This window comes from Hyperolius riggenbachi, chromosome 9 (genome assembly GCF_040937935.1).
Source record: "Hyperolius riggenbachi isolate aHypRig1 chromosome 9, aHypRig1.pri, whole genome shotgun sequence".
Classification (NCBI taxonomy): Eukaryota; Metazoa; Chordata; class Amphibia; order Anura; family Hyperoliidae; genus Hyperolius; species Hyperolius riggenbachi.
In genome coordinates, this window is record NC_090654.1 from 193,146,414 (window position 1) to 193,218,502 (window position 72,089).

The 72,089-nt window shown below is 45.5% G+C and overlaps 1 long non-coding RNA gene across 1 annotated transcript; it reads left to right on the forward strand.

Moving 5' to 3' along the window:
* Positions 1-1,830: 1,830 nt before the first annotated feature.
* Positions 1,831-15,487, forward strand: LOC137531806 (uncharacterized). The gene is made up of 3 exons (XR_011023764.1): positions 1,831-2,001; positions 6,128-6,208; positions 15,283-15,487. It is a non-coding gene; the product is annotated as an uncharacterized lncRNA (long non-coding RNA).
* The last annotated feature ends 56,602 nt before the right edge of the window (positions 15,488-72,089 follow it).

A 72,089-nucleotide genomic window follows, 5' to 3' on the forward strand; every position in this document is an offset into this window, starting at 1 on the left:
TACAAATGACAATGCATTTATAAGGTTAAACCCCCTTCAGCAGGTCAATAATATATCAAAATATATATAGTATAATGCTATACAAAAATATTGCTTTAGTTTATCTTTAGTTTAGCTCAGGAGCGCCTATATCCTTTTTCCCACTGCCAGCATACTATATCCAATTCTATATGATATGCTGGCAGCGGGGGCAAATGTATAGGCACTCCGAAGCCAAACTATAGCACTACTTTTGATACAGGATTGACCTGATGAAGCGGGTATAACCTGAGAAACGTGTTGCCATTGTATGTTTGATAAATATCAATTTTGGTACCCCTTGAGGTAAGCTTGATTTTTCTTCCCGTTTTCATTGTTATTAGAGTTTTATTACACTAGGGATGCCTCCTCCGCATCCAGTTTCAAATAGCCCTCATCAGATGAAGACCGGCAATTAGAGAAGTTCTCAAATGCATACTGCTCTACATGTTTCTTTTCTTGGAGAGCGGACCCGACCCAATACCAAGTGCAGATGGGTTTCTTAACACCTGTTACAATATGGTTGCTGCTGGGCTAGGAAACTGAGTTTGTTAATGAGTAATCTACTTCTAATTTCATTTTCCACCCATTTTGACATACTACACTGTACAAGCTCCCGGTCTCTCTCTGTTTTTATCTTCTGGTATAAATACACATCAGTATGTGCAGGAGCAGTACATGAACAGTAGATCAAAAAATAAACATGGTCACACATTAGTAAATCTGGGCTGAAAAACTATACCACCGGAAGACTATTATAGCAAAGGCAGCATAATTTTTAACAAAGCAGGTCAGCCTTGACAGACTTGCTATTTCTCATGACAAACATAGTTTAAGCATTTTATTGCGATTAGGAACCATGCTTTCATACACGTTTGCTCTTTGAACATTGCACCAGAATTGGTATGCTCACTGCTTTGCTGACGTACATTCTGACACTGCGGAGATGAAAAGCTACATTCACTGATGCAAAAGTGACACACAGAAAATAAGAGCTTTGTCCTGTCTGTACTGTCAAAAGCAGCATGCAGACTAAAAAATGTATGAATTTTCTCCAAACCCCCCTTCGCCTCCTGATGCTCCCTAATCTCTGTTAGCGGCTGCAAGTTTCCAAAGTCTCTTTTATCATCCACCAAACATATTTTCTCCCAATCAGATGCAGAGGATTCTGTGTCCTGTTTCATCTGTCATAATTTTATCACAATATGCCACATGTTGAGTGGACAGTACAAAAAAAAAAAAAAAAACCCCTCTCTTTCAAAAAGCTGTCATGTCGCAGGGTTTATAAACGGGAAGCTGCACACAGGTTTTTTGGCTTTACTCATGCTGATTTGCTTGCAAGATACGGCGACCAAACGGTGACAAGCGGCTGAGCGCTGCACTGCTGGCGGAATTATGTGTCTGCTGACAAAGTGCCTGTACCGCTGCTGAAGATTAGCCAGGCAGCTGAGCAGAGGATTCTGGGAGCAGGAAGACCAGACAGCATCATTAAGATGCTCTGAGATTTCTTTGTGTAATGGAAATGTCAGGCCTTCACCTATTCATTATTTTGCCTTTTCCAAGGAGAGATGCAGCTCTTGTCCTTCGATAGAAACAATTGCTTACACAACTACATTCTTCTAATAGGTGTCCGAATCCTCAAGGTGAAATGACAGTTTAACCCCTTTGCCAAGGTTCAGTTTGCTGAGAAAATATTTACTCACCTGCATACCATTAGATTAAATTTAAAGGGTAAGCACAGTATATTCATACATAGGTTATATTAACTTTAAAATGTCCCTGATCAATAATGCAATGCTATTTCGGTATTGATTTTGCATCCTTTCAGTGATCTGGGGATTCCTGTTGTTTAGAAACATTTACCTCAGCATACAGTGGAGACAGCGGCACAAGTGTTGGTGGGATCCCAGAAGACTCATGGCACCAACAAAGCGCAATATGCGGTGCACACACCTGCAAAAATGTGTGTGGTCATAGCCAACTGTGAGTGGAGCCAAAATAATAACAATACTATGAGAACCTAAGTTGTAGGTCGTATCCATTGCTTCAGTATATGATATATCCTTTATCCATATAGTATATCTCACATACTACTGGGTCAGAAGCAAGCATCACTCCTCCTCTTGATGGTGTCACATGTGCACCTAAGGAAAATGACATATACTTGTAATCATTTAAATAGAATAAAAGCATTGCAAATACATAGGCTCTTATTGAATTCACTTTAACGTCTAAATTTTCTCCTATGAGATAATTTTTCATCTTTGTCTAAAATAACTTTTCAGCACTCTGGAATTTAAAAAGTACCAAAAGGTAGATAGAAAATTACTGTCAAGATTAGTATTTTCTTGCCCTGATCAAGACAAGAGTTCAAATCCTACATCAGAGGTAACAGCCTACGCTATCCAGGTGACTCTTGCCCTCTCTACCTACCTACCTACCTACCTACCGTCCAGCAGCAGCATATACCTACCTACCATCCCTACCTACTGTCCAGTAGTAGCTACCGTGTTTCCCCTAGAGTAAGACATCCCCTGACAATAAGCAGGAATTCCTAGCATGCTTGAAATATAAGACATCCCCAGAATGTAAGCCCTAGCAGCAGCCCACATGACACCAGCAAGTCACGCTTAATACAAAGCTTGGATATAGGAGAGCAGCAGTATAATGTGAGTTCTACAGTCCTGTATATGTGTGTCAGGGGCAATTTGTGTTTTTGTTGGAGCCAGACCTCCTGATCTGTGGTGATAAGCATCAGCAGCACTTCCCCTCTTCACATTTGATACAAGACGTGGGCTCCAACCAACATCAATCACCACTAATCAATTAAGTATCTATTAATTAATGCACGGCTCAGAGTGGTTTGAAAACAAGAAATTTGGAAGGAAGCAGACCATAGTCTGCACATCAAAGCGCTCAATGAGTCGTGGAGTTTATAAAAATATAAAGCATTTATTAGTACACTTTAAAATATTGTTAAACACACATTAAAACCCCGTAGTAAACGGCAGTATGAAAACACAGTCTATTTGGTCATATTGCCCACTGTCCAGCCACTAAGACTAAGATAGTAATATGAGAGCCACCATACTGTATATGGAATCTGCATTGAAAGTTCGAGTACCAACATCAATCCAGTAGCCAAATTGCTTGGAAGAATACAAGTTGCATCTTGATGATAATTGTAGTAATGCTTTGATGGTAACCTCCACAGAGGGATAAACAGGTATGCAAACAAGCTTGCACAGTCATTACCATCATTGCGGAAATGACGTGGGCGGCGCATGCCCAGAGCCCGTCCCAGGTCTCCGCACTAGGCGGCCCCCCGCTTTTGCTGTCGGCGCTTACCTAGTACGCCGCCCACGTCATTTCTGCAATAGTCCGGGCTGCGTGGAACGCACAGACCGCACCTCACTGTAGGGCGCGGCTGACGCACTTCCGCGTGTACGCCATTTATGGCGTGGAGTGGCGCTGCCGTACCTCGAGGCACATTCCGCACGGTCACACGCCCTGAGGAGCTGGGTATCCCGGCGAAACTGGTCGGCCTCTCTGCTCGCACAGTTCCACACGATCCAGCCCATTGGTTCTCCTGAAGATCAGAGCATTTGTGCCATATTGGCCCAACATGGAAAAGTCTTTTCCTCAGTACAGGCCTGTACCAATGTTGTGGTAGCTATATCATGGTTTTTTTTCACTAATCTTCACAGTCTGGAATTTTTTGCTGGCTTGGATTTCTACTATGGTAACCTTTGCTTGATGTTACACTCTGAGTCCCTGAGATGACAGATGTTGCGATTGGACATCTAATCTGCTGCTAAATGGACTTTTTTTGCACAAGTTTGTTTTTGTGGTGTGGATGCTGCGAGTGGGCATCGTTACATTAAAAATTGAGTAACCTATACTAGGAGACTTGCTGATATTACTCCCTGTATCCTTGAAAATACTGTGCAAGCTTGTTTGCATACCTGTTTATCCCTCTGTGGAGGTTACCATCAGAGCATTACTACAATTATCATCAAGATGCAACTTGTATTCTTCCAAGCAATTTGGCTACTGGATTGATGTTGGTACTCGAACTTTCAATGCAGATTCCATATATGGTGGCTCTCATATTACTATCTTAGTCTTGGTGCCTGGACAGTGGGAAATGTGACCAAATAGACCGCGTTTTCATACTGCCGTTTACTACGGGGTTTTAATGTGTGTTTAACAATATTTTAAAGTGTACTAATAAATGCTTTATATTTTTATAAACTTCACGACTCATTGACTGCTTTGATGTGCAGACTATGGTCTGCTTTCTTCAAAACTTCCCCTCTTCACCTTTTCCCAGGACACACAGCTTATCCTATCATAGCTCTGGGGAGTTCTCTGCCTGAAAGACATAGACTCTTATGCTGGGAATACACAATGAGATTTTTCAGCAGATTTACTGTCCGATCGATTTTCCGATTCACTTCTATGAGAAATCGATCAGAAAACCGATCGCAAATCAGATTGGACATGTCAGAAAGTATCTATCGAACCACCTATCTGCCAAAAATTTCATGGTGTATTCCGAGCATTACCCACATCATGATCAGCAGAATCAAGTTCTTGTAAGTGAGAGCCAATATCTGCAAACCACAAGCTCTGTGCATGCATGCTGCTTGTTTCAGCATGGCATGCAGTATATACATTTTGTATAGGAAAACTACCAGTGTATCCCCAAAAATAAGACAGTTTCTTATTTTTGGAGAAACACGGTAGCTACCCTCACTCCTTCCTGCTGCAGCTATCTACCTTCCCTCCATACAGCCCACCCAGCTGCAGCTATTTATTTTCCCTACTGCTTTGCTGCAGCTACCTACCTACCGCCCAGCTGCAGCTACCTTACCTACCCACACTTCCTCCTTTCCTGCAGCAGCTACCTAATCTCTTTACCTACCTTCCCTACAGTTACCTAATCTCCCTCCTTACCTACCTACACCCCCCCCCCCCCCCACTAGCCACAGCTGATTACCACCCCTAGCTATCCTGCCACCCAGCTGCAGCTACCTTACCTCCCCACCTACCTACATTCTCTCCTGTCCTTCAGTAGCTACTTAAAGCCATATAAAACCCTGACATAATATTCAATAAAACATGTTTTCCTACTTTTTATATGCCATACGGTTAGCATATTTGCTTTTGTGCATAAGTATTATTATTCATTTAGACATTATACATTCCTAAAGTACATTTATTTTACTCTGAGAGCTGACTTTGCATTTTATTTATTACTGCTTTATTCACCCTCTAACTTAATCAGAAAGCATCAGAAAGCATTTATGCTTGTCTGACTTTGTTCAGGGGACCCTCCAGTGTGAGAGAAGGCTTTGTTTACATTTCTCACTTGATACAATTAAACACAAGATAACATTATGTAAAGTTCGGAAGCAAACAGCTCTGCAGGAAGGGAAGCTTCTAAAGCCTGTGTTAACCCTTTGAATGCAGTTCTAGTAAAAAAAAAATGCTGGTTGTATATAATATGCTTTAAATAATCTATTAGAGCAAAGTTGAAATGCTGGGTTTCATTCCGCTTTAAAGGAGTTATCAGGCTTTTATTAGCAATATAAGTGCTACTTACCTGGGGCTTCGTCCAGCCCCAAGCTCCCAGCATGTCCCATGCCGCAGCTCTCCCCGCCTCTGCCTCCCGGTCCGTGGTGATGACGTCAGGCCGACCTGGAGGCCGGCCTGTACTGTGCCTGTGCGAGCGGCGCTGTCAATTACTGCCACGTGGACCAGACATACTGCACAGGCGCAGTAGTTCTGCGCCTGCGCAGTACGCACCGGTCCACATGGCGGTGATTGACAGCGCTGCTTGCACAGGAACAGTACAGGCCGACCACCAGGTCGGCCTGATGTCATCACCGCGGACCGGGAGGCAGAGGCGGCGAACGGCTGCGGGGAGATCTGCAGCATGGAACATGCTGGGAGCTTGGGGCTGGACGAAGCCCCGGGTAAGTAGCACTTATATTGCTATTAAAAGCCTGATAACTCTGTTACTCTCTCTACTTATCCTCCCTCTCAGATGCAACTAACTAACTTTGCTTCCTACTTTCCTACTCTTCCTCCCCTCTAACTGCAGCTACCTACCTCCTTAGATCCCAGAGAGAGATCCCAGCCAGGGTGGCATTCATATGGGGGAGGAACTATCTGCCAGGGTGAGGTAATTGCTGCATTTCATATGTGAGGTGATTGATGCACTTTAAATGTGGGTGATTGCTGCATTTAATTTGTGGGAGGTGATTGATGCATTTAAATGTGGGGTGATAGCTACAATTCAATTGTGAGGTGATTGATGCATTTTAAACATGAGGTATTTGTTGAATTTCATTTCTGGGGGTAATTACTTTTATGCATATGTGGGGTGATTGCTGCATTTCATATGTGGAGGTAATTGCTGTATTTTAAATTTAGAGTGGCCTTTAACCTCTTTAGCTGTAATCCTGAGTCAGGCTCGAGATGGAAATCTGCAGTTCAGAGCGTTAATCCTGTGCCTGCCTGAGTGAGTTATATGCAGGAGCTGCTAGAGACCTCTCTGTGGTATGTTTTTTTCCTTGTTTTTAGAGTCTAAATGCTTGTGAAAAAATTGCATGGCTTTTAGACCCTAAATCTGGAAATAATCATAACACCAGGGAGGTTAATGCATGAGTTTTTTTCTTAACCAAAAACTCAGAATTCTGTACAAAATTGCAGTGGTCGATAAGTAAGTGGATTATGGGTTGCAGTTTGAGCACTTGGCCTCTAACCGGTTTGCCATCACTGACCTTGGAAAAACTTAGGAGAAAAGGTGAATCGAATATGGGCCACAGGCTTGTTCACACCTAGGGCATTTTCGTGTTTTTTTTAAGCGCTAGCGATTTCAGCAATTGCCCTGAAATCGCTTGCGCAATGATTCCCTATGAGAGTGTTCACATATGAGCGGTTCGATTGCGATCCATTCACCAAAGTACTGCTTGTACCATTTTGTGGGAGATTTGCCTATAATGGAAGGTACAGAGAAATCGCAAAGCACTTGACAAAGCGCTTTGTATAGCAATTTCCCATGCACTTTCATGAATAAATACATTGTATTTATTCATTTCCGGGTATAAGTGTTCACTTCCTGACTGATGTCAGGAAGTGAAAAAAATCCCTCTGAAAAAGCGCTTAAACAAGTGCTTAACAGCGCAGGGAAAATCGATTTTAAAAATAAAAACAAATTGCTCTGCGGGCGATTTATGATGTGAACAAGGCCTAGCTTACTATGTAAGCATTGATTGGTAAAAACCCAATACTATTCTCAATGTATTAAACTACATGAACAATTCTTTGCACCCAATACCATCCTAAAAACGAGATTCACAAAACATTCACATTAATAACAAAAACTCATAAGTCTTTATGCCTGCCCTCCTCTAGTAATACATGGCATGGATGGACTCCTCTCCTGTAGTGCTTCAGTTTGCAGTTTGAAGAGGATGATAATGCAACTGAAGCTTCAGCAAATGAACTCCCATGGCCTGCTGTCAACATATTTAGTAGGGCTGCCGTAAAAAAAAGTTAAGCTTTACTTATCTGGGGCTTCCTCCAGTCCCTAGAAGTCTATCTGGTCCAACGCTGCAGTTCTGCTGCCGCCTGGGTGCCACTGTCACCTCCATCAAATCACTGATTGGGTTGTGGGTTTCTGCACAAGCGCAGGTACACATGGAACCTCTTATGATTGCGCTCCCAGGACTGTTCTGTACAGTTTAAAGGAATACTATCGATACCCACGTTTTCTAAAATGACATGTGCAAATAATGTCTAAGTAGCTGTGTAAACATTTTCCTACTTTTCATGTTAAATATCAGAGGCAAAAACTGTAATTTATTGAGGGTAGGATTTAGCTATATTGGGACAAATCAATTGCAGAAGGGGTGTCTGCTTCAATGCACAGCCAGAGTTGCATATCAGACTACAGAAAGCAAATATCAAACACAAAACTCTGAAAGCAAAAACAGTATGAAAAGCTATGACAATTAGTTACATTTCCTCTGCTCTCTTCAGACACTTCAGTTAGAAACACAGGACACAGGATCTGCAGCTGTTGGGAGATCTCTCTCTCTGTCACACACAGAGCTACACAGAGTTAACTGATCAAGTGTGAGGGGAATTTCCCCTCTCCTCATGACTCAGTCAGCCGTCAGTTTTGGTGCGTCAGTAAAGATTGAAAGTATTTTGCTAACAGTAAACAAAGAAGTTGCTACTAAAATGTATACACCAGTACTTAGCAGTAGGGCTGATCGGAACAGCTGAATTCCGATTTCGTCGAAATTTCGTGTACCGCTTGCGAAAACCGAGTTTCGTTTTCCGAATTTTCGTGTTCCGAGTGCATTTCTATTGAATTAAATAGTGTTAACTTCTGTGGTTAATTGTAAAGCCCCCGTACATGCTATCATCACCAAATTTGGCATGTATGTTAAGCAGATGAGTAGGAACATGGTAAAAAAAAATTTTGTGAAAAGAGCTTATAGTTTTTGAGCAAATCGATTTCAAAGTTTCATAAGAAAAATGTTTTTTAAACTGTGTAAAATGACACTGCTGCAGAGCAGGTTACTGCATTCCGAGTTCTGTATACATATTGTATACATTTCATGAAAACAGACAGCGTGGGGTCCCCCCTCCCAAGCCTCCTTAACCCCTTGTCCCCCATGCAGGCTGGGATAGCCAGAATGCGGAGTCCCGGCCACGTGGGGCTTCGCACCCTGAGCTATACCAGCCCGCATGGTCCATGGTATGGGGGGGCTCTGGAGGAGAGGGGCGGCCAACCTCCCCCTCTCCCTCAGAACCCTTGTCCAATCCATGCACAAGGGCCTCTTCCCCACCTCCGGTGCCCCAGGAGGAGGTGGGGGCCACCGACGTCCTGGGGGGTTCATGGTGCCATCCGGGGTTCCCCTTTAACAAGCGGACCCCGGAAGCCGCCCCCTCCCCAGGAGAAATGAGTATAGGGGTACACGGTACCCCTTACCCATTTCAGCAGAGTTAAAAAAAGAAATAAAAACACGACAACGAAAAAAGTCCTTTATTGTTCTAAATTAACCAGGGATACTTACCTTGCAATAATCTCACGCCAGTAACCTCAGGAGTGGTCCCACACCAGTATCCTCTTATGACATCCCACCTCCCTCCCACACTGGCGAACTCCCACCACTGAATGGTCACAGTCAGCCTCTGCATCTGTATAGCAGAGGCTGAGAACACAAACATTTTGCCTTTAAAACAAGAAATTTCGGCAAACAGTGATGCAATCAAAATGGCCACTGGGAAATCCCCGATCGCTGGAGGCCACACTAGAGTGGCGAAACCAGTGATTTTTCACATAGATGGTGGGTCCACCGTCCAGGTGACAAGAGCAGGAGGTGCCCTAATCCCCTGGACCCACCCATTCATGTGAAATAACGCGTATTCTGACACTCTGAGGTGGCCTCCGGGGAACGGGGATTCCCCAGCAGCCATTTTGTTTATGACACTGTTTGCCGAAAATTCTTGTTTTATCAAACAATTTTCGTGTTTCTAGCTTATGCAATACAGATTGCAGAGGCTGTCTACAGCCATTCATGCCCAGGAGTTCTGCAGGATCGGCAGGTGCGCGGGACCTCCTAAGAGAATAGAGGGGGGCACAGCGCAGGAAGGTGGGAAAGTGGGCACAGAGCGGCGGGGAGGGGGGGAAGCCTCCCCTCCCTCACCTAGGGCCCCCCCCTTGCGCACTCCCCCCCACCTCCAGAATTCCAGCCAGCCAGCGGAACGGCTTACCGAGAGCGATAGCTCTGTGTGCCGCTGGTCTGGTATTCTGCACTGACACTGTCCAATCACGCTCTCGCAGTACTTCCTGTGAGAGCGTAACTGGACAATGCAATGCAGGAGACCAGACCAGCAGCGGCACACAGAGCTCTTCTCTCGGTAAGTGATTCCCGCTCGCTGCCAAGTTTCCAAGTTTAGGTAGGCAGGTATATAGGTGTCCCCAGTATAGATATACCCAGGTCTATAGGTTTCCCCAGTTTAGGTAGGCAGGTCACCAGTTAGTGGGGGCCCCCATGCTGGAAGGGGGGGGCAGTGGGCACAGAGTGGCGGGGAGGAGTGGAAGCCTTCCCCCCTCCCTCACCTAGGGTCAACCTTCCGTGCTCCCCCTCCAAAATTGCAGCCAGCAGCGGCAGCGAGCGGGAATCACTTACCGAGAGAAGAGCTCTGTGTGCCGCTGCTGGTCTGGTCTCCTGCATTGCATTGTCCAATTACGCTCTCACAGGAAGTACTGCGAGAGCGTGATTGGACAGGGTCAGTGCAGAATACCAGACCAGCGGCACACAGAGCTATCGCTTTCGGTAAGCCGTTCCGCTGGCTGGCTAAAATTCTGGAGGTGGGGGGGAGTGCGCAAGGGGGGGCCCTAGGTGAGGGAGGGGAGGCTTCCCCCCCTCCCGGCCGCTCTGTGCCCACTTTCCCACCTTCCTGCGCTGTGCCCCCCTCTATTCTCTTAGGAGGTCCCGCGCACCTGCCGATCCTGCAGAACTCCTGGGGATGAATGGCTGTAGACAGCCTCTGCAATCTGTATTGCATAAACTAGAAACACGAAAATTGTTTTCTAAAACAAGAATTTTCGGCAAACAGTGTCATAAAAAAAATGGCTGCTGGGGAATCCCCGTTCCCCGGAGGCCACCTCAGAGTGTCAGAATACGCGTTATTTCACATGAATGGGTGGGTCCAGGGGATTAGGGCACCTCCTGCTCTGGTCACCTGGACCCACCATCTATGTGAAAAATCACTGCTTTCGCCACTCTAGTGTGGCCTCCAGCGATCGGGGATTTCCCAGTGGCCATTTTGATTGCATCACTGTTTGCCGAAATTTCTTGTTTTAAAGGCAACATTTTCGTGTTCTCAGCCTCTGCTATACAGATGCAGAGGCTGACTGTGACCATTCAGTGGTGGGAGTTAGTCAGTGTGGGAGGGACGTGGGATGTCATAAGAGGATACTGGCGTGGGACTACTCCTGAGGTTACTGGCGTGAGATTATTGCAAGGTAAGTATCCCTGGTTAATTTAGAACAATAAAGGACTTTTTTCGTTGTCTTGTTTTTATTTCTTTTTTTAACTCTGCTGAAATGGGTAAGGGGTACCGTGTACCCCTATACTCATTTCTCCTGGGGAGGGGGCGGCTTCCGGGGTCCGCTTGTTAAAGGGGAACCCCGGATGGCACCATGAACCCCCCAGGACGTCGGCGGCCCCCACCTCCTCCTGGGGCACCGGAGGTGGGGAAGAGCCCCTTGTCCATGGATTGGACAAGGGCTCTGGGGGAGAGGGAGAGGTTGGCCGCCCCTCTCCTCCAGAGCCCCCCCCATACCATGGACCATGCGGGCTGGTATAGCTCAGGGTGTGAAGCCCCACGTGGCCGGGACTCCGCATTCTGGCTATCCCAGCCTGCATGGGGGACAAGGGGTTAAGGAGGCTTGAGAGGGGGGACCCCACACTGTCTGTTATCATGAAATGTATACAATATGTATACAGAACTCGGAATGCAGTAACCTGCTCTGCAGCAGTGTCATTTTACACAGTTTAAAAAACATTTTTCCTATGAAACTTTAAAATCGTTTATTTCAAAAACTATAAGCTCTTTTCACAATTTTTTTTTTACCATGTTCCTACTCATCTGCTTAATATACATGCCAAATTTGGTGATGATAGCATGTAAGGGGGCTTCACAATTCACCACGGAATTTAGCACAATTGACTTCAATGTAAACACGAATTCGGTACTCGGAATTGCAGAATTTTCGAGTTTCGAGTGCTTACTCGGAACTGCCAAATTCCGATGGCAAACTCGAAATTCAGAATCCGAGAGCTCAGCCCTGCTTAGCAGCACTTCCCAAACAATTCCTGTGTCAATTGAAAAAAAATATGTGAATCGATAGTATTCCTTTAAGTCTTTGTGAACTGCATAAGTGCAGAACACTCCTGGCCATACGCAGAAGCCCATGACCCAGCTGGGGTTGGCATTCTTGTGGAGGTGACAGCGGCACCCTGGCAAACAGTGGAACTGCATCGTTGGACCAGATAAACCACTAGGGGCTTTTTTTTAACATCTTGGATAGCCTATAAGTTTCATAACTTAAATTTTAAACAGGATTTTTTGTTAAATCCTTAATTGATGCAAGAAAAGGGTAATATTTGGATCCTCTCCTTCCTAAGCACACGGTAAATGTAGTTCTATGTCTGGATCTTGGCTTTTATATAATGGTCATCACGTTCCTCTTGAATTATCTCCGGGGCTTGTCCCTTATTCCATTATTAAATGAGATGCCACATTCTTCACTCGGCGCCGTCTTCCAGCCTTCCTGCTCTGATATATGACATTATTTATAGATCACAACAGCCAGCGTCTTGCGCTGCTCATTTAAACACCTCTCGTTGTAATATGGTCTGTGTAATATGTTTGAGCTATGCATGTGTTTTATTGTCCCGCACAGCTTAAAAAGCGTGACATATTTTTTTCTTGCTGAATACCATGTTTCTGGGCTTGGAAATCAATACGTTTCAGCCCGCGGCGTTATGTTTTGATTTATGCCATCTTGAGGGGCTGCGGGGAAATCACTGCATTGGGTTTGCAAAATGCTATCATAGCTGTACTGTCACTGCAATCCAGAGGCAGGGGATGGAGCTCAGCCATTTCCCTGTTCTGTGATGGGATGTGTTACAAGGGAAGTACAACATATCCTGAATTAAAAGGATCCTTACAACATAGACTACATTCTTTACTTATATCATTTGAATGAAGTGTAAAACCTAAGCTGTGTGATTACCACACTCTGATGGCTTCATGTTAATAATTCACTTTGGCATTTAGAGAATGCTGATTTAATAAGACAGCCCAGTTCCTGCTGAGATCTTAGCCTGCTTGTCATATAAAGTCTCTCATCTTTAAAACAAGGGAAGCAAAATGAGGGGGTGCTGATAAGTTCCTGGCTTTGCCCAATTCCCAGAGCAGGATCATCCACCAGACAGCCTAGACAGGTGCTTGGGGGCCTAGAGGGCACCTTCTTTGACTTCTCTCTACTCCAGCTTACCAAACAGACCACAAGGGGACCCAAATCTACTACCTTGCCTAGGACCCCATTACTTCTTAATCCATCTCCAGATGAAATAGAACAAGTGTGGGGAATATGATATGACAGCCTAATATCTTTGTATGTACAGTAACTGTGCAAATATCAAGTTTCCTAAAACTTTAGTTAGAAGCTGCGATGGTTGAGGCAAAAGCAAGTTTCATGTCGTCTGAGTTATGGACTGGCATGAAGCTTGTTTCTCCAGGGAAGGTCAGCAAAGGACATTCACACTGAGATGTCCAGTGTTGGACTGGGAGGTTAATCCACCTGCTGACCAAGCAGCAGAAACCATGTGTTATCAGTCACTCCCAAAAGAAACCTGCAGCAAGTCTACACTGTAAGCAGCAACACATGATTACTGCTGCTTGGCCAGCAAGTGGATTTCCTCAGCTCTCCCAGCTCCGAGTCCGACACTGGAGATGTCACAAACACTGGGGGAGAAGTGTCCTTCCTACAGTACTGTCAAAGCCTGAATATCTTGTTTCAAGACTGGGAATTTCACTGTTGTAGATGAGCCCCACAGTGGGCGCCTCCAACCTAAACTGATACGAAGCTGAAAGCTGATTATCAACCTCCCTGGCGGTAAGCCCGTGCTGAGCACGGGCTATGCCGCGCAGGAGGATTTCTCAGGCCCTGCTGTGCCGATTTGCATACTTTTTATTTTGCAACACGCAGCTAGCACTTTGCTAGCTGCATGTGCACTCTGATCGCCGCCGCTCCACGCTGATTAGCCACCGCAGCTCGCTGCGCCGGGCCCCCCCTGCAGACCCCGTGCGCTGCCTGGCCAATCAGTGCCAGGCAGCGCTGAGGGGTAGATCGGGACTCCCAATGACGTCACGTAGTCGATGTCGTCGGTGACGTCATGCCGCCCGTCGCCATGGCGACGGGGGAAGCCCTCTAGGAAATCCCGTTCTTTGAACGGGATTTCCTGATCGGAGATCGCCGGAGACGATCGAAGAGGGAGGGGGGATGCCGCTGCACAGCGGCTATCATGTAGCGAGCCCTGGGCTCGCTACATGATTTTAAAAAATTGTTTTTAATAGACCGCCAGGGGGGTTAAGGGCAGGTGAATATCTGCAAAAAAAATAGCCAAAAAAATGGACATCTTACAGGAGTGTGTTGGGTTTGTCATTACTAGTGAGTGATGGTTGGAATTTAATACCGATTTCCGGTTCTGTGGATTTCAGATTTCCAAGGAGTCTTTTTTTTATCATTTTTTGCATTCACTGATTAGCCAATACTTTGAAGTTGACTCTGAAGTATTGGACCAATCAGAGAAGTATTTTATCGTGGCAATCGGAATACCATGGTCATTTAAGACCAATCACAAGACTCGAGAGTAGTATCTGAGTTTTGTGATTGGTCTAAAATCAACACCGTAGTCCACTGAAAAATTCTGCATTCTCTGATTGGTCCAATGCTTCTTAGTTCTGTGAATGGGCTAAAATTATTAAGTTGCAGTAATGCGGTATTTCCAATTCCAAGGAATCACAGGATGAGCATCCCTAGTTATTCAACATTCAAGCAATTACTTTTCATAGCTGTCCAAGCACACCATGTCCGAGGGCACCAAGGCCATCACTAAGTACACCAGCGCCAAGTACACCCTGTGCCCAGCAGTGCCTGTCCAGATGCTAAGTGCTATTTTTTTTTTTTTTTTTTTAATATTCGCCAGTCCTTAATAATCAGCTTGCAGTTATCACAACTATCCTAGACATGCACAAGCTTTCAGCGAAGCATGTGCCAAAATGTTGATCAGTAGAAGGAAGTTAAAGCATCCAATATCCTTTTGGTCCATTTTGAAGCTTTATGGGATGTTTTGTCTTGGTTATTGACTGAGGATGAAACCTGTTTCCTCATCAATGATCCTGAAACCAAGGAACCAAGGAACAGGTAACAGAATGGTGCCATAATGGATCCTTGCGGCTAAAGAAGTTTTGTACTCAGAAATCAGCCCAAAAAATCATGGTGCCTGTGTTCGGGGACAAAGACAGTATTATTTTTGTGAAGTATCTACCTCAGGGCTCCAGTATCACCGGACAGTTTAATGTTAACCTCCTGGACCAGCTGAAATAGGCATTTAAGATGAAATGCCATGGTAAATTAACCAAAGTGATCCTTTTTTGTAGGACAATGCACCTGCACACATGTCCAACGTTGTGGCTGTCAAACTCAACACCCTCTAGTCACATGAACTGACTCCTTCATACTATTATCTGTTCCCGAACTTGAAGAAACACCTGGAGGGGCAACGTTCTGAGGACATTTCTGATGTTATATATGTTTCTGAGAAAAGCTGCAATTATGCTGTTGAATAAATGTGTTATTTCATAACTCTGGCTCTCTTCTTTCTGGGCAAAGCCAGGTACAACAGCACCCCCTTCTATGGCTACAGAAAACTAAGTAAAGTAAGTAAATTCATTCTAGTTTTCGGATATCAAGAAATGGCAGTCCCACAGCACAATTTATATAAGGAAGGTGTATGTACAGGAACACATGGGTACTAGTCACAAACAATGAACTAGTGAGTATGAATCTGAATTTCACTGTTGGTGGGCGCAGGCTGTGGCAGAAAGGGTGAACTCACTGCCGCTGCCTCTTTCCGATGCGCCAAACACAGAATTTCGATTTAAACTCTGTTGCACGCTTCAGGTGTACTTTAAAGAGGAACTGTCGCGAAAATCTTAAAATTTAAAACACAGACAAATAAGAAGTATGTTTCTTCCTGGGTAAAATGAGTCATAAATTACTTTTCTCCTATGTTGCTGTCACTTACAGTAGGTAGTAGAAAATTGACATTACCGACAGGTTTTGGGTTAGTCCATCTCTCCATAGGGGATTCTCAGCATGACCTTTATCCTTTATAAAGACACTCCCTGAAAAAGATTTATACAAAGATGCTGGCCAGCCTCCCTGCTCACCGTACACTTTGTTGGCAGTTGGACAGAGCAACTGTCATTCACTCGGTGCATTTTGAAAATAAAGAAATCCCTGTGAACCCCTCATAAGGTGATGGGCTAGTCCAAAACCTGTTGGTGACAGATTTCTACTACCTACTGTAAGTGACAGCAACATAGGAGAAAAGTAATTTATGGCTCATTTTACTGTGGAAGAAATGTACCGTACTTCTTAATTGGTTATGTTTACATATATTTTACATTTTAATATTTTTCGACACAGGTCCTTTAAGGACTTGCAAGGTTGCCATACAAATATTTTTTTTTATTTTTCATTTAAAAATTCTCTAACACGCACTGTTCAATTATCTTCAAAAATCAGAATTTTCCAACACACACAATCAGATAATTTATGAAAAATATGGAAATAAAATGATTTTTCTCAAATACAGAAAAATAAATAAATTTGATTCTTCTATAAAATAAATCATTTTATCAGGGCAAACAAACAGCTTGGTTTTATCGCGGTTGGCCACCTTAACAGCTGTAGGAACACATTCACTGACGCGGCGTACATAATAATGCATTATACGGAATCAAGCGTCTTTATAACATCAGACCCTGCAGGTCATAATCATACTACAAATAAACACATGTGACCTGCATTGTCTTTTCCAGAGGGTGGGAAGAACCTGCATAAATTAGGTTATCATAGCCATCCATGAGTGGTAATTAACATATACAATTAATGATCAGTGTTTTACTAACCACAGGACTGTGCTGTAAACATATTAGGCATTCCTGAGTTGGTGGATTTAATTGCAGTTAAAATTAAATGACCTTTTCACCCATTTCCCTACCCTGCAAAGTGAGAAGAAAAAAAAACAGAGAAACTGACACATGAAAGGCTCCTGTTTTTTGAGCTGAAGTTCTATATTTCTGAGCTTTCATGATTTAATAACAAGGAGTTAGGAATAGATATAACAATGGACAGAGTATGCTGTTTCCAAAGAAGGGACTTGAAAGACGATCATTAGTATCTGGTACAAATATATTGCTACTGAATTTGTTTAGCTTTTTTTCTTTTTAAAGGACCACTACAGCAAAAAAGAAAAAAAAAGTAAGCAGTTAGAATCTGACTGTCTAACTGCCAAAATAATGTGGAAGAAAGTAGGGAGGATGATATCTTACTATTTTGGCAGTTAAAGGGGAACTGAAGAGAGAGGTATATGGAGGCTGCCATGTTTATTTACTTTTAAGCAATACCAGTTGCCTGGCAGCCCTGCTGATCCTCTGCCTCTAATACTATTAGCCATAGCCTCTGAACAAGCATGCAGTAGATCAGGTGTTTCAGACTTTAAAGTCAGATCTGACAAGACTAGCTGCATGCTTGTTTCTGGTGTTATTCAGATACTACTACAGAGAAATAGACCAGCAGGGCTGCCAGGCAACTGGTATTGATTAAAAGGAAATAAACATGGCAGCCTCCATAAACCTCTTACTTCAGTTCCCCTTTAAAGAGGGACTCCAGTGAAAATAATGTAATAAAAAAGTGCTTCATATTTACAATAATTATGTATAAATGATTTAGTCAGTGTTTGCCCATTGTAAAATCTTTTAAATCCCTGATTTACATTCTGACATTTATTACATGGCCACATTTTTACTGTTGGCAGGTGATGTAGCTGCTGCATGCTTTTTTGGCAGTTGGAGACAGCGGTAAACAGCTATTTCCCACAATGCAACAAGGTTCACAGACAGGAAACTGCCAGGAGTACCACAGTCCTCAGAGTTTCTTGTGGGATGGGTTTCACCACAATATCAGTCATACAGCGCCCCCTGATGGTCTGTTTGTAAAAAGGAATAGATTTCTCATGTAAAAGGAGGTATCAGCTACTGATTGGGGTAAAGTTCAATTCTTGGTCAGAGTTTCTCTTTAAATTGCCCTTCAGAAAATGCTTTTGATAACAAAGAAAACCCTGAGGCCCCTTGTACACTTAGAGCCCTTTTCCACTAGCTGTGTTTTTGCCAAAAACGCAAAACGCATGCGTTTGCTGATTCTGAAGTGCAGCCTGTTTAAAATAAAAATCTTGGGTGGCCTTATCCACTGCTGCGTTCCGATTTTTTTAAAAATGCAAATGCATGTCTGGGCGATTATGATGCATTTTGCGTTTCAATGTAAAGTATAGGAGTGCATGAAAAACGCATGAAAAATACATGAATAACGCATAGAAATGCGTTTTGCGTTTTGTATTGATTTAACCACTAGTATCTATTTTCAAGACAACACTTGCCACTTGCCAATCAGAAGAAGGGAAAACGCAAACGCATGCGCTTGCAGTTGCAGTTTGCCTTTTGCAGTGGAAAAGGGCCCTTAATCAGTTGCTCTCAGTTAAAACTGATTTTTTTTTTCTGATTTTCAAAGTAATGCCCATGTTTGCCAATGGCTCAGTTCCCACTATACGCGTTTTAACTTAAAGCCTTTTTACAATGCACTGCTATGGAAAGGAACGTGTAAACACATACTAACGCATACTAACGCGTACCAATGTATTAAAGGGGAACTGAAGTAAGAGGTATACGGAGGCTGCCATATTTATTTCCTTTTAATCAATACCAGTTGCCTGGCAGCCCTGCTGGTCTATTTCTCTACAGTAGTATCTAAATAACACCAGAAACAAGCATGCAGCTAGTCTTGTCAGATCTGACTTTAAAGTCTGAAACAACTGATCTGCTGCAGGCTTGGTCAGGGGCTATGGCTAATAGTATTAGAGGCAGAGCATCAGCAGGGCTGCCAGGCAACTGGTATTGCTTAAAAGTAAATAAACATGGCAGCCTCCATATACCTCTCTCTTCAGTTCCCCTTTAAGTATAAAAGGGCCATGAGGCCTATTTTACACTATACACTGAAAAACTGATGCGTTTTAATGTTCCACAACTATTCCTTAGTGTATTGTGAGAAAGCTTTCAGTGAAAATGCGTATAGTGTGAACTGAGCGAGCGATAGGAAAATATGGACATTACTGGAGGTCCTTTTACACTATATCAGTTGCTCTCAGTTATAACTGATTTTCAAAGTAATGCCCAAGTTTTCCTATGGCTCAGTTCACACTATACGCATTTTAACTGAAAGCTTTTTCACAATGTGCTGCTACAGAAAGTTAAAGGGAACCTAAACCCTAGAAAAAAAAAGTTTCACTTACCTGGGGCTTTTACCAGCCCCCTGCAGCCGCACTGTGCCCTCGACGTCACTCCTGGATCCTTAGGTCCCCCGCCGGCAGCTAGTTTCGTTTTTTTAGCTGCCGGCGGGGGACCAGAGGATCCAGGAGTGACGTTGAGGGAACAGTGCGGCTGCAGGGAGGTAGTAAAAGCCCCAGGTAAGGGGCTTTTTTCTAGGGTTAGGTTTCCCTTTAAAACGCATCAGTTTTTCAGCATATAGTACCAAAGAGCCCTGAGGATTCTTTTACACTATATCAGTTGCTGTCAGTTGTAACTGAAAGGACAACTGATGTGCAGTCCAATGTCCATGTTTCCCTATGGCCTCTTTCACACTATCACTAAAAAACTGAAGCTTTTTTCACAATGCACTGCTATGGGGGAAAAAAACATTAAAACACAACGCATTAAAGCATTAAGTGTAAAAGTTCCTTGAGAATCCCCCATGAGGAGATGGACTAGTCTGAAACGTGTTAGTTCAAATTTTTACTGCAGCCTACCGCTAGAGAAATGAAAGTCTATGGAGGATGGCACACTCTGAAGAAATCCGCAAGGGGGCGGACGAAACGCATCAGTGGGCAGAGCTAAGTCCCAGCTGTCTGGAGTGCTCCACGCCGAGGTGACCAATGTTTTCATGCTGCGGCTATCCACCCACAGCATGGATGATACCCACTGTAAAGCCTAAAAGCTAAGGTGGCAACCAAAAAGCTCGGTGGAACTCACTGAGAGATCGGTGCTGGAGGGAGCGAGGAGCTGCGCGCAGCTATGCTACCAGGCAGGAATTACCTGAATGTGCATGACAAGCTTGTGGAGGAACTGTGGACTACTAGTGTCCATGACTGACTAGCAATTGGTGAGACGGTTCCCTTTACATATGCTTATGCAGTAATATGGTGGTGTGAAATCTCAGCTCCAACTACAACCCGTTATAATCTACCAAAAGAAAATTAAGCTGGTGGCGGCATATGTGAGTGATAGTGCTTGGTATTTTAAGGTTGTGGCTGTGAATGAGAGCGCTCCACCCACCAAGGCCATGACTTTAAGTGGTTTTATATAGTTTGTCTGGATGGATTCAACTAAGTGTTCAATAAAGCCCATTTTTGTATTTGATCTATTGACATTCCCTGAGTGGAGATGTTCCTTTTTGTTAATTCAAAAAGTCTATAGGGGAGTTCCCATTGCCTGCGGTGCACTGCGGGAGAAGTACCCTATCTAACGCAAGCACATACCTCCAATGCCGTTGCTCTTATGGCGATCTGCGGAGACGTGTAGTGGACCGAAAGTCATGTAAGTCTATGGCGATGTGTGTTTTTAAACTGACCACAGCAATTTTACATGTTGTGCATGCCCAGAAGCGTATTTTAGCAATCCACTTCCGCGCATGTCATCGATTCACCAACAGGAAGTAAGCATCACTTCCTGCTTTGCATGCTGCCAGATGGGGATTACTGTGTACTAACACGGGAATACCTGAAGGCCCCCAGGCCATATCGCTACCACCAATCCGCAGTGTGAAGCTGTCCATAGTGGTCCATTAATTTCAGCTAAGACCATTTTTCTTATTAAATTGCTGCTAGCACCATAGAGTCCTAGCTGACTCACTATCTGAAACACCTTTCAAACAAGTTCTCTTTCACTCTCAGTAGAAGCAAGAAGTTTTGAATCAGGGTGATTGACAAACACACCTCGGGTTCTCTTTAAGTTAGCCAGCAAATGGTATCATCATGATTTAAAACTTCCTGCTATATGGCCCAGTGCACACCGAGCGGTTTTTGGAGCGATCCGCCGGCCGCATCCGCCTATAAAAACGCTTGTCTAATGTATTGCAATGGGATGGTGCACACCGGCGGTTTGCGGTTTTTGCCAAGCCGCAAACGCGTCTCCTGCTGCGCGTTTGCGGTTTTCGGAAGCGTTTCGTCCTCAATGTAAAGTATAGGAAAAACGCAAACCGCTCTGAAAAACGCTAGTTCAGAGCAGTTTGCCAGGCATTTTTGTTACAGTAGCTGCTCAGTAACAGCTTTTACTGTAACAATATGTGTAATCTGCTACACAAAAACGCACGCAAAACCGCTAGGTATGTTTAGAAAACCTCTCTAAACATACCTAGAATCGCTCTGAAATCAGCTCCCAAAACCGCTAGCGTATTGCGGATCTGCTAGCGGTTTTGGTGTGCACTGGGCCTTACTGATGGCTAGGGATGGTCGCAAATGCTGATTTCTGATCCCAGTGCAACTCTGCATTACAGAAAGAATCTTTTCCAGTGAATTACATGAAATTAGAATTCCCAATTTCTGGCATTCCAATTTCTGCGGGGGTTTTTTTGGGGGGGGGGGGGGGGAGGGGTATTTTCTTGTCCTTCTAGTTAATTGCAAAAACAAAAAATAATGTTTTTATGCACTGTTACATACACTATTATGCATAATCCCCATTTCTGACTGTCAAACATTCACATTTTCTGATTGGCCTAATACTTCCGAGACTTAAGCTTGGCCTAAAAATTCTCTGGTATTCTGATTTCCGCAGTACAATACTGATTCTCTGATTGGTCCAATACTTCCAAATCTTGTGATTGGTTTTAAGTTTTCAAGTCTCAGTAATTCTGCAGAATTCTGCCGTGAAAAGCAGATTTCCTATCGAACACTAGGAAAACGTAATTCCATGGAACCAGGTGTAACGATTGTGGAACTTTCTCCGTGAGCAGCGCACAACGCGTGCGCTGATACGGCGGAAATCCTCCACAAGCGTGTAATTGCAGGCACCCAGCAAACGGTGCTACGCACCTGTAGAGGGAAATTCCTGTCGGCAGATGGCGCTGGGGAGTGCAGAGGAACCAATCCTCTGTACCTCCACAAATGCCAGACAGGAATTGTACGAAGCGCAGAACGCAATCGCAAGAGAGGCGATTGCGAATGAGAACGAGCAAAGGGACAGGTTGTATGTGTGTGCGCCAATCCAGTCGCCACCCCGCGACCGCGCACACACAACAGCAGATATGAAATAGGAACGCGATCGCGAGAGGTGCGATCGCCAGACGTGACACAAGGCAGATCAGAATAGAATACAAGGGTAGCAAAGGCACAGCAAATAATACAATGAGAAGATGCAGAAAATAACAAACGCTAGCTAACCGCGAACACCGCACTCATTCGCAACAGTGCACGTGGTTATGCGCGGTCTCCACGTGATTAGCACAATAGAGACAAGCACGCCTAACTAACCATCGACAGACAAACATGAAACAGAGGATGCGAACGCTTGCTTAACGGTTACCTCACCGAGCCTCCAGCAAGTGGTCGTAGCAGACAAGACAGACACACGAAAACAGGGACAAGCGAGAGATAGGATCCACAGCACTAGTGAAAAGTGGCTAGCGTGATCCAGGTACAGAGTAGCAGAACAGAAGGATCCACAGCACTAGCGAAAAGTGGCTAGCGCGATCCAGAGAGGCAGAACAGAAGAGATAGCTGGTAGCAACCGCTGCACCAGCTATGCTCCAAGAACAGAGATCAGAACGACTTCCTATCGACCACCGCTGGGACAGGACAATCGCAACAGACAAACAAAACAAATAAACAATCCTAACTGCACTAGGTAAATCTGCCTAGCACAGTTTCCAGGAATTACTCTAAGCTGATCTTCAAACAGAGAGTAAGGCTGACACCCCACCAGGAGTGTTACATAGGACGAAATCCTTATGACCAGCGAAGCATTGTGGGAAAGACATAGTACTTATAGTACACGCCTCCAATGAATGTGGCCAGGCAATTTGCATGACAACGTATGCAAATTCCTCTGCAAGCACAAGCTGCAAAACTGACAGAAGCTCTTCTTTCCAGAGTCCTGCAGCATGCAAACCTACACAATGGTCAAAAGGCTGCCTGCCTGCAAAGGCAGCTGAGCAAATCATCACACCAGGAAGCTCATTCCTAATGATGGCTAACAAGGCACAATACTCTCCAGCTCACTCAGTATTAGGGACTTCATCTACTGTTTTTAATTCTGAAGCTTTGACAGCATTTTCTCAGCACAGAAATGTTTGGGCAATGCTAGACTCTTCACTTGAACTTTCACCTGCAACTTATGCCTAACCTGAAAGTCCTAGATCAAGCTCATGTTTTTTAATGCCAGTCGTGTGTAATATATCGTCACTTGCAATGAACAAAGTGTTGTGCTTTGCACATAAACTTTTTTTTTCCTTATTTTTTTTTTCATTACCTGGCAGGCTTTAAAATGCTGACTTCCCCTGCTAATGCCAAATGCTGCTTGACTGGAATGAACAACAGTCTATGAGCTATACAAACTCCTCCCACTAAATGGGAGGGAGGCACCAACCATTTTTTTCCTTTGAACACAAAACTGACTATCAGTAAAGAGAGAAGCTGGACAAGAAGCTAAATAAGAAACTTTATATATATGACGCGGCAGAAATCCTCCACAAGCGTGTAATTGGGAGAAGTCAGGTTAGGTGCAATGCACCAGCAGAGGGCAATTCCCACCGGCAGATGGAGCTGTGGAGTGCAGACGAGCACAGCCTCTGCACGGCCACTGATGCCAGATGGGAATTGTACAGATTTAAAGCAATGCAGGGCTGAACAGCCCTTAAAGAGAAAGAGCACAGAGACAGGATGAATGTGTGTCCACCAATCTAGTCGCCACCCAGCGACGGTGAACACACATCAGCAGAAACAAAGCGAGAACGCAATCGCAAGAATGGCGATTGCCAAATAGTGACACAAGGCCGAGCAGGACAGAACACGAGAGTAGCAAAGGCACAGCAAACAACAATGATCAGAACATCAAGGAAAATAACAAACGCTAGCTAAACGCGAACACCGCACTCATTCGCAACAGCGAACACGTTTACGGCGCGGTCTCCGCACGATAAGTGCAACAGAGACAAGCACGCCACCCTAACTAACCAACGACACACAAACACGAAATAGAGAACGCGAACGCTTGCTTAACGGTTACCTCACCGAGCCTACAGCAAGCGTTCATACAAGACAGACAGATGAACGGAAAACAGGAATAGGGTAGATAGGATCCACCGCTCTTCCGCCAGAGTGAGTGTGAACCAAGTACCGAAACAGAGCTAGCAAGATCCACTGCTCTTTTCCACCAGAGCAAGTGTGATCCAAGTGCAGAAACAGAGCTAGCAGGATCCACTGCTCTTTTCCACCAGAGCAAGTGTGATCCAAGTGCAGAAACAGAGCTAGCAGGATCCACTGCTCTTTTCCACCAGAGCAAGTGTGATCCAAGTACAGAAACAGAACTAGCAGGATCCACTGCTCCTTTCCACCAGAGCAAGTGTGATCCGAGTACAAGCAGGAACACAGATCAGAAGGATCCACAGCCGCTACCACTAGAGGCTAGTGCGATCCAAACAAGACAGACAGATGAGGTAGCCAGTAGCAACCGCTGCTCTAGCTTACACTCCAAGAATACAGATCAGAAGGATCCACAGCCGCTACCGCTAGTGGCTAGTGCGATCCAAACAAGACAGAGCAATTCGTTATCAACTGCCCCTGGCGATAGCGCAATCGCGACAGAAAAACAAGACAGGACTAGGCAATACAGATAAACACAAAACCTGACTGCACTAGTGAGAATGCCTAGTGCAATCCCCAGGAATTACTCTAAGGTGAACTTTAACAAAGAAACAGGACTGATACTCTAGGAGAGTTCATCAGTAACAAACCATGAAGGATGACCAGCAAAGGATTCTGGGAGAACATGGTATTTATACTGCCAGCCTTCAAAGGAGGCAGGTAGGCGATTTGCATAACGAATGTATGCAAATTCCTCAGCAGCAGAACAGGTCAGAACCATGCAAAGCAAAGACAGGTCTCTTTTCCAGAGACCTGCAGCCCTCAGACTTAAAGAGGAACTCCAGTGAAAATAATTTAATATAAAAAGGTGCTTAATTTTTACAATAATTATGTATACATGATTTAGTCAGAGTTTGCTCATTGTAAAATCTTTCCTCTCCCAGATTCACATTCTGACATGTATTACATGGTGACATTGTTACTGTGGGCAGATTATGTAGCTGTTCTGGCTTTAACAGACAGCTATAAACAGCCATTTCCTGTGTGTGTCATTGTTACATTGTGGCAGTTTGCCCAGAGTACCGTACGGTACCAGAGCCTCTTGTGGGAGGGGTTTCAGCACAAAATCAGTCATACAGCGCCCCCTGATGGTCTGTTTGTGAAAATCATTATATTTTTCATGTAAAAGTGGGTATCAGCTACTGATTGGGATAAAGTTCAATTCTTGGTCGGAGTTTCTCTTTAAGGAATGGTCAAACAGCTGTCTGTCTGTGCAGGCAGCTGAGCGGATCATTACACTTTGATAATCGTCACGATTTTCCTGTATGAACCATTGGTTGTTAGGATAAAAAATGTCAGTTAAATATATCATATAGGAGACACACACAGTGATATTTGAGAAGTGAAATGACGTTTATTTGATTTACAGAAAGTATGCAATAATTGTTTAAACAAAATTAGGCAGGTACATAAATTTGGGCACTACAAAAAAGAAATGAAATCAATATTTAGCAGATCCTCCTGTTTCAGAAATTACAGCCTCTAGACGCTTCCTGTAGCTTCCAATGAGAGTCTGGATTCTGGTTGAAGGTATTTTGGACCATTCCTCTTTACAAAACATCTCTAGTTCATCCAGATTTGATGGCTTCTGAGCATGGACAGTTCTCTTTAGCTTACACCACAGATTTTCAATTATATTCAGGTCTGAGGACTGAGAGGGCCATTCCAGAACATTGTACTTGTTCCTCTGCATGAATTCCTTAGTGGATTTTGAGCAGTGTTTAGGATTATTGTAAAGATCCAGCCCCGGCGCAGCTTCAGCTTTGTCACTGATTCCTGGACATTGGTCTCCGGAATCTGCTGATACTGAGTGGAATCCATGCGTCCCTCAACTTTGACAAGATAGCTTGGGTTTATTGAAGCGCTTTCTTATTACATCTGGTGTATGTAGAGGTCAGCAAATCTGACGATTCTATGTTGGAAGTGAAATTCACTTTCTTATTAGAGCTATGAAAAGCATCTCTAGAGCCTTGCTGAGACAAGCTGCAATAAAAAGGGGTGTCATGTCATTGTGTTGTCATAAGAGTCACATCACGGTACTGCGCACAAGCCTAATAAAGAAATCTAGCCTCTGCACACATAAACACTGGCTCAGTTAGGTGCCTACCAGTTATTTACTTCCACCACTCCCCACCAAGCTGCTGACAGTTTCTCCTGACACACCTGATATAATAGGACAAAGAAAAGTGACTGTTGTTTGGAATCCAGTTATAGAGAGATTCATCCAGCTCTGTCTCTGCGTATCAGAATGCCCCTGTATCTAGGCAACGATTGACTGCTGTGAAGTGCTACCAAGAAAGGCAAAAATGACCTTGTTCCCTGCGGCACAGCAATAGAGGATGCAGAGGTTTTGACCACACCCGGGCCCCTGGAGCAGAGGGCCCTTCTTGAGACCTTGAATTAGCTATTTTTTGTCACTCTTAATAGTAATTATTATTGCCCATCTCTGCTGAGTTTAGTTTAGCATGCTTACAAAACTTTTGGTGCCCATACATGGTACAATAAAAACGTTAGATTTTCCCATTTATTCAACCACAATGATCAAATTGAATGAAAGTCAAAAATAATCTTTTTTTTTCGATCAAGAAAAACGAACGATTATCCCGTTTTGATAAAAATCTCTTTGGACATGTTGGAAATATCTCTATATTTGATAATTTTTTCCGAATTCGAACTATCGTACCTCGAAAACAACTATGTGTTTTTTTTTCGATCTAATGGAATAATTGAACAATCAACATTTTTTTTTAAAAATTGTACCATGTATGGGCACTATTAGGAAGTACAAAAGTCAAGCTCATCATCTCGGCACTGGCCACACAGTCCCAAAGCATGATGGAACCACCACCATATTTTACTTTAGGTAGCAGGTGTTTTTCTTGAATTGCTGTGTTGTTATTCCTCCTTGCATAACGCCCCTTGTTATGCCCAAATAACTCAATATTAGTTTCATCAGTCCACTGCACCTTATTCCAAAATGAAGCTGGCTTGTCCAACTGTGCTTTAGCCTACCTCAAGCGGATCTGTTTGTGCTGTGGGCGGAAAAAGGCTTCCTTTGCATCACTCTTGCATACAGCATCTCCTTGTGTACAGTGCGCCCAATGGTTGAACGATGCACAGTGACTCCATCTGCAGCAAGATGAGGTTGTAGGTCTTTGGTGCTGGTCTGTGTGTTGATTCTGACTGTTCTCACCATTCATCGCTTCTGTTTATCCGAGATTTTTCTTGGTCTGCCACTTCGAGCCTTAACTTGAACTGAGCCTGTGGTCTTCCATTGCCTCAATATGTTCCTAACTGTGGAAACAAACAGCTGAAATCTCTGAGACAGCTTTTTGTATTCTTCCCCTAAACCATGATGGTGAATAATCTTTGCCTTCAGGACATTTGAGAGTTGTTTTGAGACCCCCATGTTGCTATTCTTCAGAGAAAATTAAAAGAGGAGGGAAACTTACAATCGACCCCCTTAAATACTCCTTAAATACTCTTTCTCATAATTGGATTCACCTGTGTATGTAGGCCTGAAGTTACTGAGCTTACCAAGCCAATTTGAGTTCCAATAATTAGTTGTAAAGGTTTTGGAATCAATAAAATGACAACAGTGCCCAAGTTAATGCACCTGGTTAATTTTATTTAAACAATTATTATGCACTTTCTGTAAATCCAATAAACTTGATTTCACTTCTCAAATATGTCTCCTATAGGATATATTTAACTGACATGTTTTGTCGTAACAACCAATGATTTATACAGAAAAATCATGATGATTAACAAGGTTGCCCAAACTTTCGCATCCCACTGTATGTACGTATGTATATGTATATGTATATATATATATATATATATATATATATATATATATATATATATATTTATATATATATATATATAATATATATATATTTATATATATATATATATATATATATATATATATATATATATATAGATTCAATGAAAATTAAAGTGCGCTCTTTAACCACTTGAGGACCTAGGGCTTTCTACCCCTTAAGGACCGGCCACTTTTTTTCCATTCAGACCACTGCAGCTTTCACGGTTTATTGCTCGCTCATACAACCTACCACGTAAATGAATTTTGGCTCCTTTTCTTGTCACTAATAAAGCTTTCTTTTGGTGCTATTTGATTGCTCCTGCGATTTTTACTTTTTATTATATTCATCAAAAAAGACATGAATTTTGGCAAAAAAATGATTTTTTTAACTTTCTGTGCTGACATTTTTCAAATAAAGTAAAATTTCTGTATACATGCAGCGCGAAAAATGTGGACAAACATGTTTTTGATAAAAAAAAAACCCATTCAGTGTATATTTATTGGTTTGGGTAAAAGTTATAGCGTTTACAAACTATGGTGCAAAAAGTGAATTTTCCCATTTTCAAGCATCTCTGACTTTTCTGACCCCCTGTCATGTTTCATGAGGGGCTAGAATTCCAGGATAGTATAAATACCCCCCAAATGACCCCATTTTGGAAAGAAGACATCCCAAAGTATTCACTGAGAGGCATAGTGAGTTCATAGAAGATATTATTTTTTGTCACAAGTAAGCGGAAAATGACACTTTGTGAGAAAAAAAAAAAAAAAAGTTTCCATTTCTTCTAACTTGCGACAAAAAAAAAATGAAATCTGCCACGGACTCACCATGCCCCTCTCTGAATACCTTGAAGGGTCTACTTTCCAAAATGGGGTCATTTGTGGGGTGTGTTTACTGTCCTGACATTTTGGGGGGTGCTAAATTGTAAGCACCCCTGTAAAGCCTAAAGGTGCTCATTGGACTTTGGACCCCTTAGCGCAGTTAGGCTGCAAAAAAGTGCCACACATGTGGTATTGCCGTACTCAGGAGAAGTAGTATAATGTGTTTTAGGGTGTATTTTTACACATACCCATGCTGGGTGGGAGAAATATCTCTGTAAATGACAATTTGTTAATTTTTTTTACACACAATTGTCCATTTACAGAGATCTTTCTCCCACTCAGCATGGGTATGTGTAAAAATACACCACAAAACACATTATACTACTTCTCCTGAGTACGGCGATACCACATGTGTGGCACTTTTTTGCACCCTAACTGCGCTAAAGGGTCCAAAGTCCAATGAGTACCTTGAGGATTTCACAGGTCATTTTGAGAAATTTCGTTTCAAGACTACTCCTCACGGTTTAGGGCCCCTAAAATGCCAGGGCAGTATAGGAACCCCACAAATGACCCTATTTTAGAAAGAAGACACCCCAAGGTATTCCGTTAGGAGTATGGTGAGTTCATAGAAGATTTTATTTTTTGTCAAAAGTTAGCGGAAAATGACACTTTGTGAAAAAACACAATTAAAATCAATTTCCGCTAACTTGTGACAAAAAATAAAATCTTCTATGAACTCGCCATACTACTAACGGAATACCTTGGGGTGTCTTCTTTCTAAAATGGGGTCATTTGTGGGGTTCCTATACTGCATTTTAGGGGCCCTAAACCGTGAGGAGTAGTCTTGAAACGAAATTTCTCAAAATGACCTGTGAAATCCTAAAGGTACTCATTGGACTTTGGGCCCTTTAGCGCAGTTAGGGTGCAAAAAAGTGCCACACATGTGGTATCGCCATACTCGGGAGAAGTAGTACAATGTGTTTTGGGGTGTATTTTTACACATACCCATGCTGGGTGGGAGAAATACCTCTGTAAATGGACAATTGTGTGTAAAAAAATCAAAAGATTGTCATTTACAGAGGTATTTCTCCCACCTAGCATGGGTATGTGTAAAAATACACCCCAAAACACATTATACTACTTCTCCCGAGTACGGCGATACCACATGTGTGGCACTTTTTTGCACCCTAACTGCACTAAGGGGCCCAAAGTCCAATGAGTACCTTTAGGATTTCACAGGTCATTTTTGTTTCAAGACTACTGCTCGCGGTTTAGGGCCCCTAAAATGCCAGGGCAGTATAGGAACCCCACTAATGACCCCATTTTAGAAAGAAGACACCCCAAGGTATTCCGTTAGGAGTATGGTGAGTTCATAGAAGTTTTTATTTTTTTGTCACAAGTTAGCGGAAATTGATTTTAATAGTTTTTTTTCACAAAGTGTCATTTTCCGCTAACTTGTGACAAAAAATAAAATCTTCTATGAACTCACCATACTCCGTACGTAATACCTTTGGGTGTCTTATTTCTATAATGGGGTCATTTGTGGGGTTCCTATACTGCCCTGGCATTTTAGGGGCCCTAAACCGTGAGGAGTAGTCTTGAAACCAAATGTCGCAAAATGACCTGTGAAATCCTAAAGGTACTCATTGGACTTTGGGCCCCTTAGCGTACTTAGGGTGTAAAAAAGTGCCACACATGTGGTACCGCCGTACTCAGGAGAAGTAGTATAATGCGTTTTGGGGTGTATTTTTACACATACCCATGCTAAGTGGGAGAAATATCTCTGTAAATGACAATTGTTTGATTTTTTTACACACAATTGTCCATTTACATAGAAATTTCTCCCACCCAGCATGGGTATGTGTAAAAATACACCCCAAAACACATTATACTACTTTTCCTGAGTACGGCGGTACCACATGTGTGACACTTTTTTGCAGCCTAGGTGCGCTAAGGTGCCCAACGTCCTATTCACAGGTCATTTTGAGGCATTTGTTTTCTAGACTACTCCTCGCGGTTTAGGGCCCCTAAAATGCCAGGGCAGTATAGGAACCCCACAAGTGACCCCATTTTAGAAAGAAGACACCCCAAGGTATTCTGTTAGGTGTATGACGAGTTCATAGAAGTTAGCGGAAAGTGACACTTTGTGGAAAAAAACCAATAAAAATCAATTTCCGCTAACTTTTGACAAAAAATAAAATCTTCTATGAACTCGTCATACACCTAACAGAATACCTTGGGGTGTCTTTTTTTCTAAAATGGGGACACTTGTGGGGTTCCTATACCGCCCTGGAATTTTACGGGCCCAAAACCGTGAGTAGTCTGGAAACCAAATGTCTCAAAATGACTGTTCAGGGGTATAAGCATCTGCAAATTTTGATGACAGGTGGTCTATGAGGGGGCGAATTTTGTGGAACCGGTCATAAGCAGGGTGACCTTTTAGATGACAGGTTGTATTGGGCCTGATCTGATGGATAGGAGTGCTAGGGGGGTGACAGGAGGTGATTGATGGGTGTCTCAGGGGGTGGTTAGAGGGGAAAATAGATGCAATCAATGCACTGGGGAGGTGATCGGAAGGGGGTCTGAGGGGGATCTGAGGGTTTGGCCGAGTGATCAGGAGCCCACACGGGGCAAATTAGGGCCTGATCTGATGGGTAGGTGTGCTAGGGGGTGACAGGAGGTGATTGATGGGTGTCTCAAGGTGTGATTAGAGGGGGGAATAGATGCAAGCAATGCACTGGCGAGGTGATCAGGGCTGGGGTCTGAGGGCATTCTGAGGGTGTGGGCGGGTGATTGAGTGCCCTAGGGGCAGATAGGGGTCTAATCTGATAGGTAGCAGTGACAGGGGGTGATTGATGGGTAATTAGTGGGTGTTTAGGGTAGAGAACAGATGTAAACACTGCACTTGGGAGGTGATCGGACGTCGGATCTGCGAGCGATCTATTGGTGTGGGTGGGTGATCAGATTGCCCGCAATGGGCAGGTTAGGGGCTGATTGATGGGTGGCAGTGACAGCGGGTGATTGATGGGTGGCAGTGACAGGGGGTGATTGATGGGTGGCAGTGACAGGGGGTGATTGATGGGTGATTGATAGGTGATTGACAGGTGATTGACAGGTAATCAGTGGGTTATTACAGGGGAGAACAGATGTAAATATTGCACTGGCGAATTGATAAGGGGGGGTCTGAGGGTAATCTGAGCGTGTAGGCGGGTGATTGGGTGCCCGCAAGGGGCAGATTAGGGTCTGATCTGATGGGTAACAGTGACAGGTGGTGATAGGGGGTGATTGATGGGTAATTAGTGGGTGTTTAGAGGAGAGTAAACGCTGCGTTTGGGTGGTGATCTGATGTCGGATCTGCGGGCGATCTATTGGTGTGGGTGGGTAATCAGATTGCCCGCAAGGGGCAGGTTAGGGGCTGATTGTTGGGTGGCAGTGACAGGGGGTGACAGAGGGTGATTGATGGGTGATAGGTGATTGGCAGGTGATTGACAGGTGATCAGTGGGTTATTACAGGGAAGGATAGATGTAAATAATGCCCTGGCGAATTGATAAGGGGGGGTCTGAGGGTAATCTGAGCGTGTAGGCGGGTGATTGGGTGCCCGCAAGGGGCAGATTAGGGTCTGATCTGATAGGTAACAGTGATAGGGGGTGATTGATGGGTGATTGATGGGTAATTAGTGGGTGTTTAGAGAAGATAACAGATGTAAACAATACATTTGGGAGGTAATCTGACGGCGGGTTTGCGGGCGATCTAATGGTGTGGGTGGGTGATCAGATTGCCCGCAAAGGGCAGGTTAGGGGCTGATTGATGGGTGGCAGTGACAGGGGGTGATTGATGGGTGATAGGTGATTGGCAGGTGATTGACAGGTGATCAGTGGGTTATTACAGGGAAGAACAGATGTAATGAATGCACTGGTGAATTGATAAGGGGGGGGTCTGAGGGCAATCTGAGCGTGTGGGCGGGTGATTGGGTGCCCGCAAGGGGCAGATTAGGGTCTGATCTGATAGGTAAAAGTGACAGGTGGTGATAGGGGGTGATTGATGGGTGATTAGTGTGTGTTTAGAGGAGAGAATAGATGTAAACAATGGATTTGGGAGGTGATCTGATGTCGGATCTGAGGGCGATCTATTGGTGTGGGGGGGTGATCAGATTGCCCGCAAGGGGCAGGTTAGGGGCTGATTGATGGGTGGCAGTGACAGGGGGTGATTGATGGGTGATTGACGGGTGATTGACAGGTGATTGACAGGTGATTGACAGGTGATCAGGGGGGATAGATGCATACAGTACATGGGGGGGGGCCTGGGGGGGGTCTGGGGAGAATCTGGGGGGTGGGGGGGTGATCAGGAGGGAGCAGGGGGCAGGGGGGGGTATAAAAAAACAATAGCGTTGACAGATAGTGACAGGGAGTGATTGATGGGTGATTAGGGGGGTGATTGGGTGCAAACAGGGGTCTGGGGGGTGGGCAGGGGGGGGTCTGATGGGTGCTGTGGGTGATCTGGGGCGGGGGGGGGGGAGAAAATCAGTGTGCTTGGTGCAGACTAGGGTGGCTGCAGCCTGCCCTGGTGGTCCCTCGGACACTGGGACCACCAGGGCAGGAGGCAGCCTGTATAATACACTTTGTAAACATTACAAAGTGTATTATACACTTTGTATGCGGCGATCGTCGGGTTAACATCCCGCCAGCGCTTCCGTATGGCCGGCGGGATGTTGCGGCGAGTGAGCGGCGACAGGCGGAGGCGGAGGATCGCGTCACGGATGACGCGATCGCTCCGCCCATGCCCAAACAAGGACCGCCGCATTTTGTCAATACGGCGGTCCTTGCGGCGTCTGCTTCCCGGCCGCCATTTGTCTATACGGCGGTCGGGAAGTAGTTAATGCAATTCTAATACAATTCCTAAATTGTTTTGTATTGTATTGGGGTGGAGCAGAGTGGATCGGTGGTGGCAATTTAAAATGCTGACTGCTGTCTGTGGTGTGGTAGCATTGTCAGAATCAGAAACAGAATCAGAATCTCTTTTATTAGCTGAGTGTAACAGGTGTCACACCCGGAATTATTTCTGGCATACACGGCATGGCAAGGAACAACAGTTTACAAGCGGCTGTTAGTCATACAGATACATTGATGCAAAGAAAGACAAAAAGACAAAATCAACAATGCCACGAGGCAGGAGTGGCGAGAGTGGAAAGCTAGGGGACCTCGTATGAGAGGGAGCGAGAGTTCAGGTACAGTACAGCTTGAGGGAAGAAGGTATTCCTGTGCCTGGTGGTTCTAGTGGGGATGGTGCGGAAGCGACGGCCTAAGGGAAGCCGATTGAAGTGGTGCCAGCCAGGGTGTGAAGGGTCATTCACTATCTTATTTGCCCTGGACCATAGTCTGGAGGTGAACAAGAGGTCCAGTGGAGGCAGGGGTGACCCTATTATCTTCTCCGCAGAATTGATAACCCTCTGAAGTTTGAGTCTGTCCCTTGCAGTTGCTCCAGCATACCATACGATAATCGAGGAACAGAGGATCGACTCAATGGTGGCCGTGTAGAAGCAAGTCAACAGTTCCCTCAGCATTCCAAACTTCCTAAGTTGTCTCAGGAAGTACATCCTTTGTTGCGCTTTTCTTTGAGTGTTTGTGGTGTTATCCAGCCATTTCAAGTCATTTGTGATGGTGGTGCCCAGGAACCGTACGCTAGACACCCTGTTAACCTCAGTGCCCTCAATGGAGACAGGGTTGATTGTGGAATGGCGCCTTCTAAAGTCAATAACCAGTTCAACTGTTTTCCCTGCGTTCAGTACCAGACTGTGTTCCTTACACCAATTGCAAATGCGTTCAATAGTCGTTCTCCCCATCACCCCCAATGAGGCCAAAGATGGTAGTGTCGTCTGCGAATTTAACGACCTTGACTGAGTTCGTGGATGAGGAACAGTCGTTTGTGTACAAGGAAAACAGGAATGGGGACAGCACACAACCTTGCGGGGCCCCCGTGTTGGTGGTTCTTTCCTGAGAGGAGCAGTTGCCGAGTTTAACTAGTTGTGTCCTGTTGGTGAGGAAGTCTTTAATCCAACCACAAAGGATGAAGTCGAGACCAAGTTGAGTGAGGTTGCCGTGTAGGATGTTGGGGCAGATGGTATTAAAGGCAGAACTGAAGTCAAGGAAGAGAATCCTTGCATAGGTGTCAGGTCTGTCCAGGTGTTCCATGATGTATGCCAGGCTGGTGTTTATGGCATCATCCGTGGACCTGTTTGCCCTGTAAGCAAATTGGAGTGGGTCCAGGCAGGCATCCGTGGAGCCTTTCAGGTAGGTGAGGACCAGTCTCTCGAAGGTTTTCATAATGGTGGGAGTTAGGGCCACAGGTCTGTAGTTATTAAGATCGGACAGTCCTGTTTTTTTGGGGACAGGAATGATCACGGATTTCTTGAGACAGGTGGGGACCTTGCCTTCTGCTAGTGATGTGTTGAATATGGACGCGAGGACAGGGACCAGCTGGCTAGCGCAGCTTTTCAGGCAGGATGATGACACACCTTCCGGGCCTGAGGCTTTCCGTGGATTGGTCTTCCGTAGGAGCTTCAGGACGTCGGCCTCGGAGACCCTCACTGGAGTAGAGGAGATCTGTGCAGGCTGGGTGGATGGAGGGACTCGTAACATGGATTCCTGGGCGCCAGTAGGGGAGGGGTTGTTTTCGAATCTGCAGTAAAACTTGTTGAGCTCCTCCGCGAGTTCTCTGCTAGGTGCAGCTTGAAGGGGTTTGGCTTTAAAGTTAGTGGCTGCTCGGAGACCCTTCCAAACTTCTCTCGGGCTGTTGGACTGGAGGCTGAGCCTCAGCTTATTTGCGTAGTTGCGCTTTGCCGCTCTTAGCTCCCGATTTAGTGCGTTTCTGGCATCCCTGAACTCCTCTGGGGTGCCGGATTTGTGGGCTTCCTCTTTGGATTTCCGGAGCCGGCGCAGCTTACCGTGAAACCAAGGTTTGTTGTTCGGGAAGACTCTGAAGGACTTTGTGGGGATACAGGACTCCTCACAGAAGCGGATGTAGGCGGTGACATTCTCAGTCCATTCATCCAGACAGGGGGCCTCCAGAGCAGACCAGTCGGTGCAGTCGAGGCAGCCCTGAAGTTGTAACTTAGCCTCATCTGACCATACTCTGGTGGTTCTGATGGTGGGCTTGGCTGACTCGAGTCTGTCTCAGGCTCAAAACATCTGGACAAAGCATCAGCTTTGATGATCTTACTACCAGGGGTATACGTGATTACAAATCTGAATCTCGAGAAGAATAATGACCACCGAGCCTGACGGGGGCTAAGTCTCTTAGCGCCCTCAATGTACTCCAAATTCTTGTGGTCGGTATAGACAGTAATGGTATGTTCTGCATCCTCTAGCCAATGTTGCCATTCCTCAAGGGCCAATTTAATGGCTAGAAGTTCCCTATTGCCTATATCGTAGTTCTTCTCTGCGGGTGAAAACCTACGTGAAAAATAGGCACAGGGGTGTAATTTTCCCTGCAACCCAGAACGCCGAGACAGCACAGCCCCTACCCCTACCTCTGAGGCATCTACCTCCACAATAAAAGGGATGGTGGTGTCGACATGTCTCAAAATGGGTGCAGTACAAAACAATTTCTTTAGAGTGGAGAAAGCAGCATGGGCCTCAGGGGACCAGTGGTGAGTATCTGCCCCTTTCTTTATGAGACTGGTGAGAGGTGAGATCACCGTAGAGTACCCCTTTATGAACCTCCTATAGTAGTTGGCGAACCCCAGAAACCTCTGGAGAGCCTTCAGTCCCACAGGTTGGGGCCATTCCAAAACAGCTGAAACTTTTCCAGGGTCCATAGAGAGGCCAGAGGTTGAAATTATGTACCCTAGAAAGGCAACAGAGGTCACTTTGAAAATGCATTTCTCCAGCTTAGCGTACAGCATGTTTTGTCTCAACTTCCGTAACACAAACTTAACATGATCTCTGTGCTCTGAGAGGTTGGACGAGAAAATTAGTATGTCGTCTAAGTATACTAAGACGAATTTGCCCAACACCTCTCTAAAGACTTCATTAATCAGCTCTTGAAAGACGGCCGGGGCATTACACAACCCGAAGGGCATCACCAGGTACTCGTAGTGCCCGTCGGGTGTGTTAAAGGCCGCATTCCATTCATCACCGTCCCTGATCCGCACAAGGCTGTAAGCACCCCTCAAATCCAGTTTTGAGAAAATCTTAGCATTGGTGACTTGAGTAAATGAATCGTCTATTAAAGGCAAAGGATAGCGATTTTTTACTGTAATTTTATTTAAGCCTCGATAATCAATGCAGGGCCGGAGGCCTCCATCTTTCTTTTTCACAAAAAAGAACCCTGCCCCTGCCGGGGATCGAGAAGGGCGAATAAAACCTTTAGCTAAGTTCTCTCGGATGTATTCCTTCATGGCAACTTCTCTGGCCCAGATAAATTATAGAGATGACCTCTAGGGGGCATACAACCAGACCTGAGATCAATGGGGCAATCAAAGGGATGGTGTGGAGGAAGTTTATATGCTGACTTGGGACAGAACACGTCTGCAAATTCTGAATACTGATCTGGCAATCCCTCCATGTGAATCTTGGTTTTACCAAAGGTTACTTTCGCTAGACAATGATGATAGCAATGGGCAGACCAGCTTGTTAGCTGACCCGTGGCCCAATTAATCTGAGGCGAGTGAATTTGTAACCATGGCATGCCAAGAATGATCGTGGAGGTTGCCATTCGTAACACGAAAAATGATAAACTTTCTTTATGCAACACCCCTATTGTGACCCCCAAGTCTGGGGTTTGGGAAAGAGGGTGATTACTCTGCAGAGGGGAATCATCCACTGCAGTGACCCGAATCTGTTGTTTTAGTGGGGAGATCGGAATCCCAAATTTCTTAGCAAACTCATAATCCATAAAATTAGCTGCTGAGCCAGAGTCTATGAAGGCCTCAGTAGTCTCTGTCTTATCCTGCCAGAATATAGTGCAAGGGAGAAGAAAACATTTGTCATCGAGAGGTAAAGACTGCGCGCCTAGGGTATTACCTCCGACTACACCTAGGCGGCAGCGTTTCCCGACTTCTTGGGACAATTCTGCACTTTATGACCCCCATCTGCACAGTATAGACAGAGCTGCTCTGTTTTCCTACGTCTCCGTTCCACCTGAGACAATCTCGACAGACCAATCTGCATTGGTTCCGGTGGGGGTGAAGGAGGTGGAGATGGAACAGAAGGAGACGATGCGTAGGACAAGTACCTTACATTGTTCCTACCCCGGGTCTGTCTTTGGTATCGTAAACGAAGATCAATTCTGATGGCCGATGAGATGGCCTCATCAATGGATTTGGGCTCAGGATGACCCAACATTAGATCAGAATCTGCGTCTGACAACCCCGATAAGAAACAGTCTAAAACAGCGAATGTGTCCCATCGAGCTGATACTGCCCACTTTCTAAACTCCGCAGCATAGTTTTCTACTGGACCTTTGCCCTGCCGCAACAACTTGAGCTTCCGCTCAGCAGTAGAGGCAATATCCGGGTCAATGTAAATTATAGCCATAGCTTTAAAGAATTCCTCTACCGAGGTCAGGGCCTTGTCCCCCGTGGGAAGGCTATATGCCCAAGTCTGGGAATCCCCTGACAATAGAGTCTTAATGAAGGTTACTCTCTGTGCCATGGTCCCTGATGAATTAGGTCTTAACTCAAAGTATGATAACACTCTGTTTCTAAAATTTCGGAAGTCAGATCTGTGACCAGAAAACCTTTCAGGTACAGACATGCGTATGTCTGTGCTAGGAGGAGATCGCGCGGCATCCATAGCTGTCTGATAAACTTGTACAGTCCCAGACAAAGCGTTGATTTGAGTCTTGTGACTGTCCAGTACTCGGGTGTAATTCTTCACCGTAGTGGTGAGTACATCGAGACGGCTGCGGAGTGCGTCCATTTGGGTTTGGTCTGCCATTCTGTAACGATTGGTGTCAGCACGCAGAGAGAATCTGATTATTGGTGATCTGCAGTATCACCAAGAATGCAAATATATACCTGATTATTGATGATCTGCAGAATCACCGATAATACAGATATATTACTAACCTCTGGACACCTAAGGGTATGTAAGTGTTTGGTGTAACAGTAGTACTTTGAGTAATATAATATAGGCAGTAAAGGAACACTGCTCTGAGAGCACAGGAACCTTCCAGCAGCCTGAGACTCTCCAAGGGGTGGAGTCAGGCTGGAGACAGGAAGGGCCAGAGAGTGAGTGACACCTGAAGGTGGATGTCACTCTCTGATCTGGAGACTATCTCTTAAGGGGAGAGAAAGTTCTCAAGGTCGGACACGCCTGGTCGGTAACACACGGACAGATAAAGTACAAAGACAGAAGGCTGATTCGGTATCCAAGGCAAGCAGGGTCTGGCAACGGAGTATCAGATATGCGAGGTACTGAATCAGAGGACAGAGGAGTAGTCAAGAAAGCAATAAGTCATAACAGATATCAAACAATGCCTAGTCTGGGTGTGAGGTCCGTGGTCTCTCCACCCTGGAACTAGTCTGATGTATAACAAAATGATCGCACAAGTTCCCTAGTCTTGGGTGCGAGGTCCGTGGTCTCAGCACACTGGAACTAGTCTGATGTATAACACAAATGATAATACAGTTCCCTAGTCTGGGTGCGAGGTCCGTGGTCTCAGCACCCTGGAACTAGTCTGGAGAATAACACAAATGATAATACAGTTCCCTAGTCTGAGTGCGAGGTCCGTGGTCTCAGCACCCTGGAAGTAGTCTGGAGTATAACACAAATGATAATACAGTTCCCTAGTCTGGGTGTGAGGTCCTTGGTCTCTACACCCTGGAACTAGCTTAAGCATAACCAGAATAACAGTTCAAGTAATCTGGCTCAGTGTGAATTCCCAGGTCCACCTGGTTCAAACACACTGTAGGATCTGACTAAGGTCTGAGTGCTTCCACGTAGTGTTCGCAACGGCAGACAACTTGCAACTGGCCAGCAGTAACTATACAGTATATGGAGTAGTGCTCTCCAGCACCACCCCTAATTGATCAACCAATAGTATTCTGCTCTGGAGTCAGCTGATCGGTGTGATCAGCTGACTCTCTGCCCAGTATAAGAATTCTGCCTCTCAGCGCGCGCGCGTATTCCTAAGCCTGTGTGCACTAACAGACTCAGCCACACCAGACACATGCTGCCGCGTGCAAACCGCCGCGCTGGACGCGGAACCAGCCGCCTTACTGTTGTAGCATGCGGCGGCTTTTCCGCGTTCTGCCCTGCTACCAGACACACGCTTCCGCATGCAAACCACCGCATTGGACGCGGAATCAGCCGCCTCCTCAGTAGCAGATGATTCCACAACACCTGCGGCAGCACAGAGGGGGGAGGAGGAGGAGGAAGAGTCGTGTGGGGAAGAGGAGTCAGATGATGCGGAAGGTGTTTTTTGGAGGAGGAGGCGGAAGAAAAACCCCAGCAGGTGTCGCAGGGGGCTTGTGCTGCTCAACTTTCCCGTGGTATTGTTTGTGGCTGGGGGGAGGAGGAGAACTTACCTGACATCACTGAGGAAGAGCAAGAGGAGATGGATAGTACGTCTGCATCCAAATTTGTGCAGATGGCATCTTTCATGCTGTCGGGCCTGTTGAGGGACACCCGTATAAAAAAACTCAAGGGGAATGACCTGTACTGGGTGGCCACGCTACTAGACCCTCGGTATAAGCACAAAGTGGCAGAGATGTTTCCAAATCACCAGAAGGCAGAAAGGATGCAGCACTTGCAGATCCAGCTGGCAACTATGCTTTACAGTGCGTTTAAGGGTGATGTCACAGCACAATAGAATAAAGGTACCACTGCCAGTAATCCTTCTCCCATTTCCACTCAGGCAAGGACAGGATGCTCTACCAATCTCATGGTGATGTCGGACATGCGGACATTCTTTAGTCCAACATCTTGCCTTAGCCCTTCCGGATCCACCCTCCACCAATGCCTCGACTGGCAGGTAGCTGACTACCTGGCCTTACGTGTGGATGTAGAAACTGTGAGGAGCGATGAACCCCTGGACTACTGGGTGCGCAGGCGTGACCTGTGGCCAGAGTGGTGTCACAATTTGCCATCCAACTTCTGTCTTGCCCTGCCTCAAGCGTCCTGTCAGAAAGGACTTTCAGCGCAGCTGGAGGCATTGTCACTGAGAAGAGAAGTTGCCTAGGTCACAAAAGTGTTCAGTACCTCGCCTTTATCAAAATGAATAAGGCATGGATCCCGGGGGGCTACTGCCCACCCAAAGACTAAGTCAGTCCCCACAGACAGCATCTCTGTCTGCACGCCATGTGACTGCCTGCCTTGACTATCTTCTCCGCCACCACCAACAGGATCCAGGACTCCAGGCGGATTCCTGAATTTTTAAGGCCGCTGCTAGCAGCGGACGCTATAACAATTTTTCTGGCGCGTGTACATGCGTGCCTAATTTTTCTGGCTGCACTGCAGCAGCAACAACAAAACAAAAGGCATGTACATGTGTCAATTCCCCTTCGTGATCGTTACCTTGCAGCGGTGAAGGGGCTTCTGTATCACAATGAAGCAATGACCGACGGCTATATGAGTGTCTCGGGGTGGGGGTGGGGGGAAAACCCAAGATAATAAGGTTGTTACTTCATTGTGGACAGACCAAATTCGATCAGCTGGAAAGTCACTATTCTGTCATTGAGCTACCTCAGCCCGGTGACCATATGGGCTGGAAAGTCGCCATCACCTGCACTCTCGTCATGGTGCGCACCAGTCCAGCACGGCCGACACTACACAAACAGCTGTGTGCGGTGCGTTACACAGTGAGTTTGGTCTGTCAATGTGAAGCAGTACACTAATTACACTACCTGATTGATGTATACACATGTAAGATGTTTTAAATCACTTTAGGCCTCCAATTTAGCATGCAATGTGATTTCTGCCCTTAAAACGCTGCTGTGCATCAAATCCAGATTTTTCCCCAGGACTTTTGGCGTGTATCCCACTCTGCCATGCAAAAACTCAGATGTTATACCCCTTGAAACATCTTTTCCATCACTTTTGTGGCCAGCATAAATATTTCTAGTTTTCAAAGTTTGCCTCCCCATTGAAGTCTAATGTGGTTAGAAAAGTTCACGCGAACCTAACTTTTTGCGAAAGTTTGCGTTCGAGGTTCGCGAACCGAAAAGCGGAGGTCCAAGCCATCTTTATTCTACAACAGTGATTACTGAACACAACAGTTATAAACCCATCACCACTCTTAGGACTCACTCTCCTGGATAGGTGAGTTCTAGTTGTCCTTGCAGTTTGTCTGTAATGAAGACATCACTTGCTGTCAGTAAAATGAGCACCCACGTGAACCTATGGGCAGTTCAGGTAAAGTCATACATGTGGTAGCAGAATTACAGCGATGGTCAAGTACACACTGTATTTATTTCTCATGGCATTTGTTAATTTTTCACCCCCAGTTTTCCACATAAGTGTTTCCCAATCATTATCTGTTGTTTTTGAATGCTGGACAAATGCACCAAAAGTAATTATTATTATTTAATTTTTATATAGCGCTGATATCTTTTGTAGTGCTGAACAGAGGGCCAGATTTATCAAGAGTGTCTGAGACAAAATATTAGTAGGTTTTTAGAAATCCATGCAGAGCTGTCTCAGACATCCTAAGAAATCACTAGATAGTGCAGATTCCTTCTTAAACTGTAAGGGCTTGTTTCCACTGTAGCGGTGCGGAATCGCCTGGATTCCACCGCTGAAGAAATCGCATGCGGCTGCGTTTCCGCATGCAGATTTACCCGCGATTTCGCATGGCAAGGAGCCATGCGAATTTAACCATGTCACTGCCTGTGTTAAGTTCCATTGGCTTTCATGCGAAATCGCATGCGAAATCGCGGGGAAATCCGCATGACAAAGCCGCATGCGATTTCCCTATTGAATACATTAGCGGCGATTCGCCCGCATTCCTGCCGCACGCGAATCTGCACGACCCTGTCGTGCAGATTTTCCCCGCACCGAAAAACGCCGCCGCCGCACACGTGGAAACAGCCCCATCCACTAACATTAAGTATGCGAATCCGCATGCAGTGCCCGCATGCGGATTCGCTATAGTGGAAACGAGCCCTAAGGAATAGAAGGAGCTAAAAAGGTCTGTCGGGCAGTGCTGTGTGTGAGGGGAATTGCTGTTGCTGAGGTAACCAATACACCTGCTGTCAGCAAGCTCTGAGTGAGGGGGGAGGAGCCCTTCACAGATCACATCTAGCCTGCATCTGTAGAACTGCTAATGAGCACTTCTTAATCTGCAGCAGTTAAGGAATGGATTTGCACTTTTCTTAACTGTAGTGTAGCTCTAGAAATCCACGCTAAACTGCTGCTATTACATAGGCTTTGGGAAGTTTCTAACTATCATGCAGAACAGTTCTTCTGCTGGTTAGAACAGTTTTAGAAGAAAAAACTGTCGGTAATGCTTTGATAAATCTGGCCTGGAGTATATTGTCATGGTGATAACGACCATCACGGCGGATTGGATCTTTAAGATCCCCGACGACTCCTGCATAAAGTACAGCAACCATTTAAAGTCTCGTTTGCACCGGCGGGTACCCGCCGGCCGGAAGATGGATCGTGGGAGGTTCGTCGTCAGGGAGACATCGCTGAGCCCATCTTCCTCGTCGCTGCAGTGAGTATTCAGCTTTAGCCACTCTCTTTCTTTCTCTCTCTCTCCATTATTAAAAATAATCTGTACTCTAAAATTCTTACAATAAAAAGCATACCATTCTATTAATTATATTCTCCTGGGCCCCTCTGTGCTGTTTCTGCCAGTGATGCTCATCTGAGCTAGGATATCCGAGTTACTCGGATATCCTAGTTCTTTTTTCACTATTCAAGCTCGAATACCGAGCTCGAATAGTATTAACTATCCGGGCTGTGCTATCCGATCGCACTCGGATAGCAAGCAGCTATCTGGAGATATCCTAGGCTATCCGAGCTCGGATAGCGTCACGAGCTCGGATAGCGTCACGACAGACGTCACCTCAAGTCTTCACAAGCGAATCAGAGGGCTCCAAGCCCTCTGACTGTAGCCAATCACAGAGGGGGAGCCTGGCCAAGCCCCCCTCTATAAATAGCGGACGCCATCTTGCCTCACACGTCCTGCTTGCGACTGACTGATTGTACTGAGAGACTGCTCCAGTGCTTTTTGTCTGTGTGCAAGTGCATTGCTATTGTTCTAAACCTAGCGTTTTTACACTCCAACACTTGATCTTCAACTGTATTGCTTTGTAATGTAGATAGATTGTATTTTAGGCAGTTTAGGTTGTGTGATTAGGGACTAGGGAGGGACAGTCTGTCACTGGTGCTGCTGCTGCAGGCCTGCAGCCAGCAGCTAGGCCCTGTGCCTGCCCTGCTCTGTGCTCTTGCTCTAGTCTCTAGTTACCTCACCTCACCTGTGCTCTCACCTGTCCTTACTGTACTACTTCTGTGTTAGATAGATATTGTACTATTTTATAGTTAGCAAGACCCAGCTTTACTGCTATACCTGTCCTGCTGTATCTGCTCTCTGTAATCTAGTCACACCTGTTGTATTGTTTAGCTAGATTCTTCTATTGTTTAGTTAGTAGTACTGTAGTGTACTGTACTCTAGTCTAGTCTGTGTATAGGTACCGTCCAGGGGCGTAGCAATAGGGGGTGCAGAGAGGGCTAGAGGGGCCCCAAAGGGCCCTCCCTCAACTACAGTATTAGCTCTCTATTGGTCCTGTGGTCATAATAATCACTTCTATAGATGCTTTGAATAGTAGTGATCATTAACAAGCTGTTCCCCATCCCCTTCTTGCACCTCTGACACTATAGTTGCCATTGGCAGGTTTTGGTGCGCTATATCAATTGTTATGTATGGATTGCTTGGGGGGCCCCATTGTAAAACTTGCATCGGGGCCCACAGCTCCTTAGCTACGCCACTGGTACCGTCCGTCACCGTGTTACCTAGGGTCTTTGTGTGCGCAGTGCACGTCTGCGCTGTCCGCACCCTCTCGTTAGTGCTACACCGGTCTTATTGTTTATATATTACTTCTATTGTGTATTTGCTGACTTGTACTGTAGTCTGTGTATAGGGACACCGTCAGTCAGCGTCAGCTAGGGTCTTTGTGTGCGCAGTGCGCACTCTCTCGTTAGCGCTACACCGATCTCTGCTGTAGAGTACACCTGTCCGTCACCTCACACACCCACCACCACCAGTCCCACCCCATTAAAGTACCCCACTTGTCCCACCCGCCTTTACATACATAAGTTTTTTTTTCATTTGTATAATATTAAAAATATACAATGTCTGGCACTGGCAGCCGCGGTCTGGGCAGGGGCAGCAAGGCAGGGGCAAACAACTGCATCCGTTTCATCATACAAAAAGCTTACTCAATGCCACAAAGAGAATCAGTCTGCTACTTCCAGTGCTGGGCCGAAATTACGCATTAGCGTAATTACGCATCGTAATTCACTACAAATGCACCGTAAGCGTTACGTGTAAGGTTACGGTATTACACGTAATTAATTACGCGTAGACCGTAGGTTACGTTATTACGCGTAACAAATTACGCGTAAGACAGTAAACTCCTATTGAAATTACACAGTCTGCCGTAATCGCGTAATATTACGCTCCCGTATAATATAAAAAAGCCGCCGACTTTAAGGGTTAATAGTAAAGCCCCCTTAAGTGCTAAGAGCCTCAAATTTGGAGAATATATTAAGGAGATCAGAAGGAATAAGAGGAAACATTTTTTTTTTCAAAAAGACCTTATAGTTTTTGAGAAAAAGTCTTACGCGTAATTTGTTACGCGTAAGACAGTAAACTCCTACTGAAATTACACAGTCTGCCGTAATCGCGTAATATTACGCTCCCGTATAATATAAAAAAGCCGCCGACTTTAAGGGTTAATAGTAAAGCCCCCTTAAGTGCTAAGAGCCTCAAATTTGGAGAATATATTAAGGAGATCAGAAGGAATAAGAGGAAATTTTTTTTTTTCAAAAAGACCTTATAGTTTTTGAGAAAATCGATGTTAAAGTTTCAAAGAAAAAATATATACATTTAAAAACCCGCCGACTTTAACGGTTAATAGCAAAGCCTGCTTAAAATTTAGGAACACCAAATTCCCAGGGCATATTAAGAGGATCAGTGGGAATAAGAGGAAAAAATATTTTTTCAAAAAGACCTTATAGTTTTTGAGAAAATCGATTTTTAAGTTTCAAGGGCAAAAATGTCTTTTAAATGCGGAAAATGTCAGGTTTTTTTGCACAGGTAACAATAGTGTTTTATTTTCATAGATTCCCCCAAGTGGGAAGAGTTTTACTTACTTCGTTCTGAGTGTGGGAAATATTAAAAAAAAACGACGTGGGGTCCCCCCTCCCAGACCTCTTTAACCCCTTGTCCCCCATGCAGGCTGGGATAGCCAGAATGCGGAGCACCGGCCGCGTGGGGCTCCGCACCCTGACTATACCAGCCCGCATGGTCCATGGATTGGGGGGTCTCGGAAGGGGAGGGGCAGCCAAGCTTTCCCCTCCCCCTCCGAGCCCTTGTCCAATCCAAGGACAAGGGGCTCTTCTCCACCTCCGATGGGCGGTGGAGGTGGAGGCCGCGATTTCCTGGGGGGGGTTCATGGTGGCATCTGGGAGTCCCCTTTAAAAAGGGGTCCCCCAGATGCCCACCCCCCCTCCCAGGAGAAATGAGTATAGGGGTACTTGTACCCCTTACCCATTTCCTTTAAGAGTTAAAAGTAAATAAACACACAAACACTTACAAAAAGTATTTTAATTGAACAAAAAACATAACCACGAAAAAAGTCCTTTAATATTCTTAATTAACCATTAATACTTACCTGTCCCTTTAAAAGCCAGTTCCCACGCAATATCCTCGGAAATTGGCTAATCAGTTACAATGTAACAAATTTGTTACAATGTAACAACTTTGTTACTTTGTAACTCCACCGCACCCGACGTCTCTCGCCGCTCACCCGCCGGCCGCCGCATACACTTACGCTAAGTCCCCGCCGGCTCCCGCCGTCCACTCCGCCCACACCTGTCACACATATACATGCTGGCACCCATGGGTGCCAGCATGTATATAGATGACATGTGGGAGAGGCGGGGAGGGCAGCGAGAGCCGGCGGGACTTAGCGTCCTGCACACCCGACAGAGCTCTGAGCTATATAGCTCAGAGCTCTCTAAAGCATCTTTGTATTTGGGCTCCAAGGAGCCCCATTGGTCCTTAGCAGACCAATGGGGTTCCTTCTGATTTGAAGGAACCCCATTGGTCAGCTAAGGACCAATGGGGCTCCTTGGAGCCCAAATACAAAGATGCTTTAGAGAGCTCTGAGCTATATAGCTCAGAGCTCTGTCGGGTGTGCAGGACGCTAAGTCCCGCCGGCTCTCGCTGCCCTCCCCGCCTCTCCCACATGTCACCTATATACATGCTGGCACCCATGGGTGCCAGCTAGTGTTGGGCGAACATCTAGATGTTCGGGTTCGGGCCGAACAGGCCGAACATGGCCGCGATGTTCGGGTGTTCGACCCGAACTCCGAACATAATGGAAGTCAATGGGGACCCGAACTTTTGTGGTTTGTAAAGCCTCCTTACATGCTACATACCCCAAATTTACAGGGTATGTGCACCTTGGGAGTGGGTACAAGAGGAAAAAAAAATTTAGCAAAAAGAGCTTATAGTTTTTGAGAAAATCGATTTTAAAGTTTCAAAGGGAAAACTGTCTTTTAAATGCGGGAAATGTCTGTTTTCTTTGCACAGGTAACATGCTTTTTGTCGGCATGCAGTCATAAATGTAATACATATAAGAGGTTCCAGGAAAAGGGACCGGTAATGCTAACCCAGCAGCAGCACACGTGATGGAACAGGAGGAGGGTGGCGCAGGAGGAGAAGGCCACGCTTTGAGACACAACAACCCAGGCCTTGCATGAGGACAAGAAGCGTGCGGATAGCATGCTTTGTACCACCATGCAGTCATAAATGTAATAAAGATAAGTGGTTCAATAAACAGGGACCACGCGGCAACGCTAACCCAGCAGCAGCACACGTGATGGAACAGGAGGAGGCGCAGGAGGAGAAGGCCACGCTTTGTGAGACACAACATCCCAGGCCTTGCATGAGGACAAAAAGCGTGCGGATAGCATGCTTTGTACCGCCATGTAGTCATAAATGTAATAAAGATAAGAGGTTCAATAAACAGGGACCACGCGGCAACGCTAACCCAGCAGCAGCAGCAGCAGCAGCACACGTGATGGAACAGGAGGAGGCGCAGGAGGAGAAGGCCACGCTTTGTGAGACACAACAACCCAGGCCTTGCATGAGGACAAAAAGCGTGCGGATAGCATGCTTTGTACCGCCATGTAGTCATAAATGTAATAAAGATAAGAGGTTCAATAAACAGGGACCACGCGGCAACGGTAACCCAGCAGCAGCAGCAGCAGCAGCAGCACACGTGATGGAACAGGAGGAGGCGCAGGAGGAGAAGGCCACGCTTTGTGAGACACAACAACCCAGGCCTTGCATGAGGACAAAAAGCGTGCGGATAGCATGCTTTGTACCGCCATGTAGTCATAAATGTAATAAAGATAAGAGGTTCCATAAACAGGGACCACGCGGCAACGGTAACCCAGCAGCAGCAGCAGCAGCAGCAGCACACGTGATGGAACAGGAGGAGGCGCAGGAGGAGAAGGCCACGCTTTGTGAGACACAACAACCCAGGCCTTGCATGAGGACAAAAAGCGTGCGGATAGCATGCTTTGTACCGCCATGTAGTCATAAATGTAATAAAGATAAGAGGTTCCATAAACAGGGACCGGCAACGGTAACCCAGCAGCAGCAGCAGCAGCAGCAGCAGCAGCACACGTGATGGAACAGGAGGAGGCACAGGAGGAGAAGGCCACGCTTTGTGAGACACAACAACCCAGGCCTTGCATGAGGACAAAAAGCGTGCGGATATAGCAGCAATGCTTTTTGCCGCCATGCAGTCATAAATGTAATACAGATGAGAGGTTCAATAAACAGGGACCGGAAACGCTAAACCATCCCAGATGTTCATCGGTCATGTTACTTGGTTGGGGTCCAGGAGTGTTGCGTAGTCGTTTCCAATCCAGGATTGATTCATTTTAATTTGAGTCAGACGGTCTGCATTTTCTGTGGAGAGGCGGATACGCCGATCTGTGATGATGCCTCCGGCAGCACTGAAACAGCGTTCCGACATAACGCTGGCTGCCGGGCAAGCCAGCACCTCTATTGCGTACATTGCCAGTTCGTGCCAGGTGTCTAGCTTCATGCCCGGTTTCAGGTCCAGCGGTGCCAGCCACAAATCCGTCTGTTCCTTTATTCCCCTCCAAATTTCCTCCCCTGTGTGCTGCTTATCCCCAAGGCAGATCAGCTTCAGCAACGCTTGCTGACGCATGCCAACAGCTGTGCTGCACTGCTTCCACGATCCTACTGCTGCTGGTGCTGGGTTAGCATTTCCGGATGAGGTACAGCTTTGAGATGCGTTGGAGGAGAAGGAGTCAGAGAGGTAGGTGCTGCTGTTGTTATCCAGCTGTTTGCGGCGTGGGCAACACCCGCGCCGTAGCAGGTGAGGAATCGCTGCCAGGCTCCACAAGGTTCACCCAGTGCGCGGTAAGGGAGATGTATCGACCCTGGCCGAACGCACTCGTCCAGGTGTCAGTGGTGAGGTGAACCTTGCAGGCAACGGCATTCTTCAAGCTTCGGGTTATTTAGCTGACCACGTGCTCATGCAACTCAGGCACTGCAGAGCGCGCAAAGTGGTAGCGGCTGGGAACAACGTAACGTGGGATGGCCACTGACATCATGCCCTTGAAGCTGTTTGTCTCCACCACTCGATATGGCAGCATTTCGCAGGCCAGAAGCTTGGCTATGCTGGCTGGCTGTTACTGCCACGGCCCGGGGGTCATTTGCTGGCAATTTCCTCTTGTGCTCAAACATCTCAGAGACAGACAACTCAACCGTAGCGCTGCACACCGAAGGGCTGTTGGTTGTTGTGTTTGATGAACACTGGGAGACCTCAAGAGCACTAGTCCGGAAAGTGACAGTGTCAGCATCGTCTGATGTTTGTGAATGTTGTGAACCACGCAATGGCTGGGCTACTGCTGCTGCTGAGGCGGGTCTGGTGGTGAGTCTGGTGAACCCAAGGGAGGCAGTGTTGCTGGTGGTACCCTGTCCTGCCGCGTTTGCCCACAGAGTGGGATGTTTGGATAGAATGTGGCGGCTCATGCTGGTGGTGGAGAGGTTGTTAATACTTTTCCCCCTGCTCAGGCGGGTCTTGCACACCTTGCAAATCGCCATGGTAACATCCTCAGTGCAGTCTTCAAAGAAAGCCCAGACTTTAACTGGCTGAGGACTCGGACCTCGTGCGTGATGTGCTGGTGCTGCTTAACCCACTGCTGGACGCTTGAGAGGTCATCCAAGTAATTATCTGGTCCTGTTCTTTTGGATCTGTGAGGGTTGTTGTCCTGGACAACATGGGCAGTATTGAGTGGGTTTTCTTGGGTGCTCCCCTGTGGCCTGTACGTGAACCGTCAGGGGAAACACCTCTTCCCTTGCCCCTCCCTCTTTCACCGGATTTCTTCCTCATTTCACTTATCCTTAAAGTACACGCTGACTGGCAGCAGTACAGTGGCAGTACAGAAATGCTATACAGTGGTGGGTGAGCGGTGTACCACTATTGTCAGCAGTGACACAGAGCACAATGCTATACAGTGGCGGGTGAGCGGTGTACTACTGTTCCCAGCAGACACAGAGTGGAAGTAAACACAATGCTATATAGTGTGGCTGAGCCGTGTACACAGAGTGGCATTAAACACAATGCTATATAGTCTGCTATATAGTCACCCCGAACAGGGTGATGTTCTGCAGAACCCGAACAGTGGCAAACACTGTTCGCCCAACACTACTGGGAGGGAACGCAGATTTTAGTACCTAAACACACGATACAACATGTTTTCCGGGGTCGGACTCTGAGGCACATACAGATGGTCCCGATCATCATCCTCATCATACAACTCTTCTCCTGAGTCTGACCCACCCACCACCTCTGCCACCCCAACATCCCCAGACACAGACCCCTCATCGTCCTCAACATTAACTTGGGATGCTGGCCTGAGCCAGACCTCCTCCTCCACATCAGGCCCCATCATCTCCTCAATGGCAGCCCTCATTAATCGCTCTGGCGACGGACTGATGGACACAACGTTCTCCTCCGGGGAGGGCTGCTGCTGACCACTGGCTGCTGGGGTGGATGTTATAGCTTGCGTGGGGCGTTGGCTGTTGCTGTTGTTGGGAGTGCTGCTCACAGCGGAGGTCTCTGGGGAACTCATGTTGAGCTCATATAGTGGTTGACGGTGAGTGGAGTATTACTGATCCCAGCAATATACACACTGACTGGCAGAGTACGCAATGCTATATAGTGTGGCTGAGCGGTGTACACAGAGTGGCAGTAAACACAATGCTATATAGTCTGGCTGAGCGAGCGGTGTACTACTGTTCCCAGCAGAATCAGAGTGGCAGTAAACAATGGTATATAGTCTGGCTGAGCGGTGTACACAGAGTGTCAGTAAACAATGGTATATAGTCTGGCTGAGCGAGCGGTGTACTACTGTTCCCAGCAGAATCAGAGTGGCAGTAAACAATGGTATATAGTCTGGCTGAGCGGTGTACACAGAGTGTCAGTAAACAATGGTATATAGTCTGGCTGAGCGGTGTACACACAATGCTATATAGTCTGCTATATAGTGTCAGTAAACAATGGTATATAGTCTGGCTGAGCGAGCGGTGTACTACTGTTCCCAGCAGAATCAGAGTGGCAGTAAACAATGGTATATAGTCTGGCTGAGCGGTGTACACAGAGTGTCAGTAAACAATGGTATATAGTCTGGCTGAGCGAGCGGTGTACTACTGTTCCCAGCAGAATCAGAGTGGCAGTAAACAATGGTATATAGTCTGGCTGAGCGGTGTACACAGAGTGTCAGTAAACAATGGTATATAGTCTGGCTGAGCGAGCGGTGTACTACTGTTCCCAGCAGAATCAGAGTGGCAGTAAACAATGGTATATAGTCTGGCTGAGCGGTGTACACAGAGTGTCAGTAAACAATGGTATATAGTCTGGCTGAGCGGTGTACACACAATGCTATATAGTCTGCTATATAGTGTCAGTAAACAATGGTATATAGTCTGGCTGAGCGAGCGGTGTACTACTGTTCCCAGCAGAATCAGAGTGGCAGTAAACAATGGTATATAGTCTGGCTGAGCGGTGTACACAGAGTTTCAGTAAACAATGGTATATAGTCTGGCTGAGCGGTGTACACAGAGTGTCAGTAAACAATGGTATATAGTCTGGCTGAGCGGTGTACACAGAGTGGCAGTAAACACAATGCTATATAGTCTGGCTGAGCGAGCGGTGTACTACTGTTCCCAGCAGAATCAGAGTGGCAGTAAACAATGGTATATAGTCTGGCTGAGCGGTGTACACAGAGTGTCAGTAAACAATGGTATATAGTCTGGCTGAGCGGTGTACACAGAGTGTCAGTAAACAATGGTATATAGTCTGGCTGAGCGGTGTACACAGAGTGGCAGTAAACACAATGCTATATACTCTGGCTGAGCGAGCGGTGTACTACTGTTCCCAGCAGACACAGAACAGTGAACAGAATGCTATATAGTGTGGCTGAGCGAGCGGTGTACCACTATTCCCAGCAGACACAGAACAGTGAACAGAATGCTATATAGTGTGGCTGAGCGGGCGGTGTACCACTATTCCCAGCAGACACAGAACAGTGAACAGAATGCTATATAGTGTGGATGAGCGAGCGGTGTACCACTATTCCCAGCAGACACAGAACAGTAAACAGAATGCTATATAGTGTGGCTGAGCGAGCGGTGTACCACTATTCCCAGCAGACACAGAACAGTGAACAGAATGCTATATAGTGTGGCTGAGCGAGCGGTGTACCACTATTCCCAGCAGACACAGAACAGTGCACAGAATGCTATATAGTGTGGCTGAGCGAGCGGTGTACCACTATTCCCAGCAGACACAGAACAGTAAACAGAATGCTATATAGTGTGGCTGAGCGAGCGGTGTACCACTATTCCCAGCAGACACAGAACAGTAAACAGAATGCTATATAGTGTGGCTGAGCGAGCGGTGTACCACTATTCCAAGCAGACACAGAACAGTGAACAGAATGCTATATAGTGTGGCTGAGCGAGCGGTGTACCACTATTCCCAGCAGACACAGAGTGGCAGTAAACAGAATGCTATATAGTGTGGCTGAGCGAGGTACACAGAGTGGCAGTAAACAGAATGCTATATAGTGTGGCTGAGCAAGCGGTGTACTACTATTCCCAGCAGACACAGAGTGGCAGTAAACAGAATGCTATATAGTGTGGCTGAGCGAGGTACACAGAGTGGCAGTAAACAGAATGCTATATAGTGTGGCTGAGCAAGCGGTGTACTACTGTTCCCAGCAGTGACACAATGACAGGGGGGACCCTGGCTAGCGTGGCTGGAGCGCGAACTACCCTGCCTGCCTACCCAAAGCTAAACCCACAGACAAATGGCGGAGATATGACGTGGTTCGGGTATTTATTTACCCGAACCACGTGACCGTTCGGCCAATCAGAGCGCGTTCGGGTCCGAACCACGTGACCCGTTCGGCCAATCACAGCGCTAGCCGAACGTTCGGGGAACGTTCGGCCATGCGCTCTTAGTTCGGCCATATGGCCGAACGGTTTGGCCGAGCACCGTCAGGTGTTCGGCCGAACTCGAACATCACCCGAACAGGGTGATGTTCTGCAGAACCCGAACAGTGGCGAACACTGTTCGCCCAACACTAGTGCCAGCATGTATATGGGTGACAGGTGTGGGCGGAGTGGACGGCGGGAGCCGGCGGGGACTTAGCGTAAGTGTATGCGGCGGCCGGCGGGTGAGCGGCGAGAGACGTCGGGTGCGGTGGAGTTACAAAGTAACAAAGTTGTTACATTGTAACAACTTTGTTACATTGTAACTGATTAGCCAATTTCCGAGGATATTGCGTGGGAACTGGCTTTTAAAGGGACAGGTAAGTATTAATGGTTAATTAAGAATATTAAAGGACTTTTTTCGTGGTTATGTTTTTTGTTCAATTAAAATACTTTTTCTAAGTGTTTGTGTGTTTATTTACTTTTAACTCTTAAAGGAAATGGGTAAGGGGTACAAGTACCCCTATACTCATTTCTCCTGGGAGGGGGGGTGGGCATCTGGGGGACCCCTTTTTAAAGGGGACTCCCAGATGCCACCATGAACCCCCCCCCAGGAAATCGCGGCCTCCACCTCCACCGCCCATCGGAGGTGGAGAAGAGCCCCTTGTCCTTGGATTGGACAAGGGCTCAGAGGGGAAAGCTTGGCTGCCCCTCCCCTTCCGAGACCCCCCAATCCATGGACCATGTGGGCTGGTATAGTCAGGGTGCGGAGCCCCACGCGGCCGGTGCGGAGCATTCTGGCTATCCCAGCCTGCATGGGGGACAAGGGGTTAAAGAGGTCTGGGAGGGGGGACCCCACGTCGTTTTTTTTTAATATTTCCCACACTCAGAACGAAGTAAGTAAAACTCTTCCCACTTGGGGGAATCTATGAAAATAAAACACTATTGTTACCTGTGCAAAAAAAACCTGACATTTTCCGCATTTAAAAGACATTTTTGCCCTTGAAACTTAAAAATCGATTTTGTCAAAAACTATAAGGTCTTTTTGAAAAAATGTTTTTCCTCTTATTCCCACTGATCCCCTTAATATACCCTGGAAATTTGGTGTTCCTAAATTTTAAGCAGGCTTTGCTATTAACCGTTAAAGTCGGCGGGTTTTTAAATGTATATATTTTTCCTTTGAAACTTTAACATCGATTTTCTCAAAAACTATAAGGTCTTTTTGAAAAAAATGTTTTCCTCTTATTCCTTCTGATCTCCTTAATATATTCTCCAAATTTGAGGCTCTAAGCAATTAAGGGGGCTTTGCTATTAACCCTTAAAGTCGGCGGCTACCTAACTTTGATCCATGCGTCAACTTTTCCGCTTGGGAGCATGGCCTTACGCATTAATTGCTAATAGGAAATTACGCGTAAGGCAATAACGTAACAACCTGCATTACGGTATTCTTACGCGTAATTGCGTAAGGGCTATGCGTAATTACAGACATGAACCGTAAATATATATCTACGCCGTAAGCGTAATTCCGTAATGCGTAATAGCGTAAAATTACGCGTACTGATCCGTAAGCATAGTTTTTTCCATTATGCCCAGCACTGGCTACTTCCAGGAAGCTTTTAACGATCAGTTTATCTGTAAAACCCACACAATCTGGACATTTTTTTGTGATGGATCCTCTACAGACTGAAACACATAGGGTGAGGAAAACAGAGATTAAGCAGCCACTGCACACTATTAATATCAATAAGGACATTGGGCAAGAGCACTGCAAACAAAATGAGACATTTGTAAACCTATTAGTCAACAATTATTTTAGCTACATTAACTGGTTACACAGCCATTATGAAGTCGATGGATTATTTATCATTTAGTTATTTTGCAGCGCACTCAGCCGAAAAGGCCATTCATAATTGCTGTGTGTTTTGTCCTTGTTCTACAATCCCCAATTGCTTACTATGGTTCTTTGATCGTATAAAAACAGAAGCACATGCTAGAAATGGAGAAAAGCACCTGTATGAAAATATTCTGCCTTGTATTAACTAATTTAAATTCAGTGCTAATGGCCCGGGCAAAATGTTTGAATACATATTCCTGTGCACTAATGCTCAGATCCCTCTGTTTACTTATAGCACAGATTGGTGATCACCAGGGCCGGATTTCTACATTTTACCGCCCAAGGCCCACTGGTACCAGCCGCTCCCTGACCAACAGCATACTCCCCCCCCCCCCCAGGTAGCAAGGTGACACCCCCTTTGGTGTAGGTACAACAATTTTATAGCAATATGATGCAGCACTCACAAGTGACTAAAATAGTAAAACACAAATGTCATTCAGATTTACTATGCGAGTGATTAGTAAAGTTCATGCAGAGAGCTCTCCGACTAGTGAAGCCAGCAAATAAATATATGTAAGCAATATAGAGAAAGTGCTACATGTACTGTGTGCAACTTGGTTCACACCGACAACTTTAGTGCAATATAAGTCCTATTCAGGAGGTTTTGTGCCGATCAGATTGGTAGCCTGGGGCTAGTTTAACATAACCCCCCCTTGCTTTTCCGACTCACCAGATGCTGGGGTATTGGCCACCCCACAGCCTCTCTGGCAGCTTCTTCCAGGCACCAACTTCCAAAGGTTAGGACATATCCAAGATGTCAGCCTATGGCAGTGCCCAAATTTCCTCAGCCACGTGACAAACTTTTTACTTGTCTCCTTCTACTGTGTGTCACTAAAGGGCCTTTTTCAGATTGAACAATGCTTGTTCCACAAGAAGTGAAGTGATGGCTGGGCTGAGCTCCGCATGTCCGAATATCACTTGTGGGCACATTTATAACATGTGACTTGGAATAGGTGTGACAAGCAGGAAGTGTGAGAAGGTCTGCAGGAAGTCTGCAGGAGAGCTCAGTCTTACTTCAGCATAGGTAGCCAGATGACTCTGGCAGGTGGTTTCAGTGTATGGCGCTCAGTGCCAAAACTAGGCCCCCCATTGCAGTAATGTTATGCGGGGCGGGTAGGGTAATTTGTGGCTCTGGCGATCGCCGGACCCCCAAGTACACCTCCCTCGGAACTGCGACGACCCCCTTTGAATTTGAGTGGAAGCAAAGTGGGAGCAAATTTGTGAGATAGCAAAGTGAGCCGTCCTTCGGTCAGCGCTCAGCTTACTGGCGGTGTAGATATACGTACACAAGTATAGGTAGCAGTCCCCCCCTCCTTCAGTATAAGCTGGGAACAGGGTAAGCCGGTGAGATGGGCGTAGGGTGAGCCGAATGATGACTCACTGTGCTGACACTCAAATTCCCAGCAGCGAGAAATACTATTCCCCCTCCAAGTTGTAGCAACTCGGAGGGAGATGTAATTTGGGGTCCGGAGATCGTTGGAAGTCAGAATTACCCTTACGCGCCCTATAGCATTGCTGTTATAGTAATGCCTAGTTTTGCTTCACCCCAACCCCCTTCACTCCAGTATAGCTAGCTCTTTCCTCCTTCCTTCAGTATAGGTATGCAGCCATCTCCCCTTTAGTATAGGTATGTAGCCATCTCCCCTTCAGTATAGTTAGCTGTTGCTCATCTCCCTCCTTTCAGTATAAGTAGCTCTCCCCCCCCCCTTCAGTATAGGTATCCATCTCCCCCATCATCCTCCCTTCACTACAGGTAGCCCCCCCCCCTCTCTTCAGTACAGGTAGCCACCTCTTCCCCCCCCCTCCCTCCAGTACAGGCAGCCCCCCCCCCCCTTCAACATAGGTAGCCTTATTCCCATCCCCCTTCCTTCAGTATAGGTACCCTTCTCCCCCCCCCCCACCCAGTAATTTTAAATGCAGACAGAGTTTCACTTACAGCATCCTGCTGCAGCCTTTTCTCCTATCCTTCCATCCGGAATATGCAGCACTGATAGCACCTTGTAGACTGGAGGGCTGTCGTGCACAACTAATTTTCAATTGGAGCCGGAGGGGGGAGAAGTCTCGATGTGTTCGGCGCCTGCTCACTGGGGTTCTGGTACATCCATCAGCCCCAGCGGCACCGCAAGACCTCCTTAACCACTACACACTTCTGGCCAGGATGACGTCACTAGTAACAGCGGGCTGAGCGATGTGCCCGCTGTCGCTGGACTGCGTGGGAGTCAGGAGAGAGAGTCTGCCTACTGACTACTGCAGGCTCACTCTCTCTCTGCACCACAACTTCTGACAGGGCTCCTAATAGCCGCGTCCGCTCCCACTTGCTGCTCACACAGCAGTGACGGAGCAAAGCGGGGCGGGTGGCTGTGGACTTAAGGAGCAAGTGACTGATCATTATGGCGGCGGGTGACCACCGGTATAGTGTCACCCGCCCCATGAATTTTAGCTAAGTCTGGCGCCCTAGGCCTGTGCCTTGGGATGCCTTCCCACAAATCCGGCCCTGGTGTTCACTCTTATCCCAAATATGTCAAAAGGATGAAACGCATCCACATATTTACTGCCTATTGTTACTGTAAATACTGTAGCACTAATACATTTCGCAAAACTTTATGGAATGCATTGAAGATCAGTGTTGCTTGCACATGCCAAAGTCATTTTCGCATTGAGAAATGTTTGCAAAAAATAGCTTGTATTTTCGCATTTTGCAAAAACATGAAAAATCTTTATCTTTACTACAAAAAATAATAAAATGTAATTTTACCACGTCAGTTTTTACATTGAAAAAAAATCAATATTTTTACCATGAAAATTCACGAAAAAGCAAAAAACCGCAAAAAATATCAAAACGAATTTTCGCTCGAAAATTGAATTTACTATTATTTTTACGAAAATGAATATAAAAAAATATTGGCATTTTTCGCTCATCACTGGTGAAGATACCGTCCCTATTTTAGGGGGGTGGGGGATTTTCAGGGGGCTTTTTTGGATTGCAGAAGTAAACTGAGCTGCCAAGGGGAATAGTGAATGAATGATTAGCACTTACAATGTGTTGAAGAGCTAAGTTGGCAGTTGTATTGTAGCGCACCTGGGGGTTTTACTGTCATAGTTGTAATGAACTGCTCAGCTGTCTGTGCAGGCAGGCAGCTTTTTGACCATTGTTTAGGTTTGCATGCTGCAGGACTGACAGGAGCTGCAGGAGCTTCTGTCAGTTTTGCAGCTTGTGCTTGTTGAGGAATTTGCATACGTTGTCATGCAAATTGCCTGGCCACATTCATTGGAGGCGTGTACTATAAGTACTATGTGTTTCCCACAATGCTTGGCTGGTCATAAGGATTCCTTCCTGTGAAACACTCCTGGAGGAGTGTCAGCCTTACTCTCTGTTTGAAGATCAGCTTAGAGTAATTTCTGAAACTGCGTTAGGCAGGTTCCCCTAGTGCAGTTAGGATTGCTTATCTGTTTTTGTTTGTTCTGTTGCGATTGTCCTGTCCCAGCGGTGGTCGACAGGAAATCATTCTGATCTCTGTTCTTGGAGTATAGCTGGTGCAGCGGTTGCTACCAGCTATCTCTTCTGATCTGTCTCACTTGGATCGCACTAGCATCTTGCGCTAGCGCTGTGGATCCTTCTGTTCTGTCTCCTTGGATCGCGGTAGCCACTTTCCGCTAGTGCTGTGGATCCTTCTGTTCTGCCTTCCTGGATCGCACTAGCATCCTGCGCTAGTGCTGTGGATCCTTCTGTTCTGCTACTCTGTCTGCCTGGATCGCACTCGCCTAGCGCTAGTGCTGTGGATCCATCTGTTCTGCTACTCTGTACCTGGATCGCACTAGCATCCTGCGCTAGTACTGTGGACCCTTCTGTTCTGTCTTCCTGGATCGCGTTAGCCACTTTCGCTAGTGCTGTGGATCCTATCTCTCGCTTGTCCCTGTTTTCGTGTGTCTGTCTTGTCTGCTACGAACGCTTGCTGGAGGCTCAGTGAGGTAACCGTTAAGCAAGCGCTCGCGTCCTCTGTTACATGTTTGTCTGTCGATGGTTAGTTAGGGGTGCTTGTCTCTATTGTGCTTATCACGTGGAGACAGCGCATGAACGCGTGCACTGTTGCGAATGAGTGCGGTGTTCGCGTTCAGTTAGCGTTTGTTATTTTCCGTATCTCCTCATTGTATGATTTGCTGTGCCTTTGCTATCCTCGTATTCTGTTCTGATCTGCCTTGTGTTACTTTTGGCAATCGCCTTTCTTGCGGTTGCGTTTCTGTTTCGTATCTGCTGTTGTGTGTGCGCTGTCGCGGGGTGGCGACTAGATTGGCGCACACACATACAACCTGTCCCTTTGCTCGTTCTCATTCGCAATCGCTTCTCTTGCGATTGCGTTCTGTGCTTCGTACAATTCCTGTCTGGCATTTGTGGAGGTACAGAGGATTGGTTCCTCTGCACTCCTCAGCGCCATCTGCCGACAGGAGTTTCCCTCTACGGGTGCGTAGCACCTTTCACTGGGTTCCTGCAATTATACGCTTGTAGAGGATTTCCGCCGTATCAGCGCACGCGTTGTGCGCTGATCACGGAGAAAGTTCCACAATCGTTACAATAGTCTTGAAGGAATTCCAAACCCTATTCATGTCCAGTGACCAGAAGCGTCCACTTTTACACTGTGTAGGCTTGTGTTTTTGCGTTTATTTACTTGTCAAAGCAAAAGTCCTGGCAGATCTGGGGGATCTGGGCTCAGAGTGAGCCTGATGCCAGTTAGATACTAACCTATGAAGAGGGAAGTTTCTGGATCCTATAGAGCCTACCCAGTCCTCACTCTGTCTCGTCATTTCACCGCAGTCCCCTGTTGAATGTATGCATCACTGAGGCTCCATTTATATGTATAAAAAGGACCAATATATAGAAAATTCAAAATCATAGGGTCTTGCAAGGTCTTTCGGTACAAAAAATATCAACAACTTTATTGGCACAGATACAAAAAAATCATTAAAAACAGTCTCTGTAAAAGGCTCCTTGTTCATTTACATAATCGTCCAATACAGGAATGTCAAGGTTAGTAGTGAAGTAAGCTTGATATATTGATAAAGTTTAGCAACGACACTCCTGTCTTAGCTGTCTAGCGTCTGGACTTGCCTGCCATCAGGGTGTGTGGACACATCTGGTTTGTCAGATGTCTGCCTCCTTTTCAATTGCTCCTGCCATGTAGTGCCAATAGTATTTAGAGAAAGTGCTTTGTACAGTGGCCTGAAGAAGGGCTTTATGCGCCTGAAACGAGTGTGTCGTTGACAAACTTTATCAATATATCAAGCGTACTTCACTACTAACCTTGACATTCCTGTATTGGATGATTATGTAAATGACCAAGGAGCCTTTTACAGAGACTGTTTTTAATGATTATATATATCACTGAGGCTCCTTGGCAGGCTTTGGAAGCTCTTGCATCCGTACTGCCCATGCGCAAGTTCAGACTCGCGCATGTGAGGTACGGATCCACTCATCTTCATAAAAACTAGAGGACAGGTGTACTCCTGGAGGCCCCAAACAGGTATTTGACCAGTAGGTTGTATAACTTCAATGGACACAATGGTGGAACAATGAGATAGCGAGAGGACTGATAAGGCTCTATGGGAACCTAAGCCTTCCCTCTACATAAGTTAGTATCTAACTGACTTTTTTAGACTGCTTCAGGTACATTTCAAGTCCACTTTTACCAGAAAAACCATACATACATTTTGCCATACCTCAAATTCACCATTGTCACTGTCCTATGTCAAGGAGAGATCACTAATGCCAATCCTTTATGCAGATCCACCAACCCTGCAACTTCTCAAGTACATGCAATTTCAAACAGAAGGAGGCACATCACTGGCTTGGGCTTGGATTCTGGTTTATTGAATGTACAGCACTACATGTTGCGGGACCAGTCCTTCATCAGGTATAAAAATAAGAACCCACTGTCAAATGTGTGAGTTAAATCGGTTCAGGTCACATGATCAAATCTTTTCGAACAGAATTTTTAGCTGAAAAAGCCTCACTTGCATTCTAAAAAGTAAAATTTGGACACTGATTACTAAGCTGTCAAATTTTGGGCCTGGAGTTAGGCTTCAAAGCATCAATAATATTTGCCCAACTGAATTCACCCTTGAAGTGACATGCAGATGAAATAAAAAAAAATTATCAAGGAACTGTATTTATTTATTTTTTTAAAAGTAATTGCAAATGACTTTGAAGTTGTTTGCTCTCAGCAACATGGCAGCTTGACATGTGTAATAGTCGGAATGATGGTAATAACATTGATTTACATCTCTCCGTCTACCAAGACCTGAATGAATGAGGGTGTAAACTGCTCATATGTGCAGTTCAATAGCACTGGCATAATTCTTTATTCTATATTGGACTTGTTTCACGCCTATATGAAGATGTCAGAAAATATATCAGCGGCTTTCAGTGTGGCGGAGTTGCGCCATTATCATTAAAGGCATCTGACAGAGAAATCTTTATCCAGATTGAAGAAATTCACAGGGAGCAGATGGAGGGCTATAGGTTCTCGTTGACATTGCTAAAAAGGTTGCGTAGGCATGATGGGAAAAGATTCAAGGAACCTGCAAAGGGTTATCTGCACACTCACAGATGGGTGTTTTACTTGTCCCTTTGTTTTGTATGTGGTCTACAGGTTGTCAATCAGTAGATCCAGTGGCGGCGCGGGGGGTGCTTCAACCCTAAAATTCTCCAAGCACCCTATTAGCACCCCCCAGCGTGAACTGAACTGACTAATAGACGCCGTGTCAGTTCACCGCAGCAGCAGCCAGCAGCTCCGGCAGTGGCAGAGCAGGGCTACAGTAAAATGGCGTCCGAAGCCCTGCTCTGGAGACTTTAAGTCTGCAATGCAGGACTTCGGGCGCCATTTTCCTGTAGCCCTGCTCAGCGTGGGAGTTTCAGTTGCTGGCTGCAGAGGATCGTGGGAGCTGCGCGCCGGACGGAGGCCGGGACAGGAAGTCTGCTTCATGTGAGTAAATGTTTTTTTTTTATTTACAGTAGCAGGTGTATCGTGTATGTTCTGGCCAGGTCTGCTACATGATTGAAGTGTTTTCTGGCCAGGTCTGCCACATGATTGCACGCATTTTCTGGTCAAATCTTCCACATGATTGCATGTATTTTCTGGTCAAATCTTCCACATGATTGCATGTATTTTCTGGTCAAATCTGCTGACATGATTGCATGTATTTTCTGGCCAGGTCTGCTACATGATTGCATGTATTTTCTGGTCAAATCTCCCGACATCATGATTGCATGTATTTTCTGGCCAGGTCTGCTACATGATTGAAGTGTTTTCTGGCCAGGTCCGCCACATGATTGCATGTATTTTCTGTTCAAATCTGCCAACATGATTGCATGTATTTTCTGGCCAGGTCTGCTACATGATTGAAGTGTTTCCTGGCCAGGTCTGCCACATGATTGCATGTATTTTCTGGTCAAATCTTCCACAGGATTGCATGTATTTTCTGGGCAAATCTGCCGACATGATTGCATGTATTTTCTGGGCAAATCTGCCGACATGATTGCATGTATTTTCTGGGCAAATCTGCCAACATGATTGCATGTATTTTCTGGGCAACTCTGCCGACATGATTGCATGTATTTTCTGGGCAAATCTGCCGACATGATTAAACTATTTTCTGGTCAAATCTGCCACATGATTGCACATATTTTCTAGTCAAATCTGCCCACATGATTGAACATGTTTTCTGGTCAAATCTGCCACATGATTGAACGTGTTTTTTGGTCAAATCTGCCGACATGATTGAACATGTTTTCTGGTCAAATCTGCCGACATGATTGAACATATTTTCTGGGCAAATCTCCTCACATTACTTGTATTTTCTTGAGAAAACCTGCAAAATTATGTGAATTTTCTGGGGAAAGGGTCAACAAAACTTGGGCCCACTGTCTTTGTGTTGCACTTTTAAGGGGAACCCGAGGTCAGAATAATATTGAGGCTGCCATATTTATCTCCTTTTAAGCAATACCAGTTGCCTGGCTGCCGTGCTAGTCCTCTGCCTCTAATTCTTTCAACCATAGACCCTACACAAGCATGCAGCAGGTCAGGGGTTTCTGACAATATTGTCAGAACTGACAAGATTAGCTGCATGCTTGTTTCTGGTGTAATTCAGTTCACTACTGCAGCCAAATAGATCAGCAGGGCTGCCAGGCAACTAGTATTGTTTAAAAGGAAATAAATATGGCAGTCTCCATATCACTCTCACCCCGGGTTCACGTTAAATTGCGCCCTCATTCGGTCATGGCCACGCCCATTTTTGCCATGCCGCGCTTCGTGCGCCGCAGGTTATAGCCACACCGTTTTTTGCTGCGACGGGTCATCAGCTACCCCAGAAATTGGTCCAGCACCTGCATAGCACCCCCACAAAAAAAATCCTGAAGCCACCACTGAGTGGATCCATACCTTTAGCCTTTCCACTGACAGATGCTCCATAACACAATCAAGGGACAAAGCAGCTACATAAAGATTCTCTTTCTCTGGGGAGAGGCAAGTAAAATAGGCAACAATTAATTGCTATAGGGTCAGATTAAGAATCATTGTAGGACATACCAGGCAGATACTGCCTAGGGCACCATTTGCTGGAGAGGGCACCAAAATACCATGCCAAAGGCTGGATTTACCATAAGCCACTGTAGGCACGTGCCTAGAGGCGCCTGATGATGGAGAGGTGGCTCACTCCCTCATTTCCTATTCAGAGTCCTGATCAGAGCGTAAATGAGAGGTTACTCACCCGGCTCTCAATATTCCACTGTTGAGATCTCCCTTCAGTAAGGGGCATGCCTAGCTACCTAATACTGAGGTTCCTCTAGCTACCTAATACCAGGGCACCAGTAGCTACCTATGATAGCAGGGTTAATACAGGAGAAGTGACAACTGGGCCAGCTAGCACACTTGTGGTGAAGTTCGGCGGGGGTTTGTAGGTTCATGGAGGTCGAAGTCTAAGGTGTCAGGAGATCTGTGCCTATAGGCCCCTGTGGTGTAAATCTGGGCCTGCAATTGCATTATTTTCAGAGATACTTGAACAGTTACTAGTTACATGCAAGTTTTAGGTGGAACTGTAGTGCAATTTTTGGACAAAAAGTTCACATGGTATGCTATAACAAACCAGCTAAATTGGGTACATGCTAGCCTAGCAATAGTAATTTTGGATGCCAGCTACAAAGCCAATATGCAAAAGGTGTGCTGGAGGTTATTTTTTTGGGGCTCAGCTATTAAATAGGTAAACTTTGCACATCAGTAACAGATAATTTATCAAGGGTTTAGCTATTATATTGCCAAGTTTCAGATACTGCAATCGGGCTCTAGGTTAAGTTTAGGATTAGTGTTAGAAAGGTTAGTGTTAGTGGATATGGTAGGCAGAGGATAGAGTCAATAGCTAGGGAGAGGAGGTTAGAGTTAGGGGATTACTTTGGGAGGGTGGGTTAAGATCATGTATTTAGGTAGGGGTTTGCTTTGGGAGGAAGATTAGGGTTAGGTGTTTAGGAAGGGGATAGTTGAATACTGGTAACAGAAAGTTAACACATAGGTTGGCTCTCTCAACTTACATAACATTGACCTTGTTAACATAATTAACATAGCAATGCTGGTGCAGGTGATATTATTGTGAAACTTAGGTTGTTTTAGCCTTGTCTATGTTCTGCAAGCATGCACAACCTGCCCTTTACCATCAGGTGGGTGTTAATGGATACTTGCCTGGTGGTGAAAGCCATGGGAATCTTAGGAAATCTTAGGAAATTCAGGAATCGTGCAGGGGACATTCAGGTTTGTATATGTCTGTTAAGTGCAGCTCACAACCCCATACCTCAATCATATAACAAATGATTCTATTTGATTATATAAAAAAAAAAAGCATTTATATTGCACTTTTCCTGGTGGACCCAAAGCGCTTCAGGGATGCAGCCACTCAGGACGCGCTCCACGCTCCAACATGATCATTAGAGAGCCTTGCCCAAAGACTCCTTACTGTTTTAAGTACTGGCTTGAGCCGGGATTTGAACTCTGTTCAAAGGCTTAAATCCCACATCAAAGCCAACAGCCTTACCAGTATGTTATCTATAAAAATGGAGCTCAATTGTTTCAAAATTTTATATGCACTGTTTATGTTCATTCATTCATTCATTCAACACAAGTTATGTTAATTTTGATTTAATTTAAACAGTAACATTTTTAATATACTAGTAGTTTACAGGGATTTGGACAGTTATCACCTATAACCACAGCCAGACATCTCCACCACCAGGAAGAAAAAACTGAAAAAGTATGATATTTGGAGATGGGGCCTTACCTGGCTTTTTTTTTTTACTTACACAGTAAAGTTCTGCAGAATTCAAGGCTCTTTGGGGAGCTCTGCTGATGTTGTGAGCATGTATGGGCATTATTGTAGCGGAGTGGATCTTGCCTTGCAGTGCTTGGGGTACTATTTCTGAATATTATCTGCATGGAGTTTACATTTTCTCTCTGTGTTTACATGGGTTTCTTCCCACACCTAAAAACAGAAGGGTAAATTAACTGAATTGGGATTGAGTCACTAAACCAAGGTAAAACTGACTTGTACAACAGGTACGTGCCATTTGTGTAATGTGTGTTAAGGTGCGTACACACGCACTACGGCCGCCAACGACACTCCCGCTGGGCGGACTTTTAGGCGACAGTAGCGCGTGTGTACGCACTGTCGGCGGACTGATAAGGCTGTTTCTGAGCGATCCGCCGGGCTCTGGCGACCGTAGTGCATGTGTACGCACCTTTACACTAGCAACGTGTGTGTTGTGTATATAGGAAAAGTTGTGCTATATGCACAATGCATGCTGCTTTATTTGCCTAAAATTGCTGTGTTCTGTCTGCTAGATGAAAAACAAGAAGAGCACAGGGACATCAATCTGGTGTAGTATATCACCTGTGGGGTAAAGATGAATGGTGTTTTAATGATATTATACTCACAAGTCAGGGTTACTACTAGTAAGCAACCACTTTAAATAGTACACGGGGAAATACCATCCCCATTCGTCCTTTGTGTAGGGGGGGTCCCTGCTACAAAACTAAGGAACTTTATGGTATAACATAAAATCCCAACCCCCCAACAGAGGTGACAAAGTAAGAAAAAACAAGATTGGAGAAACCCCAAAAATTTAGTTTAAAAAAGAGGCAAGTGTGGGCTTACCTTCATGTGATTTCAGGACTTTTCTTGACTAGAGGAAGTGTCTGACAGTTGATTACTACTGATAAGCAATGTCTTGGAGAACTCATGGAGAAGCATGTGATTTGTTTGATCAGCTGACAGATTTGCAAAGCTCTGATTTGCTGTGATCACATCCTGCTTTACAAGATAATGACTAACAAATCAGAGACGTACATATCTATCACCTGACCAAAATGTACAAATGCGTCTCCATGAGTTCTCCTAAACATCACCATCACTATTAATTACGGTATATGGAGATAAGCCAACATGTACCTTCTTTTTAAACTGTTTTTAATTGTTTTATAATTTTTTGGGTGCATCCAGTCCAGTCATGTTCTTTCTAGTGTGCTGTCCAACCCCATTGTTAGATGCACACTGTGAAGCAAGGTGGAAAATGGCAGGACTATATAAGCACTTAAAACATTCCAAGTACTTCCGTTGTAACAGCATATAGTAACTTTTATCTAAATTATATTTCCAATAATAATATTGTATTTCCTTTTAATAAGACCAGGATGGGCAATGGACAGTAACCTCGTGTAACCAATCAGTAATAAGCTTAATTGTTTTCACAAAGAAACAAAATCTGATTGGCTGCTTTGGATAACGTTACAAACTATTTTATGAGCCTTTGCCACTTCTATGAAACTTTCCTTCTGCTGTATCTTTAGCAGATGTAAAACTAGACCTAAATTGTCTGCTGCATTGCTAATGTTACATAACAGATATATTAGTATAGTGTATCATCGCTTGTTAATATTTGACTCTGAACACCTACGGAGAGCTGAAAATGAGCCACAGCGAAATAAAGAATGTGTTTTCATATGTGCACAGATGCTGTAACGTTCAGTTATTTTAAGTTAATCATTTTAATAAATTGATGACAGCCTCAGACAGAGGCAGCACAATTAGCCTGCTAGGCTCTCTCCCATAATCCTTTTCTGCAAAAGCTCTTGAATCAAGGTGCAGCTGTGCGATTCTCGGGAACTGTGAGAGAAAATTAGAAAAAACAGGGGGAATGGAGATGTGTGCGCCCACCCCATGCCTGAAATCCATTTCAGGTGAAATATAAACACACGGCGGGGCATCATCAACATTCCTGATTCAAAACAAAGACATATATATATATATATACATTCACAGATGTTGGATTTTTGTCACCTGACGCAGTCATCTGTAAACAGCTCTGCCAAAAGTCTAGCATGACTGCAGGTGTCCCTCTGAGGATATTTAGCAATCCTCCTTGCTGGAATACTAAATAACTGACAGAAATGACTGTTATTGTGCTATTGTTTAAAACTTCATGCTTGTTCTCTGCTCATTCCCTACTCCATGTGCGATAAAACCAATGCTGAGCAGCGTGTCTATACAGAGATTGTTAGGGTATGTCTCTACCAGCTTTGCAATTACTCAACTCAAAACAATCACCAGTCTGTCACCATAGTTGAGGACAGTAACTGAGCGTCTGCATGGGCCAGCAAGCTCAGAGATTAGGACCAATATGTAGCTACCCACAGCATGAGTGCTACCATCCGTAGTCATACATACCTAGCATACTTATCTGTTATGGGACTCAGGGATGGTGGGGGGTGAGAATCTAGGGTGGCTGTGAATACAGTAGCAGTCAAAAGTAGGTGAACCCTTTGGAATTCTATGGATTTCTGCACAAGTGGTCATAAAATGTGATCGGATCTTCATCTAAGTCACAACAATAGACAATCACAGTCTACTTAAACTAATACCACACAAATAATTAAATCTTTCCATGTTTTTATTGAACAAACCATGTAACAGTGTGCAGGTGGAAAAAGTATGTGAACCCCTAGACCAATGACATCTCCAAGAGCTAATTGGAGTGCGGTGTTAGCCAGCTGCAGTCCAATCAATAAGATGAGATTGGAGGTGTTGGTTACAGCTGCCCTGCCCTATAAAAAACACGCTCCAGCTTTGGGTTTGCTTTTCCCAAGAAGCATTGCCTGATGGGAATGGTGCCTCGCACAAAAGAGCTCTCAGAAGACCTATGATTAAGAATTGTTGACTTGCATAAAGCTGGAAAGGGTTATAAAAGTATCTCCAAAAGCCTTGCTGTTCATCAGCAAACCACAGAGAGATGAACCCTGTCTAATTCCCCCTCATCTGTGACTAATTACAAGTGTAGTTTGATCTCTCAGCTGTGTCAGCACAGGAATCTCAACAGTCTTTTGCAGAGCAGCTAATTTGCAAACACATGGTGTTAACCTTATGTCTGCTTGCATGAAAGCAGGAAGTAGACACACTGCTGATGTACTGCAGAATTTGTATCTGCTGCAACAAAGACATGTTTTTCTTTAAAAGTTATTATGCTGTTGCTTATCTTTTAGGGCAGAGAGGAAGTTCTGAGTTCAGGTGCGTTTTAACATAGTAGAGGCACAGGATCAGCAGGACAGCCAGGCAAATGGCATTGTTTATGAGGAAATAAATATGGTAGTCTCCATACCTCTCTTACTACAGGGTCACTTTAATAATTATAATAATAAACAATGCAATAATGTAGCTAGCACTGGAAAGAATGATTGAGCTGTGGTCTCTGCATTCACCTGTTTAAGCATGAATACATGCGTTCAGTAGCAGGGAAATCACAGGAAGACGGTAATGCCGAGGGTAAGCCATGGGTGAGAGTTCAGCAGTGCTCAGGGACAAGACTAATAAGGTAAAGAAGACCCTGGAGAAAGCTTTGCATGTAATACCTTTATCTGCTCGTTAGACCCTAATAAACTTCGAAGGCCGCTCCTCTCATTTGAACGGCTTGAATTTTTGGCTCTGGGCGATTCCTGTGACACTGTGATAAAAGGCATAAATAAGCCACAGCCTGATCACTCTCTCTGCCTGTCAGTGAGCCACGCTTAATACTGCAGTGTCTCCCCGGTCTGCTTTGGCCAATTTACCCAGAGATGGCATCTATTTTTCCATTGGGTTGAAGCACCGTAGGCCCCGAAGCCTTCTATGAATAACTTCCCAACAGATGCTGTTTATGAATTGAAGCAAATGGTTTCCCTGCTATCTTTTTTTCCCCCTCTCACTTCAATAATTTTCAGTTACATTACAATGAATATTTATAGTCTTCGAAGGGAGCATCAAAATGAGGGGGGGTTAGGGGGGGTCTGATCTAGGCCTTGCTGCACAAGTGAGCGGGGCTTAATGCATCTCGCCTCACTGGGTTTAATAATGTTCTGTTGATGGACTGCAAAACGGATGCAAATTGCGGATCGGTCATCTTCATTCGTTGATTTAGTGGAGGGGTCACAGACGAAGGACTACATTACGCGTGGCGTTGTGAGGATTTACGTGGGCGGAACAATACATCTTGCATGTAACGAGCTTCGCTGGGCTCTCATTTATTCTCTGCAGTTCAGGCACCCTGCCCCCAGCGCTGTTAACTTTTATGTAGCATCTGAAAGATGTGATAAATTCCCAAGCTTAATGATGGAATCAGAGTGTAGAACAATGCATGATAAGGCCAGAAAGAAGAACTGTGCTTGTTGGCCGTTGCAACCAATCAGCTTCTGTCTTTCATTTTGCCATAGTTCTTTGTGAAAGGGAAAATGGATCTCATGCAGAACAGTCAGGGCTGGATTTCTGGCAAGCCAACCTAGGCCATGGCCTAGGGCGCCAGAATTTCAGCAGTGTTTGGGGCGGCTGAAGTGCAGGAAAGTGTGTGCAGTGAAGACAGGGGTGTCGGGAGTAAACAACATCAAAGCGCCCAGCCGTCAGCTGAAGCCTCCACTGCACCTCCCGATGCTGTAAGCAGCTAGACCAGATCTATCCTCCACCGCCCTGCATTGTTTGCAAATGAGAAGCAGCGGGCGGCGGGCAGGCTGAGTCAGGTGGCACATGACTCACTTGTGTGGCGGTGGGGGGATGAAAGATCCCTGCGGGGCACTGGGAGCAGGCAGCGATTGTGATGGAGCCTCTGCACTTTCCAAAGCTCCAGCCTATTTCTGCAGGACAGGGTGTGCGTCCAGCAAACTGACTGTGTGAGCCGGGAGGTAATGATGTCTAGCCTACATTTCCGCAGAGGCTGGGGAGGCTTTTCTATTGATTGCAGGGGCTTCTTCATTCATATTTACATCTCCGTGCACGCTCTACTACTTCCTTCCTCCTCCAACAGGTCTGCTCGTCTCTCCGCCCCTCCAACCTTGGCATTGTGGTAGTATGGAGCTGTTCCGAGCAGACCTGCTGGGGGAGGAAGGAAATAGTGCCTGCACGGAGAGGTAAAAATGAGAGTCCGCAGCACAGCCAGCATTGCACAGGGTGAGGGAGAATAGAGGCTGGGATGCAAATTGAGACCAGAGTTTGAGCAACTCTGCATCTATCACAGGAGCATTATTACACTGAATGTGAAATCATGCTGTAGCCTTTCCTGCTCAGGTTGAGCAGCACAGACTCTGCAGGCAATGTCAAGAATGGCAGGCATGTGTGAGGCTGAGAGCACTGACAGGCTGCTGCTCAGCTATACAGATCTTATGCCTGCATGTCTTGCATCGCCGGTGTCTGAAACTTCCTCACACTGGTCAAGGTAATGTTGGGGAGAGAAGTGGAAACACTGGGGGCTCAGGCAGTGTGTGTGTGTGTGTGTTCATATATATATATATATATATACATACAGTACATATACACACACATACATATACATACATCAGAATCAGAATCGGTTTATTTCGCCAAGTACAACGGGGGTTGTACCCGGAATTGGTTTTGGCACTACAGGGTCAGCAGTGGTACAGTAGACATACAGTGATACAGTAGAAACAAAAAGCACAGTGGTACAGTAATATACTTTAGGCATACAGTAGATGAAGAAGATTATACAAGTTTAGGAATAGATACGAGATACAAAAGGAAAAACCAAGAAGAGGGACCAAGGGGTCAATCCGCTGCCGTCTATGGCACTCCAAACACTTTGCAGTGATACTTTAAATCAGATGCCCCTTGGACTGTCCTTGGGGAGGGTGGGGAGAGAGAGAGAGAGAGAGAGAGAGAGAGATAGAAAAAGTGTGTCCTCTGTAGGGTTGCGGTAGAACCTGTCCGGTTGGTGTTCTGGTTGGCTGGCTGGCTGAAGTAGTCCCATGTGAGCTGCCTGTTTGGGTGAAGCGCTGTGGTTGCTGCAATATTCGATGAGGGTGGCATGCACCCCCCAGTAGAGAGATTGGTGGGGCTGGCGTGGTGAACGGCGACTGGAGTATCCAGATTGCACCTAAAATTAGCACCTGGTTG